This window comes from Salvelinus alpinus, chromosome 24 (genome assembly GCF_045679555.1).
Source record: "Salvelinus alpinus chromosome 24, SLU_Salpinus.1, whole genome shotgun sequence".
Lineage (NCBI taxonomy): Eukaryota > Metazoa > Chordata > Actinopteri > Salmoniformes > Salmonidae > Salvelinus > Salvelinus alpinus.
In genome coordinates this window covers 14,738,967-14,811,055 of record NC_092109.1, presented here as the reverse complement: position 1 = coordinate 14,811,055, position 72,089 = coordinate 14,738,967, and the positions used below count along the sequence as shown (strand labels likewise).

The 72,089-nt window shown below is 43.4% G+C and overlaps 1 protein-coding gene across 5 annotated transcripts; it reads right to left on the bottom strand.

The window, feature by feature from the left end:
- Positions 1-33,365: 33,365 nt before the first annotated feature.
- Positions 33,366-63,449, bottom strand: LOC139552210 (histone-lysine N-methyltransferase EHMT1-like). Of its 5 annotated transcripts, none has more exons than XM_071363713.1 (27): positions 63,325-63,449; positions 49,059-49,146; positions 48,391-48,938; positions 48,108-48,255; positions 47,754-47,890; positions 47,462-47,623; positions 47,225-47,287; positions 46,914-47,031; positions 46,688-46,801; positions 46,122-46,267; positions 45,810-45,953; positions 45,332-45,567; positions 44,948-45,157; positions 42,916-42,998; positions 42,705-42,811; positions 42,316-42,438; positions 41,960-42,061; positions 41,023-41,127; positions 40,716-40,870; positions 40,379-40,534; positions 40,019-40,163; positions 37,517-37,594; positions 37,315-37,430; positions 36,996-37,082; positions 36,769-36,847; positions 35,394-35,569; positions 33,366-35,177 (listed from the first exon to the last, which is right to left on the bottom strand). In XM_071363713.1, the coding sequence occupies exons 1-27, from the start codon at positions 63,343-63,345 to the stop codon at positions 35,000-35,002; spliced, it is 3,825 nt and encodes a 1,274-aa protein (XP_071219814.1). In that variant the 5' UTR covers positions 63,346-63,449; the 3' UTR covers positions 33,366-34,999. The 5 variants fall into 5 exon arrangements, with proteins under 5 accessions (XP_071219814.1, XP_071219815.1, XP_071219811.1 ...); XM_071363714.1 differs by having other exon boundaries at positions 47,754-47,887; XM_071363710.1 differs by lacking the exon at positions 63,325-63,449 and adding an exon at positions 60,041-60,172.
- Positions 63,450-72,089: the final 8,640 nt, after the last annotated feature.

Sequence of the window (72,089 nt, the reverse complement as noted above, 5' to 3'; positions counted from 1 at the left end):
ATAAAGTCCGATAAAAAGCACAGGCTTGTTAATAGTGCTGCAAAATCAAATGGGTTTTTACATCATCAGTATTTTAAGCAGGTCAGATTTAGGTCCATATTTCGGTAATCAAGGTTGTGTTGGTTAATGCATAATAAATTAAGCCAGGCACCTTATTTTATATCCAAAGTGACACCCCTACATTTTTCAATGGTAATTATGATCACGTCACAGCAGCTATGAACTGAACCCCTGGGACACTAAAGAGTTAAAATGCTTTACAAAATGCACTACTTAGTGTGGCAAGGCCAGTGAGAGAGTTTGTGTTACTCTCCATCGTCCAGCTGTATGGGGAGGTTTCACCACCTCAACCATGTTGGTACATTCAAGTGACTCACATCAGAGTGGACAGGTTGTATTAGGTTAGCCTGTCCTGTCTTCCTGTTCTATTTGCACCTCCCCAGGTGTGTTTGTTTCTACAGGTGTGAGTTCCCACTGAGATGTGTGTTTGTGTGTGTGTGTGTGTGTGTGTGTGTGTGTGTGTGTGTGTGTGTGTGTGTGTGTGTGTGTGTGTGTGTGTGTGTGTGTGTGTGTGTGTGTGTGTGTGTGTGTGTGTGTGTGTGACTTCCTGGCAGCAGTGATTCATCTGGGGCCCTCCAGTTTGTGACCCAATTGTATTTGTTCACAATCTCATCCGGGAGTTGAGAACAAAGTAGAGCACACACAACACACACACACACACACACACACACACACACACACACACACACACACACACACACACACACACACACACACACACACACACACACACACACACACACACACACACACACACACACTCAATATTAATGAATGACTGAACACATAACGTGCCTGTGTCTCTGTCCGTTACTGTGTAACCTAAAAGAAGAAGCCCTTTTATCTGATGAACTGTTCACCGTTCCCATTCACCTGCACAGCAACAAAACCTGCTGCCATGCCAATCAACACCAGGTGCAAGTGGGTCTTTGTTCCTGCCCAAATCTCTCTCCCTTCTCACTCTGTGTACACACTTCTTTTGCACCTGTGTGAGAGAAGGCGTAGCACTGGGGAAACAAAGGAAGAGGTGAAGCATGAGGTGCCACGTATGAGGTGTCACGTCCCACCACCCTCCAATGGTCTGGATGGTTGGAATGACTCACTGCATGAGAGTGGGTGTCAGTTATGATGACATCACTTTGTTAATGTACCATAAAGCATCCAAAATACATTATTTTCATCAGGAATGTAGTGAAGTAAAGGTTGTCATGTCTACTCCCGCTTCTCCTCCCGCTCCCTCCCTCCGGCGTTCGACGTCGCCGGTATACTAATCACCGGTCCTGGGATCCATCATTACCACACCTGGCATCAATCATTACGTGCACCTGCACATCATCATGAGGCACACGTGGACTCCATTGCCTCACTTATTACCTCCCCTTTATCTGGCACTCCCTTAGGTTCTTTCCCCAGTCAGTATTGTTCCTGTGTTTAAGCGTAGATGCTACTGTTATGTTGTCTTGTTCCATGTTTGTTGTTTTATTAAACGTTTCACCTGCTTCTCGACTCTCAGCGTCTCTGTTAAGTAAAGTACAGATGCCAACAAAAAAAAACTTAAGAACCAGTGTATCTTTAATTATATGTTAAACATGTATCTTTATCAAAGTTTTATGATGAGTATTTCTGTATTTCACGTGGCTATCTGTAAATACTCTTGCTATTTTGGAACCATTTCTGAACATGGCGTCAATGTAAAACCACGATTTCTGGCTATAAATATGCACATTATCGAACAAAACATAAATGTATTGTATAACATCATGTCATATGACTGTCATCTGATGAAGTTGTTCAAAGGTTAGTGATTCATTTTATCTCTATTTGTGGGTTTTGTGAAAGCTATCTTTGCTGTGAAAAAATGGCTGTGTTTTTTGGGATATGGTGGTGAGCTAACATAAATATATGTTGTGTTTTCGCTGTAAAACATTTTAAAAATCGGACATGTTGGCTGGATTCACAAGATGTTTCTCTTTAATTATATGTACAACATGTATCTTTCATCAAAGTTTTATGGTGAGTATTTCTGTATTTCACGTTGCTCTCTGTAATTATTCTGGCTATTTTGAATGCATTTCTGAACATGGCGCCAATGTAAAACCACGATTTCTGGCTATAAATATGCACATTATCGAACAAAACATAAATGTATTGTATAACATCATGTCATATGACTGTCATCTGATGAAGTTGTTCAAAGGTTAGTGATTCATTTTATCTCTATTTGTGGGTTTTGTGAAAGCTATCTTTGCTGTGAAAAAATGGCTGTGTTTTTTGGGATATGGTGGTGAGCTAACATAAATATATGTTGTGTTTTCGCTGTAAAACATTTTAAAAATCGGACATGTTGGCTGGATTCACAAGATGTTTATCTTTCATTTGCTGTATTGGACTTGTGATTTCATGAAATTATATTATATTATATCCCTGGGGCGCTAGGCTAGGCTATGCTAGTCAGCGTTTCTGATGACAATGATCCCGGATCCGGGATGGGTGGTTCAGAGTTAAGTAGTACTATAAAGTATTTTTACTTAAGTACTTTACTCCACTGTGTATTGAAAGCAAATAGGCTTCATGTTCGTTTGGGGGAAATGGGAGGTGTTTGACGCATTGGAATTATAATAATGGTAGGCTATAAAACATTAAAACGTAGGCCTAATGATAAAGCAGATGCATTTGCCGTTGGTAAGGAGATCCCATAGCAGCATGTCGTCTAAAATGTTTATTTTTCTTTTATTATATACAATGCCTTTGGAAAGTATTCAGACCCATTGACTTTTTCCACATTTTGTTACATTACAACCTTATTCTAAAATGAATGAAACATTTTTTCATTAAAAGATCTACACACAATACCCCAAAATCAAATACCTTATTTACATAAGTATTTAGCCCCTTTGCTATGAGATTCGAAATTGAGCTCAAGTGCATCCTGTTTCCATTGATCAGCCTTGAGATGTTTCTACAACTTGATTGAAGTCCACCTGTGGTAAATTCAATTGATTGAACATTATTTGTAAAGGCACACACCTGTCTATATAATGTCACACAGTTGACAGTGCATGTCAGAGCAAAAACCAACCAATGATGTCCAAGGAATTGTCCGTAGAGCTCCGAGACAAGATTGTGTCGAGGCACAGATCTGGGGAAGGGTACCAAAGAAATTCTGCAGCATTGAAGGTCCCCAAGATCACAGTGGCCTCCATCATTCTTAAATGGAAGAAGTTTGGAACCACCAAGACTCTTCCTAAACTGGCCACCCAGCCAAACTGAGCGGGGGAGAAGGGCCTTGGTCAGGGAGGTGACCAAGAACCCAATAGTCACTCTAACAGAGCTCCAGTTCCTCTGTGGAGATGGAAGAACCTTACAGAAGGACAATCATCTCTGCAGCACTCCACCAATCAGGCCTTTATGGTAGAGTGGCCAGACGGAAGTCACTCCTCAGTAAAAAGCACATGACAGCCCACTTGGAGTTTGCCAAAAGGCACCTAAAGGCTCTCAGACGATGAGAAACAAGATTCTCTGGTCTGATGAAACCAAGATTGAACTCTTTGGCCTGAATGCCAAAGGTCACGTCTGGAAGAACCCTGGCACCATCCCTACGGTAAAGCATGGTGGTGGCAGCATCATGCTGTGGGGATGTTTTTCAGTGGCAGGGACTGGGAGACTGGTCAGGATTGAGGCAAAGATGAACGGAGCAAAATACAGAGAGATCCTTGATGAAAACCTGCTCCTGAGCGCTCAGGACCTCAAACTGGGGCGAAGGTTCACCTTCCAACAGGACAACAACCCTAAGCACACAGCCAAGATAATGCAAGAGTTCATGCTAGCTAGACAACTAGCTTTGGCTAACATAGTCACCACCACTGCAGTCAGAATAACAGCAAAGTAGTCGCATTTGTGTTGTTTTAAGCATTTTTCTATTGACATTCATTTGGATGATGCCTGATTTTTGCCTGGCATAGCTAGAAAAGTTTTTCTTCTCGCCAGGACACTCAACACGAGGAGATCGTATTGAATATCAAACACACTAGGCTAGAAGCTAGCTAAGTAGTTTGTTGCTAGCAAACCTGCCAATATGACAATATGTTAATTCCAGTTGCTGAAAACAGCTGGTTAAACTAGAAATGTGGGACGATTCGACAGCATTACGCCACTTGCATAATGACTGCAACATAGGGACCAAAGAAAATCATGTTCATCATTCACCGCGTTAGGTCATCAGATGCTCGGAAAAAAATATGTCTCTGCAGAAACAAATCAATGCTAGCTACATTTTTCCTCGTTGAACCTGCGTTTGTAATGTATCCAATTTCGGTTTATGGGTTGTTGGTTTAGTTTTCTGTAACTTTGTAGCAAGTATGGTCTGCACGTGTAGGCGCATTTTGCGTCATGATTGCAAGGTGTCCCGATATATTTTCCAACTGTCCTGTTAGCTGGTTTTAATGTCCATTCTAGAATTACCTTCTAACCAATCAGAAATTAGTATTCAACAATGCTGTGGTATAAATCTCAATTTGTGGTGCATGCAAATTGCCAGAACTATTTGAGAAATTTACACACCGTTGATAAATGAGGCCCCAGATCATCATGATCAAATCAAATCAGAGTTTATTTGTCTACTAGATATTGGAACATTGCTGCAGGGACGTGCTTCTATTCAGCCACAAGAGCAGTAGTGAGGTCGGGTACTGATGTTGGGCGATTAGGCCTGGCTCGCAGTCGGCGGTCCAATTCATCCCAAAGGTGTTCGATGGGGTTGAGGTCAGGGCTCTGTGCAGGCCAGTTAAGTTCTACCACACTGATCTCGACAAACCCATTTTGTATGGACCTCGCTTTGTGCATGGGGGCATTGTCATGCTGAAACAGGAAAGAGCCTTACCCAAACTGTTGCCACAAAGCTGGAAGCACAGAATCATCTAGAATGTAATTGTATGCTGTAGCGTTAAGATTTCCCTTCACTGGAACTAAGGGGCCTAGCCTGGAAACATGGAAAAACAGACCCAGACCATTATTCCTCCTCCACCAAACTTTATAGTTGGCACTATGCATTCGGGCAGGTAGCGTTCTCCTGGCATCCGGCAAACTCAGATTCGTCCGTCGGACTGCCAGATGGTGATGCGTTATTCATCACTCCAGAGAACGCATTTCCACTGCTCCAGAGTCCAATGGCGGCGAGCTTTACACTACTCCAGCCGACGCTTGGCATTGCGCATGGTGATCTTAGGCTTGTGTGCGGCTGCTTGGCCATGGTAACCCATTTCATGAAGCTCCCGACGAACAGTTATTGTGCTGACGTTGCTTCTAGAGGCAGTTTGGAACTCAGTAGTGAGTGTTGCAAAGGAGGACAGACAATTTTTACGCGCTATGTGCTTCAGCACTCTGTGGTCCCGTTCTGGGAGCTTGTGTGGCCTACCACTTCGTGGTTGAGCCGTTGTTGCTCCTAGAATTATCCACTTCACAATAACAGCACTTACAGTTGACCGGGGCAGCTCTATTAGCGCAGATATTTGACGAACTGACTTGTTGGAAAGGGGTAATCCTATGATGGTGCCACTTTGAAAGTCACTGAGTTCTTCAGTATGGGCCATTCTACTGCCACTGTTTGTCTATGGAGATTGCATGGCTGTGTGCTCGCTTTTATACACCTGTCAGCAACATGTGTGGCTGACATAGCCGAATCCACTAATTTGAAGGGGTGTCCACATACCTTTCTCCATGTAGTGGATGTCGCTTACCAGTTGAAGGGGTCAAGAGTTATGTCATATGCTGTTGCATATGTTTTACAAATCTTTTATTGAGAGTATTTTAACTTTTTGTATTGTTTGTTGGTTTGGCAATGCCACTGTCAACCAGAGAAATATGTTGAGAAGGATTATTACCACAGCAAGCAAGGTACTTGGATTCAAACAGTCAGGCCTGGATGAGATCTTGAAGGTCAGAGCCCTCCATAAGGCTCACAAAATAATTTTAGACCCAAGCCACCCCCTGTACCTGGACTTTGAACTACTCCCCTCTGGGTGCAGGTATAGGGCACCCGTCAGCAGGAAAAACACAACTAGAACTATTTGTGCCAGGTGTGATATCCCTCCTAAATAGCTCGGGCTAATGTTCCTATCGACCCAGTAAGGCCAGCAGGCTAGTCTTTAAAAAAAAAAAGAAAGTTGTATTTCTTTATTTATTATAATTATTATTTTTTATATTTTTTTGGTATGTAACTGTTATGAAAGTTGTATTGTCAATTTTGTTTTGTATTTAAATGCCACTTTAAATGTGTACATGACACTGCAACAAAATTTCCCCATGGGGGCAATAAAGTCAGTAAGTAAGTAAATAGTGTATTGGTACAAATCGCAGATTCTACTACCTTGTGAATACGTGCTCTTCTTCAGAGCTTTCACCTAGAGAAAGCAACAGCTGAAGTGCATGACTGGAATGTTTTTCTTCACACATGGCTCGTTCAATGCTAATTATCATGAATGTGCTTCATTTTTTTCAGCAGCAATTAACCAAGTCATATAATGACCACATTTCCCAAAATGTCCTTTCATTCTGTCATGGTTGAGCAAATTAAAATGTGATATGTCATTTAATGATTACCGTGGTTGTAAGGATGCGTCTCATGTTTATTGATAATCACATCATATCTGAGAACCTGAGATTTTCTGTATCTGAGTGTTATGTCATTTTAGGTGGAAGCAGAAGGTTTGTGTTAAGAGAGAGAGGAGAGAGAAAGAGAGAAGCGGTGATAGTGGTATTCTCTCTTTTCTGTAGTGGCCTGCTGGGTGGCCATCTCCCAAGGACATGGTCAGCCTTGGGCTCAGTCACTCTCTTCACATGGCCATGGGTCTCTCTGTGTCACTGTAGTGGGATGGGTTGAACTTGTGCACATCTGTCTGTATTGATGTGCATTGGAAAATGGTATTCAGAATGCCCTACCTGTATGCCAAACAACCTGATGGAAATATCATCGACTCATGATTTGACAACAAGATGTCAATCAGTCCGCCAAAGGAGCCAAGATGGAGTCCTCTGTCCTCCCGTCTTTCCCCGGGTGGCAGCGTTGAGCAGTCAATCCCAGACTAACAGTAGGAAGCTGTGTATGTAAGGAGGAAGTGTTTGATGAGCACCTCTCTGAGCCAGGAAGTTTCATCGCTGAATCAGAGCTCCTAACCGATTACATTGACTAGGGAGCTGTGATGATTCATCAGGCTCTGTGGCAGAGACCTCAGTGGAGATGCTGCTAATTATTCATGGCTTCCCACTGCTAACCTCTCTTCACCGATCATACCATTTTGCTTCCAAGCTGCAAATAAATAAAAATACATAAAAAGGCCTATCAAGGAAGCCTTGCAAAATTATCATGTTGGCTTTGAGGTCCAGACACATAGTGCTCCAGCTACTTACTCCTCCGTCTGTTCTCAAGATGGAGATATATTTTTGTTGTTTCTTTGTGTACAAATTGTCGGCAGTAAAATGTCTCCCTCAAACCCCATCTGCTGTTTCTGTTGTCCAAACTACATCGGAACATCAATGGTAACAAAACAATAATAGCCTTGCGATGTGACTGGCCCGTATCTTCTATGTGTGGTACTTATCTCTCTCACAACATGTCCCTCAAAAAACGCCACATGTGGAGGAAGTGAAACCACCAACATTGTGAATAATGAACGCTGCAGCTAACTCCTGTTAGTGTACGCCAGCCTCCTCTTCATTCTCACTGAGTGCTCCTCCGAAGGTGGCGGTCAACAGAACACAACCCACATCACATGGCTGTGTTGTAATGGGATGTTTGACTAGCGCTAATGGATCTCTAGAACACCATGGAAAGCCTGTAAATGGGAGAGAAAATGTATTTTTTGCGGATTGTCCCTACTCCCAAACAGCAGTGTATTGGAGAGGATGGTTTCAGAGAAAGCTTCATGTCTGCCTCCCTTCAGCTCCACAGAACAGAGGGTGAGTGAGGGGAGAGTGTTTGCTTTGTGTGCACAGAGAAAACTCTTCCTCCTCCAGTTTCCCTTCTGTCTCATTACATCTACCAGGAGGCTGCATCGGTACTGAAGCACTCGCTTTGCCTCGCCTCGCCTCAGTGGATAAACGCTCTGTTTCTTCACCCAGAGCCCCCTATGTGTACCCTCTCTCTGTGGCATATCTGACAGGAAGAGAGACGGAGGGTGGCACTTTATAATGACACCTTGTAATAAAGCATTTGTAATGGCTTAGTAAATAGTTTATTCATCATTTATTAATCATTACTTCCACATTTGTAAATGTTAGCGAGCTAGTTATTCACACATTTATAAAAAAGAGAAAAAATTATTTATAAGATCATTAATAACATGTTTTCTTGCCCTCGGAAAAGCCTAAAATCCTCGGGACATGGTCTCTACAAGGTGTCGAAAGCATTCCACAGGCATTCTGGCCCATGTTGACTCCAATGCTTCTCACAGTTGTGTCAAGTTGGATGGATGTCCTTTGGGTGGTGGACCATTCTTGACACACATGGGAAACTGTTGAGCTTGAAAAACCCAGCAGCGTTGCAGTTCTTGACACAAACTGGTGCGCCTAGCACCTACTACCATACCCGGTTCAAAGACACTTACATGTTTTGTCTTGCCCATTCACCTTCTGAATGGCATACATACACAATCCATGTCTCAATTGACAGGATTGTCTCCTCCCCTTCATCTACACTGATTGAAGGGATTTAACAAGTGACATCAATAAGGGACCATAGAATTCACCTGGATTCACCTTGTCAGTTTATGTCATGGAAAGAATTCTTAATGTTTTGTATACTCAGTGTATATTTAAGCAATAAAGCACGAGGGGTTGTGGTACTGTATATGGCTAATATACCATGGCAAAGGGCTGTTTTTATGCACAATGCAAGCGGAGTGCCTGGAAACAGCCATTAGTTGTGGTATATTGGCCATATTTTATAATGCTATTATAAATTGGTTACCAATGTAATTAGAACAAAATAAATGTTTTGTCATACCCACGGTATACGGTCTGATATACAGTACCATGGCTTTAAGCCAATCCACATTCAGGGTTCGAACCACCCAGTTTATAATGAAAATGTTATTCCAAAACAGTCACACTGTTGTAATACTGCAATGTGTAACTTCAAACACACTCTAAGCTGAGAAAAGTTTTAAAAATTGTCTGAAAAAGCTAACATGAATGTTTCTTGGGAGTGAATTTGAAGGAATAAATATCCACGTGAGAAAAACTGACTGGTGTGGCAGGTAGGCTGCATCTCCTGTTTTGTGACTAGTTAACATTCACATTTTTTTTTTAAATGTATTTCTTTTTTATTATTTTTTTACTTTTACCCCTTTTTCTCCCCAATTTTCATGGTATCCAATTGGTAGTTAGTCTTGTATCATCGCTGCAACTCCTGTACGGACTCGGGAGAAGCGAAGGTCGAGAGTCGTGTGTCCCCCGAAACAAGACTCAACCAAGCTGCACTCCTTCTTAACACAATGCCCGCTTAACCCGGAAACCAGCCACACCAATGTGTCAGAGGAAACACCGTACACCTGGCGACCGTGTCAGCGTGCACTGCCCCCGGCCCGCCACAGGAGTTGCTAGAGCGCGACGGGACAAGGACATCCCGAGTCCGTACGGGAGTTGCAGCGATGAGACAAAACTGTAACTACTACTAATTGGATACCACGAAATTGGAGAGGAAAAAGGGGTAGAATATATATTTTTTAAATAAAAAACAGATTGCACCTAAATCAACCATTTATCGGATCATCAAGAACTTCAAGGAGAGCGGTTCAATTGTTGTGAAGAAGGCTTCAGGGCGCCCAAGAAAGTCCCGCAAGCACCAGGACCGTCTCCTAAAGTTGATTCAGCTGCGGGATCAGGGCACCACCAGTACAGAGCTTGCTCAGGAATGGCAGCATGCAGGTGTGAGTGCATCTGCATGCACAGTGAGGCGAAGACTTTTGGAGGATGGCCTGGTGTCAAGAAGGGCAGCAAAGAAGCCACTTCTCTCCAAGAAAAACATCAGGGACAGACTGATATTCTGCAAAAGGTACAGGGATTGGACTGCTAAGGACTGGGGTAAAGTCATTTTCTCTGATGAATCCCCTTTCTGATTGTTTGGGGCATCCGTAAAAAAGCTTATCCGTAGAAGACAAGGTGAGCACTACCATCAGTCCTGTGTCATGCCAACAGTAAAGCATCCTGAGACCATTCATGTATGGGTTTGCTTCTCAGCCAAGGGAGTGGGCTCACTCACAATTTTGCCATGAATAAAGAATGGTACCAACACATCCTCCGAGAGCAACTTCTCCCAACCATCCAGGAACAGTTTGGTGAAGAACAATGCCATTTCCAGCATGATGGAGCACCTTGCCATAAGGCAAAAGTGATAACTAAGTGGCTCGGGGAACAGAACATCGATATTTTGGGTCCATGGCCAGGAAACTCCCCAGACCTTAATCCCATTGCGAACTTGTGGTCAATCCTCAAAAGGTGGGTGGACAAACAAAAACCCACAAATTCCAAGCATTGATTATGCAAGAATGGGCTGCCATCAGTCAGGATGTGGCCCAGAAGTTAATTGACAGCATGCCAGGGCGGATTGCAGAGGTCTTGAAAAAGAAGGGTCAACACTGCAAATATTGACTCTTTGCATCAACTTCATGTAATTGTCAATAAAAGCCTTTGATACTTATGAAATGCTTGTAATTATACTTCAGTATTCCATAGTAACATCTGACAAAAATATCTACAGGCACTGAAGCAGCAAACTTTGTGAAAATGTATATTTGTGTCATTCTCAAAACTTTTGGCCATGACTGTATATGCTGCCACTTTCCCCCCTAACTTGTCCCCTCTTGGTCTCCTGAATGCAATAAGATGCAGCTGCAAAGCATTTTTGGAGAAGTGTGCATTGCTTTATGTATATTTTGCACACTGCCTGTGACTGTTGCTGGTGGCGAGAGAGCTTTCAGTAAGCTAAAACTGATTAAAAAAAACTATTTGAGGTCCACTATGTTCCAGGACAGGCTTTGCAGTCTTGCCATGCTGTCCATTGAAAGTCAGTTAGCTAGAAAGCGGGACTTCAAAGACTTGATCAGTGACTTTTCTAGCTAGAAAGCTCGGCATTGGGCTCTTGGTGATTAAGGCTGAGCAAGGGCCAGTCATAACTGTTAAATGGCATGGCTATGGATATTGGATCACTACACACATGATGCCCACAGGCTGAGAACAAGACTGAGATCAGACTGAGAACAAGATATATCTCAAAGTAATGGCTGGATTGCCATAACATTTGTTGCGCACAATCAAGAACCCAAGTGGAAGAAACCTATTGATTTGGTGACCACTTGACCTTTCCTCTAGCGCCACCATCAGGCCTTTTCATTTCCATTTTGTTTTCCGTTTTCCATTTCTACTTTTACAGCTGCTTATTTTCTAGTTGGTATGTATACTTAGTTCAACATTCTGCTGCAGATTTTTTTTTAATGTCATTCTATAGATGATAATGTTATTTTATTTGAATTGAAGAGGTTAATGTATATTTAAGTCATATTTATTTTAAGTTATTCATTTATGTTAAGAGAATTTTCCATTCAAGATTTTTACCATTAAAATTAATTTAGAATGTAAAAGATGTAAAACATTTCTTATAGAGGGTATCAGTCTTGCATCAAATAGTGAATTCTACTGTATGCAGAATGTTGCATGCATGTCTGCACAGTGCTATGTTTTCACAGCTCACTGTCAGTAAATATCATACAGTAAATATTGAACTACAAGAGAGTTGCAAGCCTGCAAAGGTAGAGTTATTTAAAGCTTTGAATGGGTCGATTGGGTTCTGGAGGTGTGTGGTTACAGCAATTGCGCTGGGTTGGTGTGGCCTGTGTTGGTGGGGCCCAATGTGATATCTTTTCATGGTGCCCAAAATCCCTGGCGGCGCCCATGGATGTAGGGTTAGAGATGTGAAGACAGAGAGAGGATGGAAGAAGATGTAACACCATGTAAAGAAAGAGATTGTGTCTCCATTGAGACGTGTTGCCACACAGCCAGGGGGCCACACAGCCAGGGGGAATATGACTAAGCCTAGGAGGAGCGAGGGTACACTCACACAACTCTCTTGTGCAGAGTCCATAGCCACTCAACAAAGCCAGAAAAATTAGCCTCCTATCTGTACATAATAAGCCTCCTATCTGTACATAATAAGCCTCCTATCTGTACGAAAATAAGCCTCCTATCTGTACATTTCAAATCGTCTTTTGATGCCCTTACCAGGACGGATGACACAGAGACTATCGTTTTACCGTCACTTTCCATCAGGCAGTGACAGGGCAGCACGCCCATTTTAAACGACACCATATGGTCTGTTCACACAGTCATGTCTAACATGCTGACCAAACCGCGCGTTCCGGCATGCACATTGGTTTTGTTCACTCACACCAGAAGCGATCAGGACACGCAGGTTGAAATATCAAAACAAACTCTGAACCAATTATATTAATTTGGGAACAGGTCAAAAAGCATTCAACATTTATGGCAATTTAGCTAGCTAGCTTGCTGTTGCTAGCAAATTTTTCCTGGTATATAAACATTGGCTTGTTATTTTACCTGAAATGCACAAGGTCCTCTACTCCGACAATTAATCACAGATAAAACGGTCAACCGAGTTTGTTTCTCGTCATCTCTCCTCCTTCCTTCAGGCTTCTTTTTCTTCTTTGGACTTCATATGACGGTTGGCAACCAACTTCACAGCATTACTACAACCTTCCTGAGTGTGGACCTAAGTTCATCTTTCAATCACCCACGTGGGTATATGCTCCTAAAAACCAAAGAGGAGATGGGAGAGGCAGGATTTGCAGCGTTGAGCGTCACAAATAGAATCCATTTATATTTTAGTGCCTGGCCACGCAGACGCTCGCTGAGGCACGCGAGTAGTGTGGGTGCAATGATTGAATAACATGTATGTGTACATTTATTATGCAACGCTCACACACGTGATGCAAGCGGTTTGGTCAGCATGTTATTCAGCAGAGCACACCCCCTCATGCACACCTGTAGAGCTTTGTGAGAGAAAAACTGTAGACAGACACATCCAGTAGACAGACAGCAACAGTAGTTTGGCAGAGGTTCAAAGGGACGATTCATTGATGCTGTTAGGGGGCCGAAACAGGCAGGAGTGACCCAACCACACTTCTCTCTACTGACACTCTGAAGCCCATGATTGTTGGTCCATATTACATGAAAAGACAAATGAAAGGGCAAAGGATAGAAGGCACTACTTTGAAGTCAGCAAGGACCATCTCATATTCATAATATTCAGAGGTCTGACATGGAACATCAAGCCCAAACGCAGAGAACAACAAACAACACTACTGCCAATGTTTTGTCTGCAGGTCACTTTAAGTTTACAGTTAGTTGAGAGGTAAGGCTTTGACCTCACCGCGAGAGCCTTTGATTGTGGTTGCCATGCAGGTTTCTAAGGGCTGTAAAAGGCCAACTGAGGCCTTGATCAATAAAAGCGATGCCTGCCTGTCTCAGAGCATGGACAAGTAGAGGAGCTGGCGCTCTGACCACAGGAGCACAGTGGAGCACAGACCTGGCAAGCACTCAGAAGGAAACAAAACACAGCTCATTATAGATCCCATGGTCGACACACAATATACAGTACACATGCCTTACATCGTAACGTCTCCTGTGGAGGGCCAAATGGGATGATTAAAAGCTAGCTATCAATCAAATGCATGGGCCTTTCATCGAGCTTCTCATCAAGCTTCAGCACGTAAGTGATTCATTACTCTGTTGTAGGTCCAATAGACCAAGGAGCCTTTTCAATCAAAACAGGGAACCAGGTTTCTAGATCAAGTAAATAATTAGATTTTCCCGTGCAGTGGGTCTACAAAAATCCACTGTCATTTATTTGGTCGGGTACCTGAAACAAAACATCCAGTCTTGCAGCGCCAGAAGATTTGTACTCCTCTCTGAAAATGTGGTTAGAGTTTAATTGAATGGAGCCCGTGAATTTGACAGGAGTAAACACACTGCTGCCACCAGTGGTTTAAAGCAGGAAAAGGCCCAGTGCTATTCTTCATCATGGCATGGACACTCTCAGAGAAAGTTGGCTGCTTTGGCTTCAGGTCAGTTCTCTGTGTTCTGGGCTCAGTACAATATTGATTGGGCCTGTGGCACCCAGGGCAGATTTATTGTCTTATTAGCAGGGGCTAATGCCTGATCAGGACAGATTAAAAGGTCTACCACTGCCCCAAGGACCACAATCATTTAGGAATTAGCTATTTAATTAGGAGCTGAAGACTATATTGACAAGAGTTATCCCAAGGTTACAGCCATGTGGGTGGCTAAGCTAGCACGGAGGAGGACAGAGACTTCAGAATTGTTCACAGCATGTACTGTGAACATTTCTGAAATCTCTGTCCTCCGTGCTATTTTAATGGTTAAAATATACATGGAAAAATTAACATGTATGTTATTGTAACGCCAATTTAGCATGTGGTGTACAGTCAGGGTAGGCAGGGAAGCAGTGCTGACCCTGTGATAATCGAATAATTGCATCGAAACCTTAGGAAAGGTGTCAGGGTACTCATGCCTATCTTTCCATCCATCAAAAGCCATTCAAATCCTTGACGTGAGAGGCCTTATCTGACTCCAGTCATTGTTAAATGGGCAGGATCAACATATGCATAGCTGCTTTGCCTAGCTTGAAGTAGCTTCTTTCGAGCCAATTTCATATTTTGCGCATGCATATTGCCTAAGCATGTTGTGTGGCTATTGTTGGGGTAAGCTGTGTACAGGCAACCACCATGGCACCCTCTCATTCACTACTAGCTGTCGGGCAGGTGAACCGAGTGAGTACTGGACTGTCCACTTGTCTGGAACGTCATTACCAATGAATATACAAAAACATTATTCCATGTCATAGACTGACCAGGGAAATCCAGGTGAAAGCTATGATCCCTTAATGATGCCACTTGTTAAATCCACTTCAATCAGTGTAGATGAAGGGGAAGAGACAGTTAGAGAAGGATTTTTAAGCCTTGAGACATGGATTGTGTATGTGTGCCATTCAGAGGGTGAATGGGCAAGACGAAATATTTAAGTGCCTTTGAACGGGGTATGGTAGTAAGTGCCAGAAGCACCGATTTGTGTCAAGAATTGCATCGCTGCTGGGTTTTACACACTCAACAGTTTCCCGTGTATTTCAAGAATGGTCCACCATCTAAAGGACATCCGGCCAACTTGACAGAACTGTGGGAAGCATTGGAATCAACATGGACCAGCATCACTGTGGAACACTTTCAACACCTTGTAGAGTCCATGCCTTGACAAATTGAGGCGGTTCTGATGGCAAAAGTAACTCAATATTTGGAAGGTGTTCCTAATGTTTGGTATACTCAGTGTATATCTTGTTAGATATAAGGTGTTATGTTGTGTTTGCTATTTAGTTGTAAATATGTATGCGAGTGTTATAGCTACTATGGATGACTTGTTTTGATTGTTGCTACCCATGCATTGATTTGTTTAATTTCAATATAAGACATCTGTCACGCCTACTCCCGCTCCCTCTCTCTGCCGTTCGATGTCGCAGGTTTACTGACCACTGGTCCTGGCAATCATCATTACGCACACCTGGCACCATCGTTACATGCACCTGCGCCTCATTATGAGGCACACCTGGACTCCATCACTTCACTAATTACCTCCCCTATATCTGTCACTCCCTTAGTTTAATTCCCCAGGCAGTATTGGTTATGTGTTTCATGTCCATACGCTACTCTTGGTTTGTTTCGTTCCATGTTTCTTGTACTATTACACTCACCACCTGCTTTCCAACTCCCAACGTCATCGTTACAACGTTGCTTCACTACTAAGTTGTCACTAGCTATAACTATATGTATCCTTGATGTTGTGTTATTTCTGATTAGCTAGCCAGCTATTTCACGTCACACTAGACACTAGTGTACTGAATAGCCATGATCATTGTAAGAATTGTAAATCCATTGTGAAAGGCTATGGAGTTTGTGTTGTGAATTATTCGGATGAAATGTGCCCATATAATTAGTGCCACCTATCAATTGTTACTGTGGATGCTACATCGGTATATGGCTGAGCGTAGTTGAGCAGTGTCATTTGGTGAAAATTGTTTGTTGTAGCCTATGTCACTCTGGTTGTTGGAGCTATCTATTGTATGGTGAATTTGGGCTTCATCAAGGTTTATTTGTGAGTAAATCTGGCTTTGATAATAGCCCGTGCTTACCCAGCCACCGACCTTACCGCACGTTACTGGACAAGCATAACTGCTAGACAAAGTCTATTTCATTTTGCACACCAGCACAGCCATGGGAACCGCATATGGAGATACAGCACACAAAATATAATTAATAATGCTAAGTAATTGCATAGGACCATATGAACTAAAACATAGCTTTAATGACAATAACGAGGTATAATTGTCTGATTGTAATAGCTGTACTATCTAACCTGAGGGAGGGTAGTCAATCCTCCTCTATCACATCCTTTCATCAGCTTCACCACTTCATCACTCATTATGATCACTCACTTACTCCCCCTTACCCTCATTAAATGCTCAATTTAACCAAAAGGATGAAAAATTATAAACTGGCCTGTGATCAGTGCTTGTAAATATGTATGTGAGTGTTTTTAACTACTATGAGTGTCAAGCCAAGTTAAAACCACTCTGCCTCAGGGCTGAGCCTCAGGCCTCTCTGTCTGGGTTCCTTCCCTCTCCTCTCTTCTCCTCTCCACTTCTCCTCTCTTCCCCTCTCCACTTCTCTCGTATCAACTTTTCTCTCCCACTCATACTGTACCTTCCTGTCCTCCCCTCTCCTCCCCACCTCACAACCCTCCTCTCCTCTCTTATCAACTCCTCTTCGCTCCCCTCTTCTCCTCTCCTCCTCATCCCACTTATATCTTCCTCTCCTCTCTTATCCTCTTCGCTCCCCTCTTCTATCCTCCCGATCTTACTCATATCTTCCTCTCCTCTCTATCTCACTCATCCCTTTGTTCTCCTCCACACTCTTCTCTTCCTCTTGTGGAATAATCTTCCAAATTTTCTTCAATGTGATATTTTGGTGCCACTAGGGAATTTCAGACTGCTGATTTAGGACCTTATTACTGTTTTGCATTTCTTATTTGTATTTGATGTACATATTTTTGTAATTAGAGGGCTCATCTGTAAAAGAGACATTGGTCTCAGCATGACTCCCTGTCGAAATAAACAAAAACATGTTTTTTTTTTTTTAAAGTATCCCCCATTCCTCTCTCTGGTCTGTGCCAGTGTCTGAACACCAACAGGGAATAAATCATAATTGAAGCGAGATCAGAGCTGGAGGGCCCACCGCAGATAAGACATTTCATACTGAAATAAAATAAAGTAGTGTGACTGATAACACAGCTGATGTTACGACTTAGGAGAGGTACGTGTGTAGGGGAGGGTGACACGTAGAAGACTACATCAACAGCCTCTCTCCCTCCAACACTCCCCCATCTTAATCTCCATTACTTCCCGGCTTCAGTATCCAGCTTGATTTATTTGTTTAGTGACTTTCCGAAATGGCCATTATTTACACCATAAATCCCATCCAGACTCCTTGTAACACCAAGCTGGCACAATATCTTGTCGCTTACAAAGCAAAGGAACAGTTACCACCGGTTAAGAGCAACACTGGCTCCGTACAGCAGTGGAGTGTGATACAATTTTTCTAGGTGATTATATGGTGTTGGTACTACACCACTGCTCCACATAGCCAGTCCTACCCTCTCACCCCTGTCTGGGGTGGCTCAATGAGAGATAGAGCCATTACTGCTCTCCAGAGCCCTCTGTCTGGCTGGTAGTCTCCATACTAGCCAGGCGCTCTCTCTCAGGCCAGCCAGACTAAGAGCTGCCCCCAGACTTTGAACTTATGGTACTTAGAGCATCCATCCAAAACTGTGGAACAATGACCCAGTAAAAATGGTGCTGTATCACTAAAGTTGTACTCATTTTCACCTTTGGCCAAGTTAGCCTATTACCTCTGAGCATCCACGGAGCCTTAGCAACAGAAAAAGGAGAACCACACCAGATGTTCAAAATGTCAAAAAAAGACTGTGATACCTGATTTAGGAAGCACAGTTAATGAGCAATATTGGACAATTCATTGGTACAACAAAATTCTTATTTTTTTTATTTGAAAGTCGCTTTGTTCTTTGCTATCCTTTGTAGGATTGTGAAGGCCAATTCCGGCCAATTGGAGCAATAAGGAACGCACCCCATACCCATCCATAAAAACAGACACACAAGCATACACATGAACAAAACATGTCTTTCTTTTGTCCATCCCATCCCATCTACACCCACACACCCACACCCAGCAGGCCCGAGAACTCACCCAGTGAGGACGACCACAAAGTCCATTACGTTCCAGCCGTTGCGGAGGTATGAGCCTTTGTGGAATGCAAAGCCCAAGGCGATGATCTTAATGCCGCCCTCGAAACAGAATATTCCAATAAAGTAGGGCTCTGTGTCATCCTGCAGAGAGAGAGAGAGGGAACAAGGGAGATAACTTTTTGTTAGAGGTAAGAAAGAGGTTAATGAAGCATGGCAGAAGAGAGAGGGAGAAGAGATTGAAAGAGAAGAAAGGGGGGTGGTTTCCTTCACTTTTCTCCCCAGCATCCAGAGAATGGGTAAAGGAATATAGAACCCTCTCTTGGTGGATGAAAAGCGGAGGAAGAAAGAGGGGGGATGAAACATAGCCTACACAAGAAGATCAACAGTAATCTTGGACATCATTTTTTTATCAGTGTGATTTACGCATTCATCATAAGACATTATCATTTACGTAAGATAATAGCTTACATTTTACTCTTAACAAATCTTACTAATTGATAGCAAATAAGTATGATTTAAAATGAATAAATACATTAAAATTTGATGAGGCTTTTTGGTCTCCAAAAGGCATCTAATGAAACATTAAAAACATGAACAAACCATTTTGATGTTATGAAGATCTTTAAAGTAACTGCCCAGTGTTTCCAGATTTATAACCTATAATTACTTACACGATATGAGTGAAATAGTTTTCCTTCCAATTTTTTTAAATTAAGTAACTTAAAAATCAACTTTTCTGTGTTGAAATGGTGTGGGCGTACCCCAACAACAGAATAGTGTGAATAGAATACTGGTCATTAAAAATATTAATGCAAGTAGACCGCTGATTGGCCAGCTCATCCTCCTCATGGAGGAGACATCATGTTCTATGAGGAAATAGCAAGCATTTTTTAAATGATCTGTTTGAGATACAAGTTTGTAGTGTTTTTTCTCCAATTTATGCTTTGGCCACAAATACGAGTAAGGATGAGTCAACAACATTATTTGTATATGAGTTAACAGAATATAAACTTTTAAAAGTAAGATTTTCACTGGCAAAAAAACGATTTGCAGCTAGGATGACTCTTGCTCTTGTTCAAAGCAGTGCTGGATCAGGCACGTATGACTTGACACTTTTTCATTCCCTTCCATTAATAACATGTCAGTGGAGGCCTGAGGCGCTGCTACACACACAGGCACTAGCAGAGGATATCTCACGACTTACACTAACCTCCCTCCCTCTCTCTTTCTTTCCCTTTCTCTTTCTCCACAGCTCCATGACCCCAACCACCAACCCAGGATTCCCAACACAAGTAATCACGAGTTTGACAGGCTTGAGAACAGCGTTAAAGGGCATGTGACCTTTTCACTAGCTCTAAGGTAAGATCTAACAACAAGGAACAACAAGTAAAATAATATACCTGTTTGATTTGTCACTGTAACAGGAAATGGTACAGGAAATGGTGTTTTAAAATAACTGGTTTGTTGTACAGCCAGAGAAGCGAGTCTGGGCTTCCTACTGTCTATCAATACCACAGAGTACTGATGCTCTCAGAGCTTTAATGTAAGGAAAGACACTAATGACAAGCATTGAGACTGACATCTCTGCATCTCTGTCTGTTATAAAAAGATAGCAGACAAAACAATGCCATGCCAAGCCTTACATGATGGCTGGAGGGGTCCATCCATAAATGCATGATGTTTTACAGTAGACTGTGTTAACATCTATAATGTATAGATGTAAAATATTCATGAATAATGAACACTCCATCTACAGTACATGGCTCTGAAGGGGCAGAGGGGAAATCACATGGGACCATAAGGGTAAAGCTCTGCTATGGATCTGAAGAACAATGCCTGTTGATGATGTTCTATTATCAGGATCTCCACTTAACTGACACACCACAGTCTATTCATCACTATATTCATCCTGGACCATAAATAGCCGATTGTTTTTGTAATTACAAGGATGCTTGTATTACATGCTCCTACTTTGAGAGGAAGCGGGAGGAAGGGGTATGTTATCTCAATTTTCTCTCTATATTATCACTAATCACTTTCTCAGGTGTCAAGTAACTTTTGTATTTTTTATGATGTTGCATCACAATTATGGCGATAACAGGAGCAGGTGGCTGCATTTGAGGGTCATTAACCTTATTTCGGAAAGCTGTTGTGGCAGTGCCTGTTATGCATTGTCCTCCATTCTAAAGCAGACTCCTAGGAGTCACAACATCTTTAACACCACATCTGTGTGTGCAAAATGCTGAAAAATATAATGTTATGGCCACGCGGCAGCCTCTCCCGGCTTCAATCTTTCACAGCTTAAAGGGAGAACAGCAATGGTTAAACGACTCGACTCGACTGGCTGAGTTCAAACAGGGGTTTAAGCTATATGTGTGTGAGCAGGCAGGGGAACAGAGGGCCTGGGGAGGGAAAGGGGGGATCAAAGCCACTCAGTGTGAGGCTCGGCTGACTTACAGAATGAGAGCGGAGAGGAGAGGGAGACACATATCGCCATGATCCAAGGCACTAATGAGGAGGGGTGCTGCTCTCCCATGGACTGGAGGTGTGGGTGGCCCATCTGCCTGGCTGTGTGTCTGGTACTCAAGGCCCTCTGACTGGGAGGAGGAGGTTAGGGATGACTGGGCTCCCTCATCACTGAGCTCTACTCGTGGAAGACTATAAATGAGCAACGGCTCTGAGCGAATTCTCAGTTTCGCTCTGTCTGACTACCTCTTTCCCTCTTGAAAATCACCTAAATAACAAAGTAACATTCTAAACTTTTACAGCAAACAAACAGAAGGCAATACTGTATAAGTATATTAATCGGAGAACTAAGTAAAGGCAGAGAAAGTGTGAAAGGAATAGGTTAAATTCCAAATGGCACCCTTTTCCCTATTTAGTGCACTACTTTTGACCACTGCAATAGGGTGCCATTTGGGAAGTAGCCCTAGTTCTCATCCAAAGGGAGGAGTGTTGAGACTCTTACCAGGCGTTCTGACATAGGTGTCTTGTCGCTGGCTGGTAGGTGCTGCTCCAGGGCCAGTACGATGCAGTTGGCGATGATGGTGGCCAGGATTAAGTACTCAAACGGAGTGTGCAGGTCAAGGAACACAAGCCATGATAGAGAATTTCATGCACAATAAAAAACACTTAACTCCAACTTGTAAGTATCTTAGTGTTAGCCCATGGTGGTAAAACATATATCTATTGTTGAAGAATAATTTAGATTTAAAAAAGACATGCACATACCCAGACTGTGTAAAAGGCTGGTGAGAATTTAGGGTTTAGGTGTGCAGAATGAGCATGGATTAATTGTGCCACTGCCACCACCTGCCATCACCCAGCTAAGGTGCCACAGAGCATGAGATATTCAGCTTTTAGGAAGTTACTGGCTGATTGAATTCATTTAACCAATTAATGACATTGCCTGAACAGGAGTTCAATAGACATAAATGTTTCTGAATGCTGTGTGACTTAGACATGGTTAGAAATGCAAGATGGTAGGCTAATCCCACAGCTATACTTGGGTTACAACATCTTTCCAGTTGGATGACCATTTCAATCCGTTTTTTATGGTTTATTCATTCTACAATCCATTTTCGTGTCATTCCCCGCTGGGGAGGCCTTTGTGGAATAGCCAGTTGTGGACGAATGGGGAGGTTTTACTGACCCCATCGAACAATCAATCTAGAATCGTTTGCTCAGGGGTGCCAGAAGCCTGAACACCACACATTGTCCCTCGCAAAAGCCCAAGAAACGCATTGCACTGCCAATACCTCGCCTATGAGTGACAAATAGAAAAAAGTAATGGGGGAATCTGCCCTTTAGTTGAGCGAATTTGTTTTACCACAAGGACGTATTGTGGTCTTGCCCTCTTTACTCATTTTATTCCTTTATTCATTGCCTTAGCGTTTATTTCAACTTATTGAGGGCACAGATACATTGACAACCATTGTTATTAGATTGCATTTCGGAGAGTGCTGTTCTCACTGACGCCTACACAACAGATCCAGCTGTCTGTTTGCGTTTGTCATGCGCCCTCCGGCTCTCTCCAGCCCTCGCGGTTTGTGGTTGAGGGTGATGTGGCGGGGTGCGCGTGGGCAAGTTCAGGACCATGGAGAGGGCCCGAGCAGCTCCGAATCAAGACGAGGCGTTTTACAACCTCAGAGCCAGCGGTCTCCTTTCCAACTCACTGAGCACTCACCTTACCATGGAAACGGACACATCTGAACAGCAACAGTTGAAACGACACTGCTATAACACACAGGCAATGTGCAAACGAGACTATATAAAAATAAAAGACAGAGAAGGGGAATTAGAAACGAAATCTAGCAAGCAAGCGCAGAAAGAACGAAAAATCTACAAATTGTAGACGTTAATCTCGAACTTAGAAACGAAAACTAAATATAGCGAGTATGATTGTTGACACGTTGGCAATTGCTGATCACAACCAAACCTTTTTGGAGGTGACAAGCCGTCGTGCACAATTTGTGAATGTTTAGCCTACATGGTACCTATAGACATCTTTCCATTAAGTCCCTGAAATGTATCCAAACACTATCATGAGGAAAAGCCTTTATCGTGTCCAACTAGTAGGAACACTAAGCGACAGGTGGACGAGGGGTTACACAAGGTTAATGAGCTAATCATCTCCACCAGAATAGGCATCGGCCTACTTCCTATGGAATAATCGACTTTTTGAGTTCACTGACAGGTGCACTTTGAAATGCTGACAAAGGCCATTTATTTTTCGGGGGATCATTTTCAGTCAAATCTTTAAATACAAGGCATGCTCTACTCCCTTTGTCATGTTTCTGAATAAAAAAATCTACAAGTGTGTTTGTAAATAAGGACAGATATGTCATACAAACATCAATGCAATGTGATGACAGCTGTTTTACCTATGGGGGTTTGGAAAGGATATGGCCATTCGGTTATTCGCTTAGCATATTTCCTAATGAGATTGTCCTCTCGAAAGATGAACAAGGATCGGTTGACAGTGAAGCAGTTCTGTTTGACTGGGTTAGGGTTGTATATGGCCATTGTCCTGGCTCTCTGAGCCATCGACTGCTTGTATATCCTTTGGCCGCCTGGAGGACCACCTGCTCGGGCGCCCCCTCTGCCTGCGCCCGGCGCACCTCTGCCTCCTCCTCCAGCTCCATAGCGGGTGGGTAGATCTTCTGCGAAGCGAGCCATTCTGGAAACCCACAGATCCAACAATGAAAATCCAAACTGTTGTCAGTGGAAATGGAGGGGAGAACCATCACAACAAACACACTTAGCCAGACCACAGCTTTGCATTTGTGTGTATGGTGGGTTGTGTTTTGAGAAAATAAATCGATTTTCTTTGGGTAAATCCTTTCCTTTTTGTCCTTTCCATTCACTCAATACTCAAAGAAATTCGGCAATTAAAAAACTAAGTTTGGATTCAAGCGCAATGTGTGCACGAAGCACTTCAACCTATCGAATAAAAAATAATCAAATTAATTCCAATTATCTGATTAATTCCACATATTACATCCATATCTGCCGGCACCGCGTAAAGAGATCATGCGGCCACGACAGGAAAAATATCTAAATGAAACACACGCGCGTCTTTTTTCAGTATTGGCAACATCTTGTCAATGTTGAAACAAACACCAGTTGAGAGACCCGTAGAAAATGTAGTGTTTGTCTCCAAAATAAAATAAAAATACAGAAAATCGTTCTGTTTCGTCTGCCAGTGTAAATGATCGATTCAAATAACAAAACAATAAACCAATCCGGGATTGTGTCCTCCCGATTCCCACCTGATAGCTCGCTGTGTAAAATGTAACAAATTCAGTAGGCACTGGTCCCTAACAATCAGCGCATGTGACCAAAATGAGCCTATCGGCAACTCGACCTGCTCAAGGAGCGCTTCGCGGATTGAGCTGGATGGATACGAGTGACAGATAAAATACATTTTATAATAATTATTTAGCAAGGACGCACCGAGCAATAGCTATATTGTAATGTATTCGATAAAAAAATTACATTAAACACGTATAATACGTTGAGGTGATAAGGCTAAACGCGCTAATCTACTAAAGTCATAGTCATAGATATGTTTGTTCCATTATTGTGTTATGTAGATGGCAGTGTTGGGGAAGCTAACGTTATCTTGAAAACATAGCTTACAAAGCTAACGTTACCTTGAAAACATAGCTCACAAAGCTACCAATTACTTAACACTGAAAGTTAAACTGCACCAAAGCTATCCTTCACTACATCCAAAATACTTCGTGAAAAAATTTCATCTAAAATGGCATACACTACAAAATGAAAGGATAGATCACTCTGGGGTCATACGTTAACATGATGTGTAATTGAACCTATTAAACACAAAACGATGTTTCAAGTGAGAATTAGGCACGTCTGAGACCGAAAAAGAACTACCACCAAGTTACATCAAAATGTAGTTAAATGAGTTGATCTACATGTAGTTCAAAACTCCTAAAACTGGTAGATGGGAGAGAATACTGTACTAGAGCTTGTAATAAAAATACTCCACATTCTATAGCCAGCTGTTCATCAAATCACATTATCTATAGGGATACTTAGTGTATCCAATGGATTTGATTGAAATCATGAGGAGGCATGAGTCTGGTTAACCAAGATCACATGCTTTGAAATTGGTTGCATCATGTACATCTTTTTTTTTAAGCTAACGAATGCAATGTATTTGAATTTATTCTGGTAAGAAAAATATCTATGTAAAATATATGAAACTATACTGGCTACAGACAAGAGGGCATGCACCTCTGATAGGCTACAGCGCAAATAGTGTCAAAGAGGCTCTGTGTCAATTATGGTAAATGCAAAGTCATCTGATGCTCACATCAGAGCAGAGAGTATCTATATATATTTTTTTGCTATTTTTCACTGACTCACATCAAACTGAATTATGAGCCTCCCCCACCAGCCCACTAATGAATATATTCCCTGGGAAGTCATCCTGTGTTTCCCAACTAGGGACTGTGGGTGCGATGGCAGTGGCCTGGAGGGTCTTTCTGTGCAGCCATGGTCGGTCTGTCCCCCTGAGCAAAAGACTGTTTGAGCTGCTTGGATGCCCCCTGGTTAAGGAGATTATCTCTCTCTGAGTGGCTTGCAGTGACTGTGTGCAGGCTTCGCATCACCCTGATTTACCATCCTCAAAGACCTCTGGAATTCAGGTTTTCATAGCCTATAACTCTTTTGCGTTTAATTGATAATTGATGAGATACCTATAAGGATAATAATTTGGTGGGTGCTTATACTTGTCCTATTTCACACATGTACAAGTGTGTATTAATACGCATATTTGAATTAGAACTCTTTTTTGCATATCCCCCTCTCCGTTAGACGCCCCCTAGGAGAGTGTGGTCATGGCCAGGGTCTGACTTTATCAACAGTGAACCTGGAGAAATTAGGGTTACAGTGCCTTCTGAAAGTATTCAGACCACTTGACTTTTTCCACAGGTTTGCAAATTACTTAAAAATAAAAAACAGAAATGTCACATTTACATAAGTATTCAGACCCTTTACTCAGTACTTTGTTGAAGCATATTTGGCAGAGATTACAGCCTCGAGTCTTCTGTGTTTCTCCCATCGCTGCAGAGCTATTTTCAGGTCTCTCCAGAGATGTTTGAACAGGTTCAAGTCCGGGCTCTGGCTGGGCCATTCAAGGACATTCAGAGACTTGTCCCGAAGCCACTCTTGAGTTGTCTTGGCTGTGTGCTTATGGTCGCTTCGCATTCAGGCCAAAGAGTTCAATCTTGGTTTCATCAGACCAGAGAATCTTGTTTCTCATGGTCTGAGAGTCCTTTAGGTGCCTTTTGGAAAACTCCAAGTGAGCTGTCATGTACCTTTTACTTAGGAGTGGCTTCCATCTGGCCAGTCTACCATAAAGGTCTGATCGGTGGAGTGCTGCAGAGATGGTTGTCCTTCTGGAAGGTTCTCCCATCTCCACAGAAGAACTCTGGAGCTCTGTCAGAGTGTCCATCGGGTTCTTGGTCACCTCCCTTACCAAGGCTCTTCTCCCCAAATTGCTCAATGTGGCCGGGCGGCCAGTTTAGGAAGAGTCTTGGTGGTTCCAAACTTCTTCCATTTAAGAATGATGGAGGCATTGTGTTCTTGGGGACCTTCAATGCTGCAGAAATGTTTTGTACCCTTCCCCAGATCTGTGCCTCGACACAATCCTGTCTCGGAGCTCTACGGACAATTCCTTTGACCTCATGGCTTGGTTTTTGCTCTGGCATGCACTGTCAACTGTGAGACCTTATATAGACAGGTCTGTGCCTTTCCAAATCGTGTCCAATTAATTTAATTTACCACAGGTGGACACCAATCAAGTTGTAGAAACATCTCAAGGATGATCAATGGAAACAAGATGCACCTGAGCTCAATTTCAAGTCTCATACCAAAGGGCCTGAATAAATAAGGTATTTCTGTTTTTTATTTTTAATACATTTGCAAACATTTCTAAAAACCTGTTTTTGCTTTGTCATGGGGTATTGTGTGTAGCTTGATGAGGATAAAAAAAAAAAAATGTTTTTTTTGAATAAGGCTGTAATGTAACAAAATGTGGAAAGGGGGATACTTTCTGAATGCACTGTAAGTGCCTTGCTCAAGGGCACAGACATAATTCTTCACCTTGTCTGCTCTTAGATTTAAACTAGCGACCTTTCGGTTAAGGGGCCAACACTAACTGCTAGGCTACCTGCCGCCTGGATATGGCATAAGCCCAATGTTGCAATGAGTCAAATAGAACAGACTCTCTTAGGTTGATAGAAAGAAACGTCTAAATATGAATAGCATTGGCATAATGCCAGTGGGTAATAGTGTGTAATAACTCCTGCTCTGTGTTTGAGTTGTAGCTCTCTGTACATCAGGAGTTGAGTGAGGTGCTGATCCCTCTGGTGGTTGTATTTATGTACTGCAACAGCGAAAATGGAATGAGTAACATTTTCAGTGATATTAAAAACAACATATCCCGCGCAAGGTGATTTGTTGTTGTTGTTCTTGACAAAACATTGATATAGAGGCTATCTTCCTCAGGTTAGACCGAGCCTAGTCTGAGAAAACCAATACTATCAACTTTACCTCTTAGACTTGGACCATGGCGTGCAATTGAGGGCTGCGTGTGTACGAATGATGTTATGCTTGCCACAACTCCCTCCGGAAGCTGCTCTTTCGTCAAGTTTGAGGACGGCATCATACTGTTGAGTCGGCCTACCGTTCATCCGCTGCACTCTCCATGACGGGTCAATGTCGACGCTGTCCGTTTCTTTAGAGTTCCCGCTTATCACTGCCTGTGGTCGACGAATGCTTTCGGGAGACGAGCTATATTCCGCGCCTAAAGCCACATTCGGGACTCCACGTGCCGAATGTGGCAGAGTGCATGGCTTGTGGGGTTCACAAAGTAAAATAAAGCATAATGTCACCTTATGGTGACAAATATAACATTATTATATCTCTTATAGCATAGCTAACTCTAAAATGACAAAGTATATTATTTTGCTCTTCTCTTTCATTAGATAGGGCCTACAGGTATTTGTTGCATCATCTTGTCTTGTTGCCGTTTTTTCTTGGCCTGTCCTATTCCTAGTTTGAGTCAGTCCCAAGCAAACTCGCCCAAGACCTGCTCATAAAAGGCAACGCTCATCCACTATGCCTACTTGTCTACCTCATTCAATTGGATTTATTGTTAGCCTAATATTGGTCAACAGTGGTTCATTGAGAATGCACACAATGTAATAGCTGAATGTGATGTACTAGTACATGATGTAGGCCTATTGTCCAAATCATGATTTAAAGGAGCAGTGTTTGTCACCAAGATTCATAGCCTACCACTTCCCATCAGAGAAGGCCCAATACAAACCCACATTTTATTCAATGATAAATAATAGAAGGAACCACAAACAGAGTAGGGAAAAAGTGAGTCATTGTGTGACACAAAAGCAAGTGGAGGAGAGCAGTGTTAAGGTGTGAGGAAGGCAGCCAGAAAAGGAGGTAGCACTATAAAACAAGTCACATCATTGATGCGACTTCAAAGGATTCTTTGCAACTCAAGAATCCTGATCACCTATCATAAACCACAGTGGATCGCCATGAAGAAGTTAGTGGCCCTCCTGTCCATGAACGCTCCCTCACTAACCATAGTGTCTGTATCCAAGGCAACAATTATGAAATGGCTACAAAAGCAAGCCAACTAACTATTGCCTGCTTACTGGGGCTTCTCTACGTGGCACAAGGACTGGGGGCACCATAAGGTTTTGCCCCCACGGAAAGCGGAAAGGCTGTTTCCTGTTCTGCTAATTAAGAGCTTTGTTATCAGCCCAAACGTCTTCAGTTTAGAAGGAGAAAATGATCCTCTGATTCAATTACCAACTCTGCCTTCTCTCCCTCTTTTTCGGTAATCAGGAAGGGAGCAATCATCGTCTCGTTTCAAGGACCTAAAAGGCCTGCTGGTGCACAATCAGAGTCACTTCCTGACATGTTCTCGTTGGTGGGTTTGTTCTGGGGGAAATGTTTAGTTCAAGCATCAGAGCCTTTCTAAGCCAGCTAACAAGGCCTATCTCCGAATCTCTGAATACAGGGATATCGGAGAGATAAACAACTGAGTTCCATGGGAGCAACCATTCTAATGTGCATTTTTCAGCTCTCAATGTTGCACCACCACCACCTGTCAGTAAAAATACAATGAAGGGTTGCATTCATTATGGGGGAGTGTGGGAGGTGTCAGCCATAGTTATGCCACTACACAACCGCTGAAATATCTTAGCAGCTTGGCCCAGAGCCTGTCAGTCAAACTACCCTGCTGCTCGGTTCATGGAGGGCACGCTGGGTTTGAAGTTGCTTTAGCTAAGCGCTGGTGGTAGGTGAGATAAGGAGTGGAAAAAACAATTTCTCTCTGGACTCAATAAATCGCCGTAGAAGAACAATAATAAACCAGAATGAGAAGCAGCATTATGGGGGTTTCATTAAAATACAGCAATGACATTCACATCAATCATTCAGGAAACTGTCTACTTCCTCTGATAGAGGTAGGAAATCAATGACAGCTGAGATCTGAAAAGAAATGCAGAAGTAAGGAGATTCATAGTGAAATGGATGATGTTAAGGCTTAAAAAATGCATAAACAAACATGTTTACTCAGTCTTCAGCTATAATAGTCCAGAGGCTTTGGAAGAGCAGCACATGGCATTGCACCCATATATTAGGGCATGATTCCAACACCTCCAGCTAAACTAACTCATCCCAAGCTTAAGAGAGGTTAATAGAGTACCACAGTATGAGTCATAATTCCCATAAAACCTAGCAGTCAAAGATGCAAATGGTTCCAATCATTGTTCCACTAGTTCATTTTTCCCATAGGGGAATTTAGAAACACTTAAAATAAGGGCTGTTTCGTGTAGGCTTACCCTGGCGTGACGTTTTGATACCCGTGTAAATCTCTCTCCGACAAGGTGACTTTTAGCAATATATTTGCCTGTATTTACCCTTAATTGCACATTGTCTATTCCAGAAGACTGCAGCCAAGGCAGCACACTGGTCCACACCTGCCCCGTCTGTCGGGTGAGTAGTATTGTTTGGTACTGTATGTGCCTTTAGGTTCCTATCCATATATAGGCTATTGTACTGGCCTGAGTGGTAGTCTTTGATGTGTAGTAGTTTGTTTCTTAGTTTATCATGTGTCAACTTTTAATTCAATCTAAGCCACAGATTGTTAACTTCTTGCACTTTGAGTGCAAGCAGCCCAAGTCTCCAGTGGTCCCAGTACGGGTTGATGTGCTGGCCTAAGTGACCACACAAACTCAGATGGACCTACAGCTGAGGTAAGATTCTTCCATCATTCACACACAGTAGACAGTGTAAACCACCATGCGGTCAACAAAATGCTGTTCTCAATTCTGAAATTGTATTATGTTTGGCTCAATCTGTGGAAATGCTGTCATCGTCTGTTATGTGATTCACAACACACGATGACTACAATTTGAATGCTGCAGCTGAGACAGAATGACGTCGAGGGAAACACGCTGAGAACCCGAGTATGACTGGGCATGGGCCGGATATTTGTGACAACGACCTAGAAGGGGTACAGAAGCACACCAGCACTCCATTTTATTATTATTTAATGGCCAACCATCCCTCTAACTACCGCTTATTCCACACTATGCCTTTTATGCCCCATGGTCCCTCAACTTCTGACATTTTGGAATTCTCTATCTTATCTCTATAAACCCACCCTACCTATGCCCATTTTCCCTATACTGCTTCCTTCACTTGTTCTTCTCCTGATTGGATAAACATCTAGTCTCAGTAGCACATTTAAAACTGTTGTGTACTGTTTTTGATACCTGTTTTTCACCTGTGTAATGCTGTCCTCCTGCTCATTCTGGTGACTGAATGCAGGGGTAAATGTGCTGCTCACAGTTAACAGCAGCAACATGGACCTAAATTGACAAGAAGGGTGTTGATATAGCTGCATTTTAGCATGGCTTCCTTGTTTTGAGTCTGTTGACCTAGTATTTTCTATTAAACCTACCTTACACATTCTGTTGTTTCTCTGATCTTCACTTAAAAGTCAGATGTTTATATGTTATATATAAAAATATATATGCATTGTTTACTATTTTGATTTCTTTAAAACAATGTAATTGTTGGAGTTCAGGTGTTTTACGTGATTGATGGGTGGCTAGGTGCATTCTTGTCAAATAAATATGCTTATTCATTCATGATTATGGATGCGTTCTGCAATGACTTAATCTGGTTTTGAATCTGCAACAGAACATGTCAAAAAGTTAGTTCTGAATTTCTTTAATACAGCAGTGCATGCTGACACCATTAATTGAAAATGATTTTACTTCGTTCATATACACTATATATACAAAAGTATGTGGACAACCCTTCAAATCAGTGGATTCGGCTATTTCAGCCACAACAACAGGTGTATAAAATCGAGCATACCGCCATGCAATCTCCATAGACAAACATTGGCAATAGAATGGCCTTAATGAAGAGCTCAGTAACTTTCAACGTTGCACCGTCATAGGATGCCACCTTTCCAACATGTCAGTTCGTCAAATTTCTGCCTTGCTCGAGCTGCTCCAGTCAATTGTAAGTGCTGTTATTGTGAAGTGGAAACGTCAAGGAGCAACAACATGAAGTGATAGGCCACATAAGCTCACAGAACGGGACCGCCGTCCTCAGTTGCAACACTCACTACCGAGTTCCAAACTGCCTCTGGAAGCAACGTCGGGAGATTCATGAAATGGGTTTCCATGGCCAAGCAGCCGCACAGGAGATCACCATGCGCAATGCCAAGTGTCAGCTGGAGTGGTGTAAAGCTCGCCAACATTGAACTCTGGAGCAGTGGAAACGCGTTCTCTGGAATGATGAATCACGCTTCACCATCTGGCAGTCCGACGGACGAATCTGGGTTTGGCGGATGCCAGGAGAACGCTACCTGCTCGAATGCATGGTGCCAACTAAAGTTTGGCTGTTTTTCATGGTTTGAGCTAGGCCCCTTAGTTCCAGTGAAGGGAAATCTTAATGCTGCAGTATATAATGACATTTCCTGTTTCAGCATGACAATGCCTCCGTGCACAACGTGAGATCCATAAAGAATTGTTTGTCGAGATCGTGTGGAATAACTTGACTGGCCTGCACAGAGCCCAACCTCAACCCCATCGAACACCTTTGGGATGAATTGGAACGCCGACTGCAAGCCATGCCTAATCACCCAACATCAGCGCCCGACCTCACTAATGCTCGTGGCTGAATGGAAGCAATGTTTCAACATCTAGTGGAAAGCCTTCCCAGAAGAGTGGAGGCTGTTATAGCAGCAAAGAGGGGACCAATTCCATATTAATGCCCATGATTTTGGAATGAAATGTTTGACGAGCAGGTGTCAACATACTTTTGGTCATGTAGTGCAGTTACATAAATTATGAAGGATTAAATATGGTCCTCCACCGGCTGAAGGAGAAGAAGATCTACTAAAATGAGGATATGTTGCTAATAATCATCTAGTCTAGTGGTCATGGCACATTGTACATATCTGACTGCTACTAGGATAGTATTCTGTACGAGACGAGACCAAATGCATAAGACAACAAATATTAGTTAAATAAAATAAGTAACAATATATAAAAAACAATATATTTTGTTTTGGATCAAGGTAGCTAGCTAGCTGACAGCAAAGGTGTGCTAGTGATGACGTGCAGGAGCTTGCAAGGATTTGTGGTCTTGCATGATGTCCACTTTGATGCTGATTAGCATTTTCAAATCGGAGAGTAAATTGAGCCGAATATATTAATAATAGTCACCTTGTCCGAAAGATGTACACGGTTATCGAAACGTCACACTAGGGAAATCCTATAGGAAACCCAGACCTTGTTTGAAGAGGTTCTAAAATCCCCTATGGGAAAAATGAATGGTGAAAAGAATGACCACTAGGTTTTATGACATGTCCACTGTGGGGCTCTATTGCCAGAGGACATAAGGAACCACTGAAATTCTTATGTAAACTCACTAAATATATAACACCTATTTTACATAAGCCCATCGCTCCTCTGGGAGCATAGGCCATTGCAAATCGGTCTTCCCCAGCGCATTCCATCCCGGTTCCCTTGTATCTGCCTCAAGCTTCCGCCTCCAGGTGTTTCTCGTGCGCCCCCTTTTCCCTTGTGCATTCCAGGATAGTGTTAGCCTGGTGATGTTGGAGGGGGGCTTTGGAAGATGTGGCTGATCTATCCCCATCTTCTCCTCCAGATCCCATGATCCACTGGAACCTGTCTGGTGCGCTCCCTCATTTTGCTCTGTTAATAAAACCTGCCAGCCATATCCATTAGTTGTACATTTATTGAAAAAGATACAACCAATTAGACAGATGTTTCAGTCCAGAAATGTAACAGAAAGCAAATCATTTTTCATGTTTTATAACCTTTTTATTTTCATACATTTGAAAATGTGCACAATATTCACTAACCATACTAACCACATTTAAAGACATGGGAATAATGTGTAGGTTTCCATCAACATGAAATCATGGAACAACATTAACAGGATAACTACAGTAACTACAGTTAGAAAACTGGAGGTACATTTAAATGTAAAAAAAAGAGAAAGAAAACCTTGCTTCTTTATCTTATTTTACAACTTGTATTCACTTGGTGAGTAATTCAAAATGAATAAAAGGAAAATAAAACCTTGTCAGCACCATTTACTTGAGTCTCACCCCATTAACATTCAATCCCATTTAATGGTGCCAGAAGTGGCAAATTAATATTTTTGACTCAATGTTCAAAAGAGTGAGTCAGCCTCAAACATGCTTAAAAATCTTGCAGATTTAACAACAACAAATCCATCTGCTTTAATTTTGCAGGTACAGTATGGCAAACTGTACAGCTTAGACAACTCCCACCTAAACACTTGTGCACCAGAATCCTCAATCATGACACCCTTAGTTAGGCCATTGAATGTCACACCATCCTTCATATACACCCTTTCCAACAGACAAATAGCGAATAGAAAGGGACCATTGTATTGTAAAATAATTCATGCCAAATAACTGAGAAAATAATCTGCCACTCCTGTGTGGTCAAAACAGATTGCAAGAGTCTTTACTGGGCAATGTCAACTTCACTCTGCCCCCTCTGAACAGTGAGATGATTGGTCAGTGTCCTCATTGACTTTAAAATCGATAGTTCTCTTTCCTTAACCTGATATCTGATGTTCTGCATACAATACACCTCGCTTGATGTTATTCTGTATAGAAAATTTGATTTAAAACTATTATTTAAATATAAAGTGATAATTAAAAAGTATTTATCGTTGATATTGATATCTAGCACTGACCATTGTTTTCCTGTAGAAATGCTCAAGAGAAGAAGTCCAGTAAAAACATACGCTTGTGACTTAAGTCCTCTGTCCCGTTTGCAATCAAAATATAGCATATGAGGTAAATACGTCAACTGTTATAAATTGTGCATGAACATTGCTCATTTCTATGGTATGATTTGAGGGGTATGGGCGCTCATGCTACAAATTTCTTTCGCACTGAAAATGTTTTTCATGAATAGATATACATTGTTGCTTAGTACAAACTTGATTCAGACCACTGGTTAGGAAACACCATTACCCAAATTGCAACTGTCCAGGATGGAGCACAAAGCAGGTTTGAGAATTCCAATTGGAACCAACAAAACAAGAGCCAGGCTCATAGCAAGGCCGTTTTTCTCCAACATTTTTATTTGTAGCACTTCAGGCACACATCAAACATACTGACTTGTTTCCTGTCCAATGTGTCCTGCACTGAGGGGCAGTTTCTGTGGAAGTTCAGAGTTTGTGCTGGTAAGGATGTGATGTAAGAGCTGGATGAGACATTAAGCAGATGGGTTTCTGTGGGGTTGATTGTTGATCTCAGTGATGGGCCTGAAGGTTCATTGTGGGGGTGGAGGTGGGGCGTCTGGGGATGTACGGCTCATGGCCTGGGGGGGAATGGAGACGCGTCTCTGGTGGCCTGGAAGTCCTATTTGTGGGGCTGGGAGAGTGGGCTCAGGAGGGGGTGGTAGAGGAGCTGGTATCAGGGAGGGTGCTGGGCTGCTGGTCCTGGGGCGAGCTGTCTGCCTGGCGCAGGGCAATGACCGCCGCTGAGTACTTGCACTTGGGAGAGCCGCACTCACAGCTAAAGTGCTTCCCCTTGATGTCCCAGAAATGGTCGCCGTAGTCAAACCTGAGAGAGGAGGGTTGGGTCAAAAAAAGAGAGTTAGATTAATCTAGAATCAAGCTACCTAATCTTGATTTTAGGGAGAACAAAGGCATTGTCTAAGAATTGATGAAAGGCTTAAACATAGAATGACAAACTTAAATATACATACAGTGTAATAACTTCCAAAGACTGGTAATAACATAACCTTTTGTCAAGTAAAGCCTATAATATGACCCTTACCCTAGCTCTTCCCCAGCCTTGATGGTCTCACAGGCGAAGAACGCGATATGGGGGAAGCGCAAGTCCTGGTGTGTCGTGAAAACCCGGCAGGGGAACAGGTTCGGCTCGCACACGTGGTTAATGAACCGGCTGATGTTGCCATAGAAACGGGCATCGATACAGTACACGTCACCCTCCTGCGACCAAAGAAACACATAAATGGATCATAATGAAAAAAGCATGTTCTGCATCATCTGCAGTGGTAATTCTTCACGAGCAGAGATCTCAAACAGATCAAGACAGAGGAGATGATTGTGGACTACAGGAAAAAGAGGACCAATCATGCCCCCATTCTCATCGACGGGGCTGCAGTGGAGCAGGTCCACATCACCAACAAACTAACATGGTCAAACACACCATGACAGTCGTGAAGCGGGCACGACAAAACCTATTCCTCAGGAGACTGAAAAGATTTGGCATGGGTCCTCAGATCCTCAAAAGATTATACAGCTGCAACATCGAGAGCATCCTGACTGGTTGCATCACTGCCTGGTATGGCAACTGCTCGGCCTCCGACCGCAAGGCACTACAGAGGGTAGTGCGAACTGCCCAGTACATCACTGGGGCCAAGCTTCCTGCCATCCAGGACCTCTATACCAGGCGGTGTCAGAGGAAGGTCCCCAAAAAATTGTCAAAGACTCCAGACACCCTAGTCATAGACTGTTCTCTCTGCTACCACACGGCAAGCGGTACCGGAGGACCAAGTCTAGGTCCAAGAGTCTTCTAAACAGCTTCTACCCCCAATCCATAAGACTCATGAACATCTAGTCAAATGGCTACCCAGACTTTTTGCATTCCCCGCTCCACACCACTGCCACTCTCTGTTGTCATCTATGCATAGTCACTTTTAATTAACTCTACCTACATGCACATACTACCTCAACTAACCGGTGTCCCCGCACATTGACTCTGTACTTGCACCCCCCTGTATATGTTATTTTTTACTGCTGCTCTTTAATTACTTGTTACTTTAGCTCTTATTCTTATCCGTATTTTTTTAAAACTGCACTGTTGGTTAGGGGCTCGTAAGTAAGCATTTCACTGTAAGGTCTACATCTGTTGTATTCGGCGCGTGTGACTAATAACATTTGATTCGAATAGCACAAAGTAAGACAATCGTAGAATAGCAGAGTGTTTTTAGAAACAAGTCCAGGAAAGGCCTCGAGACAAGAATACAATGAATTTATCACTGGGTAACAGATTGAAATCTGCCTGCAAAGCACAGCAGATCCCACTGCAATTACAGTGGTCCAAGTTGAGATACCTAGTTACATTTTGGATTTGTCCTAAAGTTAGCCAGCAAGATTTGATGACATTCATGAGCACTGATCCCTACCTTGCTGTCTAGGTTGAACAGGTAGGAGTCGTTTTCCCTGACATCTGCCTCTGCGTCAGAGATGATCTCCCCCACGTACCTGTGGACAGGAAGTGAGGTCAGGGACCCATCAACCTCACAAATAGCAATGCAGCACCATGCACAGATGACATTGAATGGGAAATCATCTAAGAACTTGAAGGTGCGGTAAAACTACGCATTGTGAAAGGGGTATGTCTAGGACTCACTCGCACACAAAGGTTCCCCGGGGAATTTCCTGCAGTGTCCGCACCCCCCAGCCCATACGACTGGTCCGGAACAGCTGGAGCCGGACCCTGAAAAGAAAAACTCCTTCAGTATGGATGTACTAACAGCACATTCAACTCGCAAACACATTATCCCGACATGCATTTTGGGATGTCAGATGCATTACAACTTCCAAATGAGTGGTTGCTGTTTGACTGAATTTTTTTTTTTCTGATCTAGATGTTATCATCAATAGGGTTGAGGAGTGTTGGCTTGGTTGTAAAAATATGGTTGAATGTTGAGACAGGAAATTGGAGGTACCTCAGTCCATTCTGCACCACGCGGTTCTTGCAGGTTCTCCAGCAGGAGCAGGCGTGGTTGCACTCGAAGATGAGGGGCGGTTCCTCACGACAGAACTCCGGGAGCAGACGACCATCCTGAGAAAGGTCATGGAACAGACATGACGATCATAGGAGACCAGCAACTTTGTCAACAATAGTGATACTGAAGTGTTGGGTCTTACCTTGTCATACCAACAGCGCAGGCTAAGCTGGCCACACATGCAGCTGCTTGAGGAGCAGTCGTCTTTACACACACAGTACTGTGGATCGCAGAGAGAAAGATGGTAATTTCATCTTTCAGGTCATCAAGTATGATCAACTATAGGATGGTCTATTCTAGGAGTCTCCAACCTTTTCTAGAATGAGAGCTACTTTTTTTAAATGAAGCATGTCGAGCGCTACAATTTTTTCCCTAGCTTTCAAACAGGCACATTCTTCTCTTCTCCTCTGCAACTCTTCCCCGGGGCCTTAATGTACAAGAGTTTTCTGTCAATATACCTGGTAAAATAATGGTTCATAAACAACTCCCCTATAAAATCAGATTTTGTTCCCCTAAATTATGTTTTATATTTATAAGGTATTTTTCCTTGTTTAATATTTTAGTTTTTCCATTCTTAAAATTACAATTGTTCATAAAGAAACAACGAAATTGGATGTTGAGTTCATGTCAATGCTTAAATCACATCAGAAGATAATTTATTTTAGATGAAAACACATTGAGTGCAATTCCCCTTTAATTGTGCCTTTGGCCCTTTAAATTGCGCATCTAGTGAGGAATGTGCCGATCTAGCGATGGTGCTGTACTCATTTCATGGCAAAGTTCACAAATGATATACACTGCTCAAAAAAATAAAGGGAACACTTAAACAACACAATGTAACTCCAAGTCAATCACACTTCTGTGAAATCAAACTGTCCACTTAGGAAGCAACACTGATTGACAATAAATTTCACATGCTGTTGTGCAAATGGAATAGACAAAAGGTGGAAATTATAGGCAATTAGCAAGACACCCCCAATAAAGGAGTGGTTCTGCAGGTGGTGACCACAGACCACTTCTCAGTTCCTATGCTTCCTGGCTGATGTTTTGGTCACCTTTGAATGCTGGCGGTGCTTTCACTCTAGTGGTAGCACGAGACGGAGTCTACAACCCACACAAGTGGCTCAGGTAGTGCAGCTCATCCAGGATGGCACATCAATGCGAGCTGTGGCAAGAAGGTTTGCTGTGTCTGTCAGCGTAGTGTCCAGAGCATGGAGGCGCTACCAGGAGACAGGCCAGTACATCAGGAGACGTGGAGGAGGCCGTAGGAGGGCAACAACCCAGCAGCAGGACCGCTACCTCCGCCTTTGTGCAAGAAGGAGCAGAAGGAGCACTGCCAGAGCCCTGCAAAATGACCGTGCAGGACGTTTGGCATTTGCCAGAGAACACCAAGATTGGCAAATTCGCCACTGGCGCCCTGTGCTCTTCACAGATGAAAGCAGGTTCACACTGAGCACATGTGACAGACGTGACAGTCTGGAGACGCCGTGGAGAACGTTCTGCTGCCTGCAACATCCTCCAGCATGACCGGTTTGGCGGTGGGTCAGTCATGGTGTGGGGTGGCATTTCTTTGGGGGGGCCGCACAGCCCTCCATGGGCTCGCCAGAGGTAGCCTGACTGCCATTAGTTACCGAGATGAGATCCTCAGACCCCTTGTGAGACCATATGCTGGTGCGGTTGGCCCTGGGTTCCTCCTAATGCAAGACAATGCTAGACCTCATGTGGCTGGAGTGTGTCAGCAGTTCCTGCAAGAGGAAGGCATTGTTGCTATGGACTGGCCCGCCCGTTCCCCAGACCTGAATCCAATTGAGCACATCTGGGACAACATGTCTCGCTCCATCCACCAACGCCACGTTGCACCACAGACTGTCCAGGAGTTGGTGGATGCTTTAGTCCAGGTCTGGGAGGAGATCCCTCAGGAGACCATCCGCCACCTCATCAGGAGCATGCCCAGGCGTTGTAGGGAGGTCATACAGGCACGTGGAGGCCACACACACTACTGAGCCTCATTTTGACTTGTTTTAAGGACATTACATCAAAGTTGGATCAGCCTGTAGTGTGGTTTTCCACTTTAATTTTGAGTGTGACTCCAAATCCAGACCTCCATGGGTTGATAAATTGATCATTTTTGTGTGATTTTGTTGTCAGCACATTCAGCTATGTAAAGAAATAAGTATTTAATAAGAATAGTTCATTCATTCAGATCTAGGATGTGTTATTTTAGTGTTCCCTTTATTTTTTTGAGCAGTGTACGTTTGACAGGTAAGCCTACTTTGCAGTTAACTTTTAATTGAGAAGGTTTTGTGGAAAGTATTTCTGTCAACCCACAAGACGGTTATCACATCAACTAGCTACACAGAGTGATAGACAAACACGTGCACCACACAGACAGACAGGCAATAGTGCTGGAAATTAAATTGGCAGATATTGTGTTAGGTTTGGCTTTTTATGCCAATAGTGGCTAACTAGGGATGGGATAATGTTGCGTTGATTAGATAGTAGCTGGGTGTTGTTGATATTTGTTTATAACAGTTTGCTGTGGAAAATGTGGAAAACTGCATGTACTTTCAGAATTGTTTGGCGAGCTACTCATGTGGGCTGCGAGTTGCTGGAGACCCGTGGTCTATCCAGTCCCATGACCCACCTGTAAGTGTGTGATGTTCTTGTCTATGTTCATGGGGGAGGTGACACAGTTGTCTGGGACATATTTGTAGTTGTCCGGACAGGGCTCACTGTCCACTGAGTTGACACAGGGGACTGGAACTCCCTCATACCCCCGGGCTATGTCTCTGTGGTGAAAGATGTACTGGTCAGCAAAAGGTTGGAGGCTCAGGTCCCAGTGGATATTATATTATACTTGACAATCGGTCAAAAAGAGGTAGCCACAAGTAGAGAGGAAAGGGTAGAAAAGGGTACCATGCGTGATCAGAGACAGAGCATCAGAAAGATAAACGTGTGAGAGAAATGCATGAAAGTTTGAGAGACGGCGATCAAGGAATTCTACCTGTTAAGGACCTTCTCCCCCTGGGTGCTGGCCTCCTTCACCCTCCTGTTAGTCTGCAGGGTGAGCCAGACCCTGGAACTGTGGCTGCAGCAGTCTGGCGGCGTCTCCCCCTCACGGTTCTTTAGGTTGCCATCCGCCCCGCGAGACAGAAAGAGCCTGAGGGGCCACAGATCATAGCCTTCAACACCATCACTTAACTGTACTAGATGGAATAGTCCTGATGTGGCTACAGCCTCGGTTATAATAATGGAGGCTACAGCCACAACAGTGCTGTAGATGGAGATTCTATTACTTATTGCCGAATCACCAGAGTAATTTCCCCTCAACCTCCACTCACGTGACACATTCGAGCCTGTTCTCCCGTGCAGCGATGTGCAGGGGGGAGTCTCCGTGGATGTTGACAGCATGGAGGTCACACTTGGACTCTAGGAGGAGCTCAGCAATCTCCACACTGCCAGAGAAGGCCGCCCAGTGGAGACAGATGTTCTCCTCCTACAAACAAACAGTCAGCAAATTCACGACAAAGTCATAGACGACAAAAAAGTCAGACAAAAAAAACCTTGAGATTGAGCAAAGTAATTGAAACAAAAACAGTTCGGCTTGTGTGAGGTCATGAAGACCCTCGGTTAACCATAGTTACTGACCTTGTCCCTGATGTTGATGTCAGCCCCTTTATTGAGCAGCATCTTCACCTGCTCTAGGTGCTTATACTCTGTTGCCCAAATCATAGCCGTCCAACCGCCATCGTCCTAGAGAGAGTAACACATCACAGCTTTAACACCGGGCCCCTACAGCATGGGATTGCTTCAATGTCCTGGATATAACGACGAGCGATGTCACTAACCTTCTCCGAGAGATATTATAAGAGGTTGAGGAAGATGTATTACCACAAGGACAAAGACTGCCATGACATCGTTCCTGCCATAATGGATCAATACCTGCAGCAAGGTCAAGCACTTCAAATAGAGACATCAAATACCATACTCAGGTTTTTAAACTCTGCAGTACCACAGTCATATGGCCTCAGAGTGCCTTTGATGGTGGCACTCAAAAGAACGAAGGATAACTCCTTTTGAAATGCTGGAGCATCCTTGCCACACATCCTTGAGATCAGATACATTTTTGAGGCAGAGAAACATCTGTTTTAGAGATGGCCAGAATAGGAGGTCAACGACAACTAGCTTTACACAAACAAATTGGCTTTCACGTCGGCAGGGTAGCCAATGGGGTTGTAATCCTAACTAATGCTGATAAAGAACGGATCATTCCACAGCAGCTGCAATGTAAGAGGAAACCATTAGGAGCCCATGTGGAGCGGATGGGAGCAGCACGCCCACTGAGAGGAGTCAGGCCCCTACGGAAAGGCTACTAGTGAGGGCACAACACAAACACAGGCCAGAGCAAAACAAGAACTGAATTAACATGAAAGCACTCCTGGTTCTGATTGACTTCAGTGGTACAACCAACACAAGCCATGCAAAGCTGTAATCATCTTGAGGGACTAAACATTGTGCAATAATTACAGCTATGCTCACCAAGTTTGTGTATCACTGGCTTATGAATGAAAAAAGCAGAACTCACCTGACAGTTGATGTCTATGAGTCCTGTGGAGAGGAGATGCTCCACGATGTTATAATGGCCAATCTTAGCAGCTAGGTGGAGACAAGTGAACCCCTCCACATCCTGGAGAACAGAAGGGAGTCCAACACACATTGCTGCTGTCATAAGATTCATACCACTGTAATACAACACAACCCTCTACATAGCCTACTAACAGGGCTTGCATGCTATCAAAACACTATTACCAAAGAATGGCACATGAGTTACATACAGCACCATGACATCCACTGCCCCCGTGGAAATATAGACTAATGAAGTCTCCCCGGAGAATGAGGTATGCGTGTCGTTGTGGTGTTAGAGAGGGTGTGTGAACCCACCTTGTGGCTGGCAATGGCTCCTGCCCTCAGTAGGTAGCAGACCGCCTCCAGGTGGTTGTTCTCACAGGCCTCCATCAGGGGCGTGCGCTGGTCCTCATCGCAGATGTCCAGGTTAGCACCAGACTGGTAGGGAGGGAGGGAAACAACTAGATCAATCTACTCTGATCCACTCAATACTATCGAAATTGATCCATGATAAGATTTTGATGACTGTCCAATTAAAATGATCCACTATGAAGAGGTCAACACGTGTGCAACGTAATAGCCTGGCGAGTCAACCGATGCCGTGGAACTCATGCTGGAAAGCTTGGTCTCGATGCATGTCCGTGTAATGCAGCGTCTACCCTTTCCCTCATCCACTCCCAGTGGGAACCATAGCCAAGCCTCACCTGAACCAGCAGGTGACAGATATCCTGGTGGCCTGCCTCAGATGCTACATGGAGGGGGGTGCGTCTGCTCTGGCTCTCCATCTTAAAGTTAGGGTCTACCCCATCCACTGGTGAACAGGGATACAGAGGGACATTTGTTATTCACAGAAACCTGACCAGATAATGACGTTTATACATTGTTTACTATCTTAGTTTAAAAAATCTCCCTCACCCAACATGAGCAAGACCTTCTGTATTTCTCCCTGTTTAGCAGAGATAAACAGCTGCTTGGGGTGAAACCGCAGCTTCTTGGGCCTGATGCAGGACACATGGAAGAAGTCAGTCACAGGAACACACCTTCACAATAACAGGAAAATATTGATAGAAAACAGAAATAATTTAACGTGTGCATGAACATGTCACACAGGAAGGTAGTTGAGGAACCCTCAACGTTCTCTTACTGTGCCTTCAGAAAGTATTCAGACCCCTTGACTTTTTCCACTTTACATCCTTGTCCTAAAATTGATTAAATTGTTTTTTTCCCTCATCAATCTACACACACACAATACCCGATAATGAAAAACTGAAATATTACATTTACATAAGTATTTTGTTGAGTGTGTACTTTGTTGAAGCACCTTTGGCAGCGATTACAGCCTTGAGTCTTCTTGGGTATGAAGCTACAAGCTTAGCACACCTGTATTTGAGAGTTTATCCAATTCTTCTCTGCAGATCCTCTCAAGCTCTGTCAGGTTGGATGGGGAACGTCACTGCACAGCTGTTTTTAGGTCTCTCCAGAGATGTTAGATCGAGTTCAAGTCCGGTCTCTTTGTCCTGTTGGAAGGTGAACCTCACCCCAGTCTGAGGTCATGAGCGCAGTGGAGCAGGTTTCCATCAAGGATCTCTCTGTACTTTGCTCTGTTCATCTTTCCCTCGATCCTGACTAGTCTCCCAGTCCTTGCCGCTGAAAAACATCCCCATAGCATGATGCTGCCACCACTCTGCTTCACCATAGGGATGGTGCCAGGTTTCCTCCAGATGTGACATTTAGCATTCAGGCCAAAGAATCTTGGTTTCATTAGGCCAGAGAATCTTGTTTCTCATGCTGTGTCCTTTAGGTGCCATTTGGCAAACTGCAAGCAGGCCGTCATGTGCATTTTACTGAGGAGTGGCTTCCATCTGGCCACTCTACCATAAAGGCCTGATTGGTGGAGTGCTGCAGAGATGGTTGTCCTTCTGGAAGGTTCTCCCATCTCCGCAGAGAAACTCTGGAGCTCTGTCAGTGTGACAGCTGATTGCTCAGTTTTCCCGTGCGGCCAGCTCTAGGGAAGAGCCTTGGTGGTTCCAAACTTCTTCCATTTAAGATTGATGGAAGCCACTTTGTTCTTGGGGACCTTCAATGCTGCAGAAATGTTTTGGTACCCTTCCCCAGATCTGTGCCTCGACACAATCCTGGAGCTCTACGGACAATTCCTTCAACCTCACGGCTTGGTTTTTGCTCCTCTGACACGCACTGTCAACTGTGCGACATTATATAGACAGGTGTGTGCCTTTCCAAATCATGTCCAATCAATTGAATTTACCACAGGTGGACTCCAATCAAGTTGTAGAAACATCTCAAGGATGATCAGTGGAAACAGGATGCATCTGAGCTCAATTTCAAGTCTCATAGCAAAGGGTTTGAATACTTACAGTACTAGTCAAAAGTTTGGACTTTTGGGTTTTTCTTTCTTTTTACTATTTTCTACATTGTAGAATAATAGTGAAGACATCAAAACTATGAAATAGCACATATGGAATCATGTAGTAACCAAAAAAGTGTTAAACAAATAAAAATATATGTTATATTTGAGATTCTACAAAGTGGCCACCCTTTGCCTTCATGACAGCTTTGCACACTCCTGGCATTCTCTCAACCAGCTTGAAGTCTTTCCCCACTATTTCTCGCATAATTATTTTTTTAAGACAAAAAGTTCCCACCTTGTCTAGAGTCATTTGTTTTGTCGACATTTGGGAAGTTCACTGACAAATGTGCCGTTTCCATCAGGTGGGTCGTGCCATTTTTTATCCGGCATCGACTACTCGCATAAAAAGGTCGGATCAAAACCTTGTTAGTAACACTAAAAGTGGTTAAGAGTGTGAGAGGAGACTGGTGAGGGGGTGGTAGTGAGAGAGTGAAATACTAATCAGGACAATCAAACAATTGCATAGTAGAGCAGCACTTTTTAACCTCTCAAACCCTAAGTCTTTGTAGAATGTCTTACTTCTCTGTGTCCAGTGCCAGCAGGATGCTCTCCAAGGTCTCTTTAGGGGCGGCACCCACTCCTATGCCGATCCCCATGCCCACAGCAGGAGGCAGAACTCCGGTTCTGGAGCCCCCAGGGAAAGAGGTGTCCAGTGTGTGCTCGGGTGGGATGGAGAGAGAGCTGTCTGCTCGGCCACCAAGATCACCTCCCACAGAGAAACAGAATGGACTGGAACACACACAGAAGGGTGATAAATGTTGAAAATACCAGACTGAAATGAATACATAATATGAGGAAACGATGTATTGATGAAAACGTGTGATTCGGCTCCTTTCTTTACCTGCTATTGACTGTAATGGAAGCCCCACCCACCCATTATTCCCAACAGTGCTGTGAACCTACCCTCCAGTTGTGGTGTCTGCCCTGCCCTCCGCGGTCCTGGGCGTGGCAGGGTCCTGTGCAGCACGTGTGGCGGGAACGGTGGAGGTTGTGTCGGCCTTGGCGATGGTTACCTCCTTGGCCTTGCTGGCCTCCTCCCCACAGTGTGGACAGAAGGTCTGGCCCTTCAGTACCGAGGCACAGGCCCGGTGGAAGCGGTGGGAGATGTTGATGTCCGGTTGGCACTCCATGAAGGTACCCTACAACCCAAACATACACAGCCAGGTCAGTGTGTCCGCCGTTGAAGAATCCCAGTGTTTTAACGTTTTGGTAGGCCATAATCACAGAATATATAAAGGCCTTGGCTAGTTCAGTGTTTCCCCCCCCCCTAACGACTATAATTAGGACCACGAGCTTTTCCTGGCTTACTAGAAGACCCTTTCCACTCAGAAATAGATGTAGTGCTTGCCCATTCCCATTCCAGGGAGGTCCCAGTACTCACGGCTCTGCAGAAGAAGCCACAGCCGGGGCAGCACTGGTGCTTGACCATGCCGGCCCGGTGGTCCTCACACAGCACCAGCAGCTGCACAGAATTTGAGGGACGCATCATCTCATGCTTTAGAACCGCACTCTGACACCGGCTCAGCTGTGAGGAGAAGGAAAGAGGTACGTATGAGTGAGAAACAAAGGCTGAAAAGGGAGAAAGGGGTGGATAATCAGGACGAAGCCAAAGACATAGGGAGAGAATATGATAAGTGGACATAGGGAATGGGATACGTGCAAAAATATGATGAGGCCTAGCATCAAGGCTCACCTGTCGGTCGACGCTCTCCGTGGCCATGCACTTCCTGTCGGCCAGCGTGAGGATCTCCCGACTCTTGGGCGTCTCCATGCGACAGCTGCAGAGGGGCAGCTCCTGCACCATATCTGGCTCCACACTTCCCATAGCCCCAGAAACTCCTGCACAGAGGACCATCCACTCAGCTCATCCGACAGATGTAAATATGACCCTTACTAGACACAGGTTTAATGCGCTTTCCAAGAGTTTATAGAGATTCATTTATAAAGATACACACTGCAAGAGCTACAATAGTGGTACAGTTCTAGACTCTTGATTATCAGATTTTGTATTTCTATGACAGACATCACCACCAGGGGGCACTCAGTGCTGCTCTCATGAGTCATCTGAACCTGTCAGGGAGGACAGAGGCCTTGCTTCATAAAACCAAGACCATTTCGGAGTCTTCAGAAACTTTAAAAAGTAGTCTACGGATGGGAAAATCTCAGAGAGGAATTATCTTACCAACAGGCAGTTCAGTTCACAACTACACCCCTTTCCTCTTATTCCCCCATCACCTACTCCTCTGTGGCCTCACTCACCTGTGTGCAGTGAGGAGAGCAGCTTCTCCTGGGCTGTGAGGTTGAGTAAGTGGAGGGGAACCTCTGTGTACTCCTTATTGAGGCCTGCCTGGCCCTGGGGCTGGGGTCCTGTGCCTGGAAAGGGATGTAGAGTTAGCTAGCACAGGGAGCAGAAAGTCAAAGGTAGGAGATCTCTTCAGATGTTTCCATAATGTTCCTCATAAGGCAGAGTGGTGGGTTACTGTACCAGGGAGTCCCTCAATCTTGGGCTTAGGCTTCCTTTTCCGTTTCCTGGATGGCCGGAGCCAGGCGTTGTCTCCCTTTACTTTCTTTTTCAATCTCTTCTTCACGCTGGATTCCGAGCTCTGTGTGTAAGCAGATCATTTGAGAGATGTATTCTCTCCAATGACAATCAATGTACCCCTCCTCAGTCTGATGGTGGAACAGCATGACTGAGGACAAGATTGTGCTTTGATAATGTTTGGGTTTACAAAAACACTCACTTATGTCGTTCTAATCAACGGACTCAAAGAAGGGAAAATAGTTGTGTAATCTTACCAAGTCAGACTCGTTCTCCTCTTCTTCCTCTTCAGCTGATTCCTCAGAGTCCGGCTCCTCTCCCTGAACCGACAAGTATCACACAATGTCAAAAAGGTTTGGCCATTTGCAAATGATTTAATTGCATTTCCTACCTTAACTTGTGGTTCTAAACCTGTGATATCTATGAATGTAATAGAAGCATCATTTTATCAAGGTTCTCAACTGGGGTGCAGACAGACAAACTAAGATTTCAACCTGAAGGGCAAGGTATGATGTTCGACTCTTCTCCTGGCCCGTGGGAACACCTTCCTCTCCACCCTGCTCCTCCTCTTCCTCCCATTCCTCTCCATCTTCCAAATCTTCCTCCTCTGACTCATTCTCCATCCTTTCCCCGTTGACGTGTGCTACCTCTTTAGGCTGGGGGGGGGGAGCAGAGAAATATTACAACATGATGCAGACAGCCAAATATCCAAATTCTAATACATTTCCTCCCAATTTCCATTAAATTCTAATACAGTTAAGATAGTCTATGGAGGAGAGATGAAACCTGTGTGCTTTGAGTTGATTGTTGAAGTTGACTAAACATCTCCACCACTGTCAGCTGCCTCAGCACTTTGGTTTTCTTCCTGGGGACCAGACTGTATGTTCCCATCTTCCTTTTCTTCTTCCTCGATGCCAACGCTGCTGGAAAAGAGCAACCACTTGAGCTCAAGAAGCCATGAACCTCTTACGCTACATCACAGTACACACAGCTTTTATTCATACTCCTCTGGCTTTTGCAGCCTTGAAATAAGTAGATAGCCTCCAGTAAGCAAAGTACTGCCATTACATTTTTGTTGTGTGTGCCATTTGCCTTGTACCCTCTCCCCTCAACTGTAGGCCTCAGTGCTGTATCTCTGACCTGTCTGGGACTTGGCTGTGGCTGCAGCCGGCACGTCGTTTTGGCTCTGAGGTAGCTGGTTCAGGGAGGGGGATGTCTTCTCCTCCTCTGGTCCATTCTGACTCTCCTCGTCTGCACCGTTTGGTTCTGTTAATGCCATGTTTAGAAGCTACGACGATAAAGAAAATATTAGTGAATCAAAAGGCAGCTATGCTTCATATTTTAATATAATTTCACTCATGTGTCTCACTCAAATACCTGAACCATTCATCGACTCTCTCTTTACTAGGCTAATACTAGCTACCTTTAGTGTCTGGTTGGACGCTGGCCTGGACATGGTCTTGCGTGCTCGGTGTATGGCGATGGACAGTGGAGAGGGGGCGGGGGAGTCGCTAGGGGACGTGCCATTTTTAGTCTCTGAGTCTGAGCCCCCCTGTCCCGACGGGGAGCCGGCCTGGTGGTTGTCAGTTCTTAGTGCACCAGGACTTTGGGCATGCCCTGCTGCGGAGGACAGGAAGGTTGTGGTGGTGTGTCCCACCATTGTGGTGCCGGAGGGCAACCAGCTAGTCCTGTGTGGGGCAGCCACCAAGCCTGTCCCCGTTGTAGACCCCCCCTCCTGCTGCTGCTTGCTGAGGATGTATCCATTACTCCCGGTGACGGAACCGTGAGGTGGGTCGGTCTCCAACATCCCATTCTCTGTGACCACCTGAGACTTGTTGCCCTGGGAGACCAGGGGGGTGGGGCACTGCTGTCCGTTCCCCACCTCTGCGCCCTCATAGGTTCCGTTTAGCTCCGCCTCTGCTCCGGGGGAGGATCCCAGTCTGGAAGCTACCTCCTCGTTTCTCAATGTGTCTGGAACAGTAGATATCAGTCAGTCTCACAGTATGGTCTTATGTTAGGCTAGCTCAAGAGACAAATACTAGGAGTAAACCTTACCATGTTTAGCTTTAATGGCTATAAAGATGAACTCACCTCCTTCCTCCTCTCGGTCCCCAGGTGATTCCATCCCCTCCTCCATGGACTCCCCTGTACCCAATCTGCCTTCGGCCAGACCTGTGGGCTGACAGCACACACACACACAAACTGCTAACTCCATGCCCAGCGTCAAGAACACAGCTATATGGTCAGAGAATTTCATATAGCCTACAAAAGCGTGCTGGACAATTAACAGCCTTGCTACGCCAAATACAGGCCTACTCTGTTTAGAGAGGTTTCAGACCAACAGAATGCATTCATAAACCTAAGTATGTCCATAATTTCACTAGATTTTTAAGCTTGAAGTAGTATGTGAAGTTTATGATCCCCATGGCTGAAATAGCCTGCAGCTCTGTGTGGCTATAACAGACACAGAACTCTTATGAACAACACTACAAAAGCCTAATGGGTTGTTCCACCTGAAAAAAGTACAAGCATTATTTTGTTGAAATTTAATTTTCTGAGAAATTAAGCTAATTGACTGACCCAAATTGGCCATTTTCATTTATAGGACTCATATAATATTCAATAAATATAGTACCTAACATCTGATTTAGACAAAACTTATTCCGAACAATGAATAAAACATGAGGAATAAAAAAACAAAAATGGCCAAAAGCCACCCACGGACCCCACACCAAGCCCACCAATGTAGTATGACGCTATGGCTTGGTGTATTGTTTATTCATACTATGTAATGTATTCTTAGTGAATATGGTGATGTCCCGCCTGTTCAGAGGAATTAGCCCAGCTTGCATTTTCCCCATAAGTGTGTAAGTACCATGTTTTGCCAGCTAGATGTCATTGTTCCTGCCACATTCTTTTATCACATTTTCTGGTGTCTTGCGTTTATTAAATGGATAACAACATTTTCTCTGCAACTTTCGGTAGAAAACCAATAACTTTTGCTCATGATGAAAATAAATATTGTGGTCATCCTCACAAGTCAAGCCGGTCCTCCATGAAAGCAATTCAGTTTGTACTTTTCTTAGGCTTAATCTGTGTCTGGGAAACAGCCCATGTGTGTGGTTTATTCCCTTCAATAAAAGTCTGGATTAGTTAGACCATTCCTGGTGCACAAGCAAACCATTAGGCTACAGCAGTTCTAATGGTTTCAATGTTCTTCAAATAGTAAATGTCCCAAACACACACACAGTGTATAGTGTTTTGCAATGGGTTGGGTTTAATGGTAAATGTCACCAATCACATGACAGAGATGTTTGCTAATAATTTTATTGAAAAACACAACTACCATGCAATGGTTTATAATTGTATTATTTTATTAGGGTTCTCACATTTTAGTCCCTAGTCAATTTTTCAACCCCAAAAATTGCAATTAACAGAAATGTCAGTAACTTTTTTTTTAAAACTAATTGACTGATGTCGGTTCAATTATTTGAATTCCATTTAGTTCTGTGAGCACAAAGCGCAGTTTCTCTAGAGACAAATCAGATCAAGCCCAAACTGTGGGATGTAGTAGGGAGTTGTAGTGTCCAACAGGCCAACATTCTACATAGTTTAGCACAGAACAGATTGTAATTAACAACAATGACCATAATCCATTGCGCGCCTACTTGTCCTGTGTGTGGCGCAGACACGGAGAGAAGAGATGGAAGACGTGCGATGGAGGGGGATAGAGAGCAGCTGCTTCGCGAGGGGACACACAGACAAACACATACATTGTTTTGTCTATTGTTTGTATATTTTTTTTTGTCGTATTGTTTATATATCATTGTATTTTAAATGTGACTGTCCTTGTCTATCAGTGTATCAGTGTTTTGTTACTTGTCATATTTTGTGTTTAATTGTGGACCCCAGGAAGAGGAACTGCTGCTTCTGCATTGGGGATCCAAATAAACAAATACCTGAAAACACAATATTTAAGTGATTGATACTTGGTATTCAGCAGTCACAAAAGTATGCCTACTAAAATAGTGATTTTGTTTGACCGGATAGGCAGGAGATCTAGAGATGACTTGGAAAGAAATAATAAAATAAAACAAATGAAATATACAAGACTATTTTATTAAAGTACAGTAATGTGATTAAATGGGACTTTTATTAATTGATTTAAGCTGTGTTACAGCATTCAAACCACATAATCCATAGCACATTTAATGTTATTTTATTTTGTAAATAAATTTTTCAATAATCGAACCGGGGAGGACATCACCAAATTCACAGAGAATACATGACATAGTATGAATAAACTCCAAGCAGCAGCTTCATACTACTGGTCAAACAGAGAACTGATATTGTATACTGGCCATTGGGGTGGCCTTGATGTAGGGAGGTCCATGGGCTTTTCACCATTTATTTGGATTCCTCACATCTTAAATCATTGTAAAGAAAAGGTTTGGTCCAAATCGGATGTCGGGTACTATATTTATTGAATATTATATTAATTATATGAATTGAAATGGCCAATTTGGGTGCAATCAATTAGCTTCAAATTGAAAGAATTTCAGAACAATCTGAGATGATGGGTGTCATGGCTTGCTGAAATGACATGGAACAACCCCAATGACAGACACTGGTTGGACAGACATGGTACAAAAGACACCTTCACTATGGGAAATTCCCCATGTGGGATCCAGGACCACCACACTACAGATGACTCATTCTTTAACACACCGAGGCCAAACAGGAAGAAAGGCCAGGTGCTCTGCTCCCTCTCTCTGGCCCTCTGTCTTCAGGCCCTCACCGTCACTGACTACGCTCTGCTGACATGCTATGCTGAAGGCCCAGTTCTGGCCGCTGCTCAGTAAGGAGCTCTGCAATAGGAATGGAATCAAACGGTGTCTCCTCTCCTCCTCCAGAGAGCTGCCTACTGAAAGGTTTTACCTCCAACATCTCAAACCTCCAGAGAAAGCTCCTCACGCTCAACCAACTGTCAGCATACTTCAAAGAATCAAATAGAATGGGTTCTCAATCACATTGTAACAGTGTAGCACAAGGCCAAATTACTCAGGTTAGCACCAGAACCACAAATCAACTATGATGATTATGGTGAAGACCTATGCAGGGACAAGAAACAATCCATAATATGTTCTTGTTTGCCTTGCCTTATTCTGTCTCATCTTCACTCATGTACCCGGCCCATGTCTTTCAATACTAGCTGCTAATGCAATCTTCCTTCAGCAGCACCAGACAAAAACAAACAAAGGATAAAGACAGCAGACACCATGAACCAGACCAGGGAAAGGAACAGAACAGATACATCAGACAGAAGACAAAGAAGAGGACACATGCAGTTATACCAGTGTATCCACCTTTTCAAACCGACAGGTTTTCCTGTATTTCTGTTTCTGTTACAGAACGTCTGAAAAGCTCAGAAGAGGAAGCAGGTCAGAGGGATCCGCAATGGGAGGACATTCACCATCTTCCCCTTCCCCCCTGACGACCAAGGCCCATCGCAAAAGCTCTCACTACCAATTGGAAGCCCCATCAGACACCTGCCTCTAAAGCCACCACAAAATGTCTGCCTAATGTGGCTCTAACAACAAAATATGCCCTTCTCTCAGTCTCCACCAGGGGAGCCATTACACAGACAGTCTTATGTGGGCTAAGAGTGGGAAGGTTGTGCAGTGCTTTGGTATTGGAGGATATAGCCTAGCATTAGACTCCATCAGCTGTCCACGGCCACCTCCACTACAGTCCCCTCAGCCAGAGGATGGCCCCCACCTCTTGGCACCCTGCCACCATCAGGAGCTGAAGAGGACCTATTAGATTGGTTAGATAGAGGCCTCTTGTTTCAATGTGTCCTTCAGGATTAGCCTGGCCAATGCCTGTCAGATTAAAAGGCACCTCAGCCTAGCTGCTAGATTTGAGGGGAGAGCAGAGTCTGACCGACAAACTCAGGAGAGCTTTTGCCATGAAACCCTGCTCTGGAGCTCCACCTGACAGAACATTGAGCCAAGGCTGATAATCACCGTAGAAAACAAGTCAAATAAACTTGAAAAGTAACCCAAACAATGTGCTTATTTGTTTTAAGTCTAAGCAAAGGGATGTGTGAATTGTCTAAAACGACTGACACCCCAGTGGACAAAGACACCGGTGTCCTCTGTCAGGCAGATGCATGTATGTCTTGACAATGTAGTGGCCTGTCTGTAGCTCTTGCCACACATAGCTCAGTGGATCCAGACAAATCCATTGGTATTCTGAGCACTCTGCCTTATCCTGCGCTCTCCTCTCGGTTATGAGAGGAATGTCTTCGATTTAGAGATACTTTGATTAAAAAAAATAATAACAATAATCACAATCACATAGACTAAAGTCTTCTAACATCAATCAAACATTTACATTTACATTTAAGTCATTTAGCAGACGCTCTTATCCAGAGCGACTTACAAACAGATAGTAATTTAGCTTTTTCAACAGTTACGGGAGAAATTGGTCTTGCTCGTCTGAAACACTTGCTCGTCTAAGACACTCACACCCAAAAGCAAGCTGATAACTATCAGAGGCTGAGGCTCCCAAAGAAAAAGGATCTCTGAGGTATTCTCACATGAGACCAGGTAGAAGAGAAGGGCTTCCAGAGACAGATTCCAAGGTGTGTGGTCAACACAGGTATGAGAGGGGAGAAACCCTTTCATATCCCTTCATAGATTCAAGAAACCTTCTCTAATCGTGCTTCTCTAAGTCCTCAGTCCTGCCCCTAGTGGGTGAAAATGGAAGTTGCTCATTGGAGAGAGAAGGAGGGGGAGGGAACAGAGAGAGAGAGAGGGCAGTCTGCAGATCTCCGCCATTTCGTAACCAGATTGTTTACTGACACAACGTGGCCAACGCTGCATTTTTCCACTAGGTGGGGGACATGTGGCCAGGATTTACGTGGATGGGGGATGGGAGCTCCAAGGCAGATCCACCTATGGGTTCTAATAAATAATTAGCCAACATGAGAAAAGACAAATATATCAGAATCATTACAAAATGTAGGCTACATAATGAAAGCCTGTACAAAAAAAAAGATGCAAAAAATGTACACTGTAAACAAACAAACCGACTTCTAAATGTTCATATCAGACAATGTCATTTAAAAATGACTGCATCTGCCAACCATTTCTTTCTAAAAATAAATCTAAAATGGCAGTGAGGTCAGTGCACCCTATAGCTATTAGAACACAGCTAGCTACATGACTAAAGTCTATCTTGGGTTATGGGTTCTGACGCCAGCCCCCTGTATAAGGCTTGTCTAGCTATTGAAAGGCTGTGAACGATTAGAAAACATCTAATATAGTCTGGCAATGTAAACAACAATCTAGCTTCCTCCTATCACAGGTGTTAAGACTGCCCAGCGCCCAAGAGAGAAACATCCTAAACAAAAGACGTATTGACAAAAGGGCAAAACAGCTATTGAGCAATGACCATCAACGCCTTGAAGATCGCCTCCTCTTTCCTCAAAGATGGATGATTTGTATCATTACATTCACAAGGCGGCAGCATGAACAAAAAGTGAGGAATTTGGACTTGTAACAATGTGAAAAAAATCAACTACTGTTACAAAGCCATTATGGAGTGCAAAATGCATGCACCATCACACTGGATACTGAAGATGGTGCGGAACAGCACTGAGGCTACGGTATTGTAAGACCTGAGTCTGACTATCGCACAGGATTATCCTGCAGTCATTCATCCTTCTGTTTCTCTCGAGTGTGTATTTTACCATATGGGACATTTTCCCTGGGGTACCTCCTTGGCCCTTTCCTGGAGGAGAGGGTAGGGCTGCAAAGAGAAAGAGAAGGAAGGAGAGAGAGGAGTGAAACGAGAATGGGCCTGAGTCCTGGACTGCCTGCCGGACAGCAAGGGAGGAACACCATGTGAGATTTCCAAGAAGTCGGACCACTGCCCTGAGTGCATTCATCTCCAGCCTACTGTAGCATGCTCCTTTCCCTTGTGTCAATGCTCCAAACACAGCTATAAATCAATGGACATTTCCCAGACAGCAGGACCCACAAAACACCTTGGCGAGATTCAAATAGCCATTCTTCTAACACCTGACCCAGGTGAACACAGTGCATTACTAACCACTTCACCATAGGGGAGTAGCGGCTTGCTGCCATATGAAATGCTGCAGTCACAGATCACATCAGGCTGAAAAAGCCTTGATTACTGATCAAACTCTCTGTTCAAGCCTGCTGTCATGGACTCTGAAGACTGGCTTCACAGCCCAGAATAGGCTACTGTCCCCTTCCCTGTGGTAAATATGTACTTGCAGTAGGCATCATACCTGCTTTCTCCTGATGGCCTCCATTGAGGAGAGTGGTGGAGAGGGAGAGAGAGTGTGGGTGCAAGAGAGGAGCAGGAGTCTCCAACGGATTGTTCCTCTTCTCCTTTTCCTCCTCGCATGCAGACATTCAACTCGTTGGTCATGTGACCCAGCAGCTCCCTCTGTCGGTCCCTCTCTTCAGAGGTCTTCCACAGAGCATGCGCAGTCAGTTCGAATCAGTGGCTCCTCTTTTTTTTCTCTCTCGCGACCTGTGCGCGGATGAATGTGGACAGCCATTTCAGAAACAGCAACAACCAAAAGTGAAAAACGGTCGCTAAGCAAGGGGCCAAAAGAGGAGACCTGTGTGCGCGAGTCAGCTTCTTAAAAACTCAATCAACACTGTTCTCCTTTAAAACAGAGCCCGCGAGGAGAGAGGCAAAAATGTAACTAGCATGGGAGCGATTCTCAGCCATCTCACCTCATTTGAATCTTTTAGCAGATGCTCTTATCCAGAGAGATTTACAGTAGTAAGTGCCTACATGCATTACTTTTTCATACTGGTCTCCCGTGGGAATCGAACCCACAACCCTGGCGTTGCAAGCACCATGACCTATGAACTGACCCACAATTGGCCATCAGGCCAAGCCAACTCTTCAACAGATAGGCCTACTGTAATGTACCTGTGGAAATGATGGATGCCAACTTCACTGTGTCGGCTAAGAGAGGTCAGAAAAGGCATCTAGCGAACTGTTCTGTGACATGACCCTTGAAGTAGACAATTGCATGTGAATTCTAAATCAAATATAATGACGAACGAGCCATAGGAGAAAGCTTGGGGGTGAGGACAATCTCTGTGAAAAATTAAGCTAAACTATAACCAAATCAAAAAGACGTCGAACTATGTGGACTGCCGATGATGTCGCTACCTTTTGGCACAATCATTTTTCTGTTTGGTTCATAACAGAAAAAAAATTCATAACAGGAAAAAAAGGATCTAATCCAATCCCATTGCTTCAATAGCTTGTTAAACACTTCCTTAGGCAACAGTGACTTGGATCTTGTTTCAGTGGTGGAATCTTTTGGCATAGAACTACGTCAATGCCTACGTCACTACTTTATCCACTTGAATAAAATACTTTGGTTTTTAATCACAACGTTCTGGCATGTCTGCCTTCTGATTTGTTGGGAGTCCCCAGGACAGTTTTTTCCCTTATCGACATAGGCAATGACGTAGTTCTTTTTGGCCAAAAGAGTCAATCATTGAAACCAGACTCTAGTCACTGTGTTGCCTGGGGGGGGGGGCAGGTTTTCGAGAATATTGATTTACACTGGTGAGTGACTAGTCCACCTCTTCTTTTGAGAGGTGAAATACATTATCTGTGTAGTCAGGATCTCTCCCTCTCCCCCTGTTTTTCTCCCTTGCTATCTGCACTTCTCCCTCTGAAAGGATGGGAGGTATCAAGGCTTCCTCTCTGACCACTGAATTAATTCCTTATATTATCCTCAGGCTGAACACCACACAATGCCTCCCCAGAAGAGTCAGCGAAACTAGCACACATATCCCAATAATACAGGCCAGGGTCCTTCTCTGATTTGATATGCACACATCCACTATTGTTTTCCCCTCCTCTCCAGAGTGATGTATTTTAATTTGTTGTGGTAAATGAAAACACAAAAATGTATTGTTTAACGCCAAGCTGAAGTGGCAAGGATATCAAGGGAGGATATGAAAATAGGCTATCAATTTATCAGAGATAGTTTGATAAGGACACTCCAAATCTGGCACATAAGCCTTTCAGAATGTTAAGTTTATTAGCTACATAGGATGGGAACTCAATCGTGCTCATTGCTTCTACAGCCCTGTGTTCACGCTGCCCTATTGTCAGGCCCTAAACATGGCACCACAAGGCAGTGAGGCAGTCTACCGGGCATGCTCAGTAGGCATCTCAGCCATTTTGAAGCTCTATGAACTAACTAAGTGGCAGGCAATGGAGTAAGATCTGAGAAACCTCAGCAGTCCCTTTCCACAAAAATCAAACAACGATCTTAAACCCACACCATATTTCAAAATCTTACATCCCACAAAGAAAAATCTGTTTCATGTTTTCTGTTGGACAGGAATCAATGTATTTTCTTATGCCACGATAGAGCTGACGCAGGAAGAAAGCGAGAGCAAGAAAGAAAGAGAAAGAATTCAGTATTATAGAAACTGAGGCCATAATAGGAGTTCTGTTAGTCTACTCGCAGCAGTGTATGCTACCACACGCCCACGGAAAGCCGGGGCCCACTGCCAGTGAGACATTTAGTCCTCATCTCTTCTGACTATGGCCACTAAAATTAGTACAACCTATGCACACACACGACGAGAGGCTACCAGAAGTCACTAGTACTCTACAATAAATTCTCCAAAAACTGGTGACTGGTGTCATGCTAACAGCCTTCAAGAAAAGGGCTTGACAAAGACTTCTACATTCAGACAGTTTCCATCCCACTCTAGTCTGCCACCACCCAAGTTAGTTAACCCCTCAACTCCAACAGAATACCTCACAATTGGTTGATTCTCAGGATTACAATGTTCAACAGACTGTATTTGAGGACAGCGTACAATTCGGCTAGATTTGTAAACAACATCAATGCTGTTCATTCGGAACTAAGGCCTTTCCCAAATCAACCCGACTAATACAAAGACAGAATGCCTGATGTCCTCATTAACTAATTCAAAGAGTCAGAGGGGAACACAGGGCTTCCGCTTCCCTGTCCCTGCTGAGCTGAGCTCCTGGGGGTGGATATGGATTTGAGGCCCCTCTACATGTACATGGAGCGTTCAGAGGATAGTCCCTCAGTCATTCACAGGAATATGGCTTAGCCAGACACATACTAGTCTACCGCCAGCTGATCAAGTCTTGCTGGGCATCTAGTTCTCCTGATTGATAAACCTGAGCGTTTCTGGTCTACAGGTAAAAGACATGGCCAAGTCTGTGGAACCTTGACACAATTCAATCGATTAGCTTAATTAATTAACCAATCAATCATGGGGTGTAGCTTCCAAAAAAAAGACAGAAATTAAGGAGGCTGTCAATTCCCAAACTATTTAAAAAGACAACTGAGATCCATCTGGGCAAGCCCCATTAGAAGAGGCATAAAAAAAATGGAGATTGTAATAATCCCATCCTTTTCTTTCAAGTTCGCCCCCAGGCAACCATTGAAGTACATGGATAAAGCAGTGAATCACCATTGATGGGGGAGGAGGAAAAGGGAAAGGGCGAAAGTAGAGCTCCACACTCAACATCTAGCTTCCCACACATGCACTGTCCCAGCTCAGGTCACATGACCAACTCTCTGTAGAAAGCTCTGACATGGCCTTTACTGGGCATGCTCAGATGGAGCCCTGCTTTTTTTCATGGTGAAGGAAGAGGGAAAAAAACATTGCAGCCATTTCGTGAAACGATATCAAGAGACAACAATGGGCAATGGGAAAACTGTCAAGGGGTTTACCACATTTCAGAATGTGAATGTCTAGTTATAAAATCATCAAATTTTACTGGATGATTTCAATCACTGGCATCAACCGGTAACACAATCCAAAAATTATTTATGCAAAGGCCTAATCACATCAACAAGATTTAGGATGTCAGAAAATATTTTCTTTGTCGAAAATTAGGGAAACAGTTTCTCTGGCCAAGTCTCTGATACTCGGCCTAGCGTACATTTGCAGATAGCATAAATATTAAATCACGTACCTAACAAGAACAGATTATTTTGGTGCTGCACCGTACTAAAACAGTAAGCTATTACCTTCTTCGGAACAATGATTTCCCTTTAACAAAGCACAAAAATACTAAATTATACCACCCTACGTCAATCTTAATGCAAGAACCACTTTCTAGTCACAAACTTGAACTCCTCACCCACCAGGGGCCAAGAAGTTCCCAATTCTTCATTATTTAAAAAAAAAAACACTGGATAAGCTGTTCTGAGGTAGGCCTAAAACTAAGGAGTCCATATGGGTCATTGTCTGTTGTTTTGTACAGTTTAACACTAAGTGGATTTATCGCCGACCAACAACCTGAATGGTGTTGGCAACAGCATTATGATCTGTTCCGACTGCATCTAACTCAAATGACATTGATGAAATTGTTTGCATTGCAATGCAAATAATCTGAAGAACACAGCAGTATTCACTTTCCATTCAAGTGTTGCACTGCTGCTGGACTTATTTAATCAGAATAGCCTGAACTAAAGAGGCCTACCCATCAAATAAGTGTTCTACCGAAAAGAGGCATCACATGTTTTCCCACCAAGAGTAGGATCTTTGTAGATGATAAGCTGCATGCTCCATCATGACCCAAAAACAAGGAAGATCAGGGTTTTTCCCATCACAGTCTTCTATCCAATGAGAGAGAGCACAAGACACATCCCAAATCGGCCAGTTCACCCACTCCTTCGCCATTTGAGAGATAAGTCGAAGGCACTTCAGCCACCTCACACTGGAACTAGCTAAACCCATATCTACACATATCCTACCTGCAAATCGCAAACAATAGGCTACATACATACAGCTTGAGGCCAGGTGGCTATTCAATGATTTACCAGTTGTCTGACAAATTTAAAATAGAGATGAAAGAAATACTGTGATAACTACAACATGAGTGATGCATAGAGAAATAAAGAGCAATGATTCCCCTATTATACTAAAAAAAGATTGAGGCCCAGTGTAAGGTTGCAGTAATGTTGCCCCCACCATGTTACTCCCCCTCACCACAGTGCACCATACCTTTGTCAGCAACAGAGATGCCGTGCCTTCAAGAAGCCGAGCTGACGCCATAAAGAGCCGGTCGTTCCTGTTAAGGCCAGAGGCCTAGTTGTCAGCTCTGCCCAGTACCCTGTCTATCCAACAGGAGCAGCAGAGCTCAGCTCAGTGCTGAGCATGCTCACTGATGCCCAACAACTGACAGAGGGAGAGGGAAGACTGCAGGGAAGAACTAGCTTCCGTGGCTAACGATGAGCAAGAAGTGGAATTTGCCAGTCCAGAGGCATTCACGTTTACCCACACCACCGCAAGTCAACAGTCCGACCATCTTGTATCATCAAACCGCTTCTCCTTCCAACATTTTTGACTTCTGTAAAGAACATTTGGGTTGAAGAATAATTTGTTTTATAATTCTCTCCACTAATGTTTCCCAATGCTCTCCTCCAAAATGCCTGCTAATGGCTGCAACAACTACCACAGGGTCAAAATAAAGTCAATTTGGGATACATTAGGTCAGGCTCTCCCTTATCTGGCTCAAACAACAAAGCAGGCTGTGGGACTCTTCTTAGAGTGCCATCACCAGCGACTTTAATCACAATTTAGGTCTACACACTCACAATACTAATATTCAAAGAAAAGTAAAAATAAGGCAACACGTCAGTAAACCATGAACTATCTATTTGATTCAGAGGCCAGTATAAACAAACATTAACAACATCCATTCCTCCGTGTTCCCTGCCAAAGCAAATGCAATGGGCATGGTGTGTGTGGTTATTACTGGCATGTGTAGGCTATTGTCTGCAAGAAAAAAACATATGTTGGCTATGTGGCTCTGGAGCTATAATGAATGGATCTTTGGGTGCAGAAGGCGACAACCTCAAATTAGAAGATTCCTCCCTGTCAACAAGCCAGATGCATGTTGTCCATCACAGAATTGACATTTTCAAACAGATGGAGAGGACTGAGGAGTGCTACCTCTCAATGGAAGGAAGCAGTCAGGGAGTGTTGAAGGAGACTGTCCTCGAGTGAAACATAATTCGAACTCCCTGTCGGATAACAGTGGACTGTCACAAAATTGCAAATGAAATGTACATGAGAGTTCTTGAGTAGATATTACCAATGGTGTAGTGGAGGGTATACGCAGGTACAGGCTGTATACCCACTTATTCAGTGGGCATTGCGTATACTCACTTCTTAATCCCCACTGATATGTATCAAATTAGTGTAGTGGCGGTAAACACTATCAATTTATAGGGCTGATGAAACCGATTGGACAGTTTAGCTTAAAAAGTCGATCAAATATTATTTATTCACATTTTAGGCGCAGCAATGTACACATGGCAGTAGACCTACGCAAATGCAATTTGCGGGAAAACACATTCATATAATGCGCACCGCACATGCAAGCGGTTTCATGCAGAGATGGAAATGTCCAATAGAAAGAGGGGGGATTTAAAGATGCAATAACTATCATGTGTTGCTAATATGATTAGGATAATTCCTTTGGCTGCTAGACAATGAAAGAAAGTAGAAAGTAAACCAATAGAACACATCCCTATCTGTCAGAATGATATAATTATTTGCATTAATCCAGTGGCCATTTATTTTTGCAAACTCACTCCTGCTACAAAAACACTGCTAGCCAAACAGTGCTAGATGACTTCACACTAGAATTAAAGGGTAACTTTACTAAAATCTAAATGTCTTAGATTTTTCCTTAAAAGTGGTCTCCTGATCTGGTTTAAGCATTGCTATGGACTTAGAACATACCATTTTGTTTTTCTATAAATAAATAGTGTGACTAAGAACAAAAGTCTAAATATTGGGGGGGGAAATCTGAAACCGGTGAATTTCTGACTCAGTTTATCTGTTTCAATAATAGGTACTACTATTAGCCTACTACACAGTGCACCTTGGGTTGGCCTGACTAAGACCAATATGGGATATATAATTTTAGGTCAGTCAGAGTGTGTCACTGAATTTTTCACACAGTGCACCTTTCCTTCACTGGGCGGGCCATTTGGGGGGGGGGGGGGGGAATTTTGAATATACCCACTTCTCCAGAGACCACTTGATATTACCGAAGTCTGTTTACATATTGATCAAATTACATTTCTACGACCCGTGAGCTAATCATTCGACCTTGTTGGTTGAGTCAACACCGAGGGTGTTGGGAAGTGCGTGCAACAATGTTACCAGCTGCAGTCACTTCTGGCTTCATTTTAACAAAGCCGTATGCTTATGCTTGTTACTTTGTTTCGTTCCGCAACGAGCCACTCACTGTCTGCTGGACCAAGCAACTTGTTACTGTACTCAAGTTTATTTGGCTACACTGTACATAGCTAGCTAACAAACCCGTATGCTTCCCTGTGCATACTACAAGCGTTGCTCTTCTGTAGCGTTACCTTAGCTATCATTTTAAAAGCAACTAGATTCCTATCATAGTTGTTCTATTGGATCTCAAATGTACTAGCTGGTTAACTGGGGATTAGCAGGAGTTCCAAGCTAACGAGCTCCATTGTCGAGCTGTAGTCAACTTTTGATGTCTCGTGCAGCCAACACCAACTATGTTAGTCGCTTGATTTGAGAAGGAATTTGAAATTATACACTAACCAGAATAATGCTAGCTACTTCGTTAATAAACGTGAAAAACAATAACGTATATCAACGATAACTACATCCTTGGGCCAGATCCCTGTTTGGACCCCAATACACGTATCCAAGTTCGATTCATATAACGTTATAACGTTAGGCAGCGCGTTAATATTACAAAAAGCTAACCTGTTAGCTAACGTTAAGCTAAGCAGCTAGCTAGCAGCTCCCTGCATATTGTGGGAAACTGGGAAAAATAGATTACTCTCGCAATAGACAATGCCCCAAAAAAGGTGTAGAAAAATAATTTCAATAGTTATGTAAGAGTTACACCAATTGAAATAATGTGAGTTTGTGGTTTGCACAGGTAAAACACTAGCTAGCTGGAGAGCCGGATGGCGACAAGGCCCTGGAACTTGTATGACTGAACAAAGCTGAATGCATCAACATGCACAATTCAGATTCCGGGGCAGCGCATCCTCCTAGCGATACAAGCACATTCAATTGCCCTACCGACACAAAAGCAGGGTTTCAGAATTGACAGTACCGGGCGGGCAGTTTGAAATTTACTGAAAGCAGAGGTCTCGCAACATTTATCCTCGTTTAAGTTTTTTGACCTAAAACTACAACATTTGTTGAAACGGGCAAGCCCACACATCATACAAAAACACACAGCTGCAGGAAACCATTGATGTAAATATGCCCCTCTTGCTTACCTCGGCTTGCACGGAAGCCATGGTTCCTTTTGCCTGACCAGTCTCCGCCCACTTAACTCATTGCGTCATCACATTCATTTCTTTGACGTGCTCAATAGCGGTCTGCTATAATTGAATTCAATGTAATCGGTATTAGTGATGCTTACATTTTACTCAAGCAGGCTACATATCCGTTCTGGGCATTGCATCCTATGTGTGCACTGTATAGTATGAGCGAGAGTTCGAATTTCCACTTGCAAAATGGGACTATAGAATAGTCGTATTGAACCGCTTTTTAAAATGTTCAACATCATGAAAATACGATGAAATGTCATTTGTGCAGTCAAAATACAAAAATAATCACTATTTGTTTATCAACGTCATCAGAAATGTATCAAGGCAATTAAATTCACTATTTCTAGAGGTGCATTAAATTGTGAAATCAAAAAGGTGAAGGATCTGATCTATCTTCATTGTATTGTTCAACCAGAAAATACTACGAAGGTAAGAAACTATGGTCTCTTGGATCCAATAACAACTCAAAGCATCTCTCTCTCTCTCTCTCTCTCTCTCTCTCTCTCTCTCTCTCTCTCTCTCTCTCTCTCTCTCTCTCTCTCTCTCTCTCTCTCTCTCTCTCTCTCTCTCTCTCTCTCTCTCTCTCTCACACACACAATCTATCTCTGTCTGACTCTCCCTCCAACCCTTGGCAAAAATTTTTTTCCCACCTTTATTTAACCAGGTAGGCTAATTGAGAACAAGTTCTCATTTACAACTACGACCTGGCCAAGATAAAGCAAAGCAGTGCTACACAAACAACAACACAGAGTTACACACGGAATAAACAAACATACAGTCAATAACACAATAGAAAAAGTCTATATACAGTGTATGCAAATGAGGAAAGATAAGGGAGGTAAGGCAATGAATAAGCCATAGTGGCGAAATAATTACAGTATGCGCAAATTAACCACTGGAGTGATAGATGTGCAGAAGATGAATGTGCAAGTAGAGATACTGGGGTGCAAAGGACCAAAAGGAGATCAAGTATGCAAGCAGACACAGAGCGACTGATAACAGATCAGCCGTTTCTACAGGGCAAAATAGGAAAATTAAAGCTGAAGTAAACAGCCGGAGGTGATATCTCTACGGGCTGGCTACTCGCTCCTCTCACATTTTCCCCTGTTGCTGCCATTATCATCATGGCTACTGGCCACAATCTTTAGGCCATGCGCCATGCCATTGACAATACAGTATAACTAAGGAAGGCAGCTGCTGTCAGTCACACCAAGGCATGAAGGATGGGAAATGTCACAACTCACTGCATGCACTCACCCTTTCTCCTTCTGAGTAGTTGCTAGACCTATTTCCTTTAACTATTCCTATTATCCTGATCAGAAAGTGTCCTATAAGACCAAACAGACAGCGTATGACTTGCGGACCAAAGACGATTATGAAGGGGATACAGGGCCGGTTCCAAGCATATTTTTTAAATATTTTTTTTATTTAACCTTTATTCAACTAGGCAAGTCAGTTAAGAACAAATTCTTATTTACAATGGTGGCCTACCCAGACCAAACCCGGACGACACTGGGCCAATTGTGCGCCGCCCTATGGGGCTCCCTATGACGGCCGGTTGTGATACAGCCTGGAATCAAACCAGGGTCTATAGTGGTTGTGCATTACCAGTTTTTCTCTTGTTTGTCAGTCACTGACAGTCACTCAATTAGCCATGTCAGCTAACAATTTTTAGACTGGTAAGTTAGTTATCTAAACTTGAGGTAATCATGGCTGAATACTGACCGGGCACACAGGGCATGTGCCCACGGGCCCTAACTGGCAAAATATGTAGATTTGTAGAAAATATGCTTTAAAACTGCACAAACCTTATCTCCCTCCCATGGAAAAATGGGTAGAATTGCAGGAAATCAGCTTTAAGTTTTGAGGGAGCATGCAATTGGCATGCTGACTGCAGGAATGTCAACCAGAGCTGTTGCCAGATAATAGAATGTTAATTTCTCTACCACAACGTCGTTTTACAGAATTTGTCAGTACGTCCAACCGGCCTCACAACCGCATACCATGTGTATGGCATCATGTGGGCGAGTGGATTGCTGATGTCAACGTTGTTAACAGAGTGCACCATGGTGGTGGCGGGGTTATGGTATGGGCAGGCATAACCTACGGACAACGAACCCGATTTGCATTTTATCTATTGGCAATTTGAATGCACAAAATACCTTGTGACCAAGAAATGCATATCTGTATTCCCAGTCATGTGAAATCCATAGATTCCTCACATGAACTGTAACTAAGTAAAATCTTTGAAATTGTTGCATGTTGCGTTTATATTTTTGTTCAGTGTTGACCACTTCCAGACGTATGCCCTCGACCCCAGTCCCATCATTGATATGATTAGTTGAATATATTAAAATAGAATATATTAAAAACAATATATATACAAAAGTATGTGGACACCCCTTCAAATTAGTTTCCAACAAGTAACATTTCTGCCCTGCTAGAGCTGGCCCAGGCAACTGTAAGTCCTGTTACTGTGAAGTGGAAAAGTCTAGGAGCAACAACGTCTCAGCTGCGAAGTGGTAGGCCACAAGCTCACAGAATGGGAATGGTTTGTCGAGATCGATGTGGAAGAACGTGAGTGGCCTGCACAGAGTCCTGACCTCAACCCCATCAAACACCTTTGGGATGAATTGGAACACCGACTGTGAGCCAGGCCTAATCCTCCAACATCAGTGCCCGACCTCACTAATGCTCTTGTGGCTGAATGGAAGCAAGTCCCAGCAGCAATGTTACAACATCCACCTCTGGCCTGCTCGCCTCCCTACCTCTGAGGAAGTACAGGAAGTACAGCTCCCGCTCAGCCCAGTCAAAACTGTTCGCTGCTCTGGCACCCCAATGGTGGAACAAACTCCCCCACGACGCCAGGTCAGCGGAATCAATCACCACCTTCCGGAGACACCTGAAACCCCACCTCTTTAAGGAATACCTAGGATAGGATAAAGTAATCCTTCTAACCCCCCCCCCCCCCCCCTTAGAGTTAGATGCACTATTGTAAAGTGGTTGTTCCACTGGACATCATAAGGTGAATGCACCAACTTGTAAGTCGCTCTGGATAAGAGCGTCTGCTAAATGACTTAAATGTAATGTAAATGTAAACATCTAGTGGAAAACCTTCCCAGAAGAGTGGAGGCTGTTATAGCAGCAAAGGAGGGACCAACTCCATATGAAGGCCCATGATTTTGAAATGAGATGTTCGATGAGCAGGGGTCCACATACTCCTGGTCATGTAGTGTATCACAAAGTATTGGGTTTGCAGTGAGGGAGATGTGGCAGTCAAAACCTGCACCATGATTCCACCTAGTGGTGATTTCACAGAACATACGTCTCATATTCAGTTCAAGACCGGCAGTATTTCTTGACACTGACAAGGACTTATGACACAGACTACTGTCGGGCCAGGACAGAAGGGGTGGATTTCTGAGTTTGTGGCCATACTGATGTGGCACACTGCCCAATTTATGTGGATAGTGTATCTCTTGGGCATAAATCAGATAATAATGACTGACGATAGGAAACTCGTCCCAGGACATTTGGCACTATACATTATGTTGTAGGCTAACGTGATCTCACAATTACACAATAGAAAAGGGGGTTCTCTCTCAAAGCACCTATAGAAGAAGCCTGCTTTTTTAGCAGATATCCAAAAGACGGATTCTTAATCCACACATTATTTGCCTCACAAGTAATTTGTACTTTCTGGTGTTTGTAAAAATAAATGTTTTGAAAAGAATGTCAAACGAATATCGACATCAGCTAAATTTACTAGATATGGGCAAAGACACGGAGAGGAATCCTACACTTTGAGACTCACCACGATTCTGTTATAGCTCTCTATCTCCCTCCGGCGTTTTAAAATGACACATAAAGCTTGGAGTACACCTTGTTGTATTTCACAAAGTGGTGGCTCTGAGGACATAAGGGAAGGGAACACTGCCAACCAAAGAGCATGAATTTTACAGAATGAATATCGGGCGCGCCAAGCAGATCAATTTTGCCCAGTGGTGTAAAGTACTTAAGTAAAAATACTTTAAAGTACTACTTAAGTAGTTTTTTGGGGGTATATGTGCTTTACTATTTATATTTTTGACAACTTTTACTTTTACTCCACTACATTCCTAAGGAAAATAATGTACTTTTTACTCCTTACATTTTCCCTGGCACCCAAAAGTACTCGTTACATTTTCAAAGCCTAGCAGGACAGGAACGTTTTCTAAATCACGCACTTATCAAGAGAACATCCCTGGTCATCCCAACTGCCTCTGATCTGGCAGACTCACTAAACACAAATGCTTCGTTTGTAAATTATGTCTGACTGTTGAAGTGTGCTTTTTTTGTACTTTTACTTTTGATACTTAAGAACATTTAACGATTACATTTACTTTTGATATACTTTTGTGTGTTTACGGACATATTCAATCGCTCCCTATCCCAGTCTGTTGTCCCCACATGCTTCAAGATGGCTGCCATTGTTCCTGTACCCAAGAAGGCAAAGATAACTGAACTAAATGACTACCGCTCCGTAGCACTCACTTCTGTCATCATGAAGTGCTTTGAGAGACTAGTCAAGGATCATATCACCTCCACCTTACCTGCCACCCTAGACCCACTTCAGTTTACATACCGCCCCAACAGGTCCACAGACAACGCAATCGCCATCACACTGCACACTGCCCTATCCCATCTGGACAAAAGGAATACCTATGTAAGACTGCTGTTAATTGACTACAGCTCAGCATTCAACATCATAGTACCCTCCAAGCTCATTATCAAGCTAGATGCCCTGGGTCTCAATCTCGCCCTGTGCAATTGGGTCCTGGACTTTCTGACTGGTGGCCCCCAGGTGGTGAAGGTAGGAAACAACATCTCCACTTCGCTGACCCTCAACACTGGGGCCCCACAAGGGTGCGTTCTCAGCCCCCTCCTGTACTCCCTGCTCACCCACGACTGTGTGGCCATGCACGCCTTCAACTCAAACATCAAGTTTGCAAACTACACAACAGTAGTGGGTTTGATTACCAACAACAACGAGACAGCCTACAGGGAGGAGGTGAGGGGTCACTCGGAGTGTGGTGTCAGGAAAATTACCTCTCAATCAACAGCAGAGAGACCATCCCCCTATCCACATCGAAGGGACAGCAGTGGAGAAGATGGAAAGTTTTAAGTTCCTCGGCGTACACGTCACGGACAAACTGAAATGGTCCACTCACACAGACAGTGTTGTGAAGCAGGCGCAACAGCACCTCTTCAACCTCAGGAGGCTGAAGAAATTTGGCTTGTCACCCAAAACCCTGACAAACTTTTACAGATGCACAATCGAAACCATCCTGTCGGGCTGTATCACAGCCTGGTACGTCTGGGCTTCACAAGAGAAGGTCACGGTTGGGTTGTGGGGTATTCTTCATTTATTTTGCATGGGCTATGGCCAAACAGTAGCCTGTGTGAAGTTGGGTTAATAAACCGTCAATTCGTAAACTCAAACCTCTGCCTGGACAATTGTTCCTTTATGATCTAGTCCGGTCATTACAATATCATCCTAAAAAGTACAGTTACAAGTGCATCTTAACAATACCATCCACTTATGAGTAACCTCTAAATATACAACATTATTCATGAACAAAACACTGTGTGTATGACTTTGTGCCTAAAATAATCAAACTTTTCTGAAGATGACAGAAAAAGCGTGTCTACCTCTCATAGTGCACCAAAATGATTTGAGCACGAGCACGCAGGGCAAAACGTAAGTACACACTCCCCTACTCCCAGGATGCAGGCATGCATAGTAACAAATCAACGTGCCATATTAATATATGAACCTGGTGAAATTCACACAGTACTTTAAAACAACTGTTACATATAGAAATGTTTATTTCGACATTTATAAAGAATAACTTTGATCAACAATAGCAGCTATTTTGACACTGTCATGTTGATCTGAGCCTTGCTGTTGGCTCAGCCATAGGAAGAGGTAAAGAGAGGCCCAACTCATTGGAAAATCTGTCTCCCTCCAGCAGGTGGTGAATTTTCGCTCACCATGCAAGGAGTTTTTATATGGAGATCAATTTGGTCATCAACAAAAATGCATGGCTTATCTGCTACCTGAGGTTTATTTGATTGACTATACGTTTCGTAATGCTTAGGTTGTTACGAGTGTACTGATATAAGAAGGACGGACACGTGACATCCCCGCAACTTTGAGAAAAGGCTCTTCATATTGAAGTTGTATCAAAATGGCTATTCATGGCATGAAGCGAGTAGCATAGCACTGCTCCATTGAATACAGGCGGTCGACGTCGACAACCCTCATCAAATATTCCAAAACGTATTCAAATACTGAGATGTATCCACCAATCCAAAGAAAGAATAGGCGGGAGCTAGACAGCACGCCATGCTGCTTTGTGGACGACTCCCATTGTTAGTATATTGTCAGTATATGCATAATCTTTGGCTCAGATCAACAGTACCTCCCCCGACTTCACTCGTCAACTTTCGTCTACAGTCAGTTTCGTTAACCTTAAAGCCAATTTATGCTTGCTCTGGAAATGCAATCCGGAGTCTCTGTAAGGAGGGTGTGGTGAAATTGTGGAGGCTTGCGTAGGCCACATTGAGCTCCATACCGCATTGCCAAATTTTGTAACAATGCAGAGGGCTCCATATAGCTCCACATTGACATGATTGGTTGATGGTAGGTGGGAGCGGTACATCAAACTCACTTCCTTGACAACAAACATAGAGAACTTTGAGGAAAGGCTATCAAAACAAGTGAACAAATTAAAAAAAAACATCTTTACGTCGTAGGGATTTCAAAGATACAAAAATGTGTTTGAACTCCTGGAAAGAGATCAGGGAGGTAATGGGGATAGATGTGGTACTGTAAAGAAGTCAATGGAATGCAGACCAAGGGGGATTGAAGGACGCTGGATTGGCGCACATTCAACAAATTTGATCTAACAAAGTGGATATTTGTCAAATCCGTCATGATTGATGTTTTGTAACAGGCCCACAAGGTGGTTACTAATATCAAATATGGATATATTTGGCTATTTTTGCTGCCTAACATTTAGTTGTTCCTTTTCAGGTTTAGAAAAAGTGACTGCTAAATGCTAACTCCCATTCGTATAAGCTGGTAGCATACAGAAATCGGTGGTGGTAGTCAGTGGTTTTGAACTTTAATGCAGTTGATTTCTGAAGATGACATGAACATGTATTGGGGTTGTCATCCATATAAGCATTATACTCAGATGTTTACCTCAACATAGTGTGAAATACACATATAAACAATAGTGTAAATATAGGCAAATTTTGCTATGGGGAGATTCGGAATGGAGCTGCAGGTGTGAAAACGGTGCAGTCTTTTTACTTCATCCTATCTTAGCTGAGCTCCTATGTCAAGCACTGGAAAATGGACTCCAACATCTCAGAATAGGTAAGGTCTTGTCTTTTCGTTTAGCCAGTTGCTTGTAATTAGCTGGATGGCTATAGAGATTAGCCCTGAATCACTACAAGTGGTGTAATGCTGACATTTGTTGGATGTGTATGACAGCGCCCGGAAGCCTAAGAGGTATGGATGCTCTGGCTTCTGCTCGAATGCGCCCAACTTATTCTCCTTCTCTGGTATAATATCATTTGCACATTGAATGTGCATGCCGCCACCTGGAGAAATTGTTTTAAAGATGCACTATGCAGATATCGCTCTGCCATTTCCTGGTTGCTAAAATTCTAATAATTCGCCTAATTTCAGTTTGTGACAAAACAAGCAAGTATAATGTAGAGAATCATCGTTTCATCTAAACCGTTGCGAAATATATTTTCCATAACCAATAGTATTCTATTTGTATCTGTTTGAAACTGGTGTACAAAACCGAAAGTAAAAGATGCAAAAACAAAACTTAAAAACAGGAAGCATAGAAATAGAGCACATAGAACAGATCTACCGCTTCTTAGACTTGCTTTCAATGCAAATTACAGAGTTAGAACTCACATTTTTATGTGAATTTTGTCGGGTTCCCCAAAAAGTTACATATTGCAGCTTTAAGTCCATTGTGGAAAAGACACACAAAAAAGACACAAAAAGATAGATAAATTAAAACCCATCCCACTCCTTCAGTCATAGTCCAATTGAGATCTCATTCCTACACAGGCTCAGAGACCTGTGAGGGCGGAACATTTGTTATCAGGATTCCTTGCAAGGCCTCGGCTGTGAAATCAAGGAGACCCAAAAAGCTTTCAGCAACACTCACAATGATGCTGATTTTCTCTGATTTCTTCTCCGCTTGTGCTGTACAGTTTTATGACCGTTGCAGTAAATTATACAAATTCCTTTTTTTCATATGCAATATGTCAGGATCCCTCGCTTGACGAGAAACATTCACTGGTGGCTCTACTACCATTGTTTTTTCAATGCCACTTGCCCCTTCAACCCTTCTAACCAACTCCGGCCTCCTGATAGGACACACGTTGAACAGCCCTTATTCTTGCTAACTCTGTCTCCTTCACCCTAACAGGTTGCTTCAGGAATTTGGGGCGCATATTCACCACCACATTTGCAGCATTTTACCTCAGCTCTTCCTGTATACATACACTTGACACATGACCAAATCTTTTGCATTTATGACACTGGAGGTGCTTGGGTACAAAAGCTCTTACAGGGTATCTCACAAAGTCTAACTCTACGTGAGAAGGGAAAGACTCTTCATCAAAGAACAATAGTA

Bases quoted from the DNA above. Each gene is read 5' to 3' on its own strand.
- LOC139552210 (XM_071363710.1), bottom strand. From the start codon at position 60,091: ATGGCGTCAGCTCGGCTTCTTGAAGGCACGGCATCTCTGTTGCTGACA. The intron at 45,954-46,121 runs GTGAGCCTTGAT...TTCTCCTCACAG, and splicing joins CGGAGAGCGTCGACCGACAG to CTGAGCCGGTGTCAGAGTGC. The intron at 42,999-44,947 runs GTAAGACATTCT...GTCCTGCATCAG, and splicing joins CTGGCACTGGACACAGAGAA to GCCCAAGAAGCTGCGGTTTC.